Raw genomic sequence first — 72,089 nt, forward strand, 5'->3', positions numbered from 1 at the left:
AGTGACAAATATGTAGAGAACATAAAAAGAGCTCAGTGAGACAAGGACTAAAGCCTGCTGTGGAACAGACAGGGCCCATAACCCCAGCAGAGAGGATGTGCTGGTGTGCAGGTCCATGGGGCAGGGAACCCCCAGCTCACTGCCTGCCCACCCACTGCCAAATGCCACAGGAGCACTTCTGCAAGAGGAGAAGAGGCTGGGAGGAGAGTTTGGGTATAGAGAGCTCCTGCTGAGTGCAGGAAAACCTCTGAGATACAGCTCTCAGCATTTAGCAGCTGCACTTTTAAGGGTTTTAGCAGGGCCCAGGTGAGAGCTGGTAACTCCAGAATAAAAAAGATCATGGGGAGGAGGAGAAGGGAGCAGCAGCCATGAGCAGTGCTGCAAATGGGAATAGCTCACTTATTCCTGAGCTGGCTGGGACGGGAGAAGCACTGAAGGAACACAAAGGGTCAATGACATGGTCAGGGACACAGACTGGAGGAAATCACCTTTCCAGAGGCTTTCCAACAGCTGTGAGGGAGGCAGACCAGTCACCAAGGTGAACAAAACAATTCCTCCACTAACTGAAATATAACAAAACAGTATTTCAGGCCCTGTTTTTATATATGAATGTGGGGGTAAGTATTTTGTAGCAGGAATCAGCAGGATTTAGACATTGGCTCAATAAAAGCATCCAAATGAAAGTCCTTCATCAGGGACAAGGCTTCAAACCCACAGACAGCATTTTGTCCATGCCAGTCTAGTAAAGCAGCAAGGTTGGACAACGGATTAATCTGCAGCTCCATGGAGTTGGACCTGGCAGCCCCAGAGCTCTGAAAAGGTGTCAGAAATACTTAGATATTGTCTTGAATGTGGGTCAGGTAGTGGGAAACACAGCAGAGAGATGGAGCTGGATTTCTGCTTGCAGATGATGCTGCAAGACACAAGGTCTGGGTCACAGAGAGGAGGAGGTGGGGAAGGGTCCTGGAGAACTCTCTCATCACAGTGGGAGGAGGGTGAGAGGGGTCTGGCTGACCCAACACCCCAAACAGCAGGAGAGAGCTCTGTGACTTCCCCTGGACTGGATGCATTGAATCCTATGGATAACATGACCTTGGAGACCTATTTCAGGTGTAGGCAGGTTTTACAGACACACAGATATACTCTCTGTGAATACAGGTATCTCACTGCCTCTTGCAAGTGCAGCTTTGCTAAAGCACTCCAGACTGCTGTACTCCCTCCAGCAGCCTTTAATAACCAGGCAGAAACTGGAGTACAAAGTAGTCCTAACCTGTGTTTCTCTCTCCCAAATCCCTGCGTTGCAAAGAAAGAAATCTGTCAGAAGCTGAACTTGTATGCATCATTCATTTCCATTTGTACCAATACACACTTCTGCAGGTCGGGAATTGCTTCTTGTCCTGCAGAGCAGTGAAAAGCAGGCCAATAATGCCACCCACAGGTGCCCGGGTTTATTGCTGCCATGGATTTCCAGACGGGCTCTGTGATCCTGCAGTTAACTGGAATGCTGGTTCTAACTCCACAGTGACACAGGTGCCTCTAAATTCACCTGCACTAAGAACTGCACTGCCTGTGCTGGGTCAGGGAACTTACAGGTTACTGTGCAGATGGCTTCTTTTCATTACAAAGAATTTGTGCAGGGAGAAACAAAACCCACACAGGTTACACAATAGAAATTAAAAAATAAAAAAATCCCTCCCATCTCAGTACTCAGTGATATGGATGATATGAAGATCTGGTGAGAGCATTTCAAGCAATCAAATCCACTCTTTAAATTAAAAACATACAAGTATGTTCCCACAATGTGCAGCTTATTTTATTTTGCCATTCCTGTCTCAGAGATCCTTCAGTTGTCATGACAAGGACTGTGATGATTTAAGAATTCTCCTTTACAGAATGAGACAAGACAATTAAGAGCTCGGTCTTAGGTATGGCTGAAACAGGGAGAGTTCTGCTCACAGGTACTGTACTCATTCTCCCATTTCTGTTTTATTAAGAATCTTAATGTTGGAAACAACATTTTCAGTAACTGTTACCTGAACATTAATATAAGAAATTATGTTCAAGGGAAAAGTAATTAAATGGTATCTATTAGTTTATTCCCCTTTCTTACAGAGGGGCTTGGGATCAGATCACTCTGCAGGGGAGGGGGGAACATTTTCTTACACAAGCAGGGAAGGTGGGCCATCAGGGGAGATAAAACCTGGCACTCTGCACAGACCTATTGCATCTCATGGAATCATTCACACCCCCAGCCAGACTGACAACAGTCAGCTCTGAGCTCTGTGGGATGTGTGATGGCTCTGAATGACACAAACCCTTCCCATACTGTGTTGTGGCTCAGCCCCTCACAAGATGTCAACTCATCTGAATTCTCCAAGGTTTTCTCTCAGCACTCACTGAGGCTGAAGGCATTGGTGTACTTATAGAAAATCTTGGAGGAGTCACAAATGCAAAGGTAATGAGTAAATACAGGATTTCATATTGCAAGTGTCTTGCTGAAAAAGGGACTAGTGCTAGCAGTGTATTCACTGCATGAAACATGATTTGGGTGAGTGAGATTATCTTGGGTGTCTGCATCTACTGAATAATTTAAGAAAATCAGTAAAGGAAAAATTTTATCTATTGAAAAATAAATTTGAGAACTGACTTGTGTGGAATACATTTAATATGAGAACTCAAGGATAAGCTCCTGCCTTTGATCTTATGTTAGGCATCTTATGTTACATTTTTCTTAGATAAAGTTGTAGATATGACAGCTACATTCCAAGCCAGCATTATCTCATTATTAATATCATCCTAGTTTACATATAGCAGTAAGTCTTTGTTATTAATTGCATAATCATTATTTGAACTTATTTATTGCACAGAACATAATCAGCTGAGGGCAGATTCAAAGTAAATTAGAGATAGGAAATGAAAAACATGAAACTGCTCTAGCTTAAGCTCTTACTAGATAAACTCACACGTTATTGATGAAGTTCATCAATACTCTTATTTAAAGACCTGGAGCTCTGGAGGAACCACTGCCATGCTATCACTGCTGGCACCAGAGGTAAGACATTATTTCTGAAACCTAAGTGCTCTCCAAAGGCCCCCCAAGTTATCCAGTCTCATTAAAATCAAAGGCATCATCTACTGTCCTTAAATATTTGAAGGAAAAAACCACCACCTATGGTATTAAGTAAATGGATATTTTTCTCATTAAAATCAAGTTAAATACTTACAGCCTTATCTTAATTACATTAAAGATGACACACCTACCTCTCACCACTCCAGCCCCATGGGACATAGCCCATTTAATGTGATGTGGGGAGGTGACAGCAGGTCCTGTTTCTGGAGCAGGGCTGGGCTCCCAGCAGCAGCCCCAGACACATCCCACAGGGCACCCACAGGCAGGAATTCAGAACAGGGAGCTGAATCTGGCTTTCCCACTAAAAATATTTATGGAAGAGCAATAAATGGTAATGATTTTGAGCAGCTACAAGAGAGCAGAGCCCTAATTTTTGTCTGTGCCCATTGCAGAGGCTCTGCTGTAACAGCAGCTCCAGGTGTTGGGAGCAATTGCTCAATGCTTGTGACACAGAGCCACTCAAGGAGTCCAGCTCAACCAAACTGAGCTGTCCCCCAAAATAAACATGTTTGTGTATATTTCTTTTTATGCAGTCATTAAAAAAACAAAAGCAAACAAAAATAAACAAAACACCACCCAAACCTGATTCAGTTTAAAGATTCAGTGACAACACAAGACCATTCAGTTTGCCATCACAAGTGCTGCATTTGTTGTCATACTGGTGCCACAAAGGATTTCACCAAGCAGACAATAACACATCTCATTATTAATAAAACCAAAACACCCTCCAGGCAAATTTATGGAAATCATCACTCACAGGCAAGTGTGATAAAAAAGCATCAAGCTAACTTCAGGAACAGTGAGATCTGCTCCTCAGTGAGGTCCCTTCCGAGGCTGTCTGGGGGATCTCAAGGACACCTTACCTGCCAGCAGGGCTGGGCTGTGCTCTGTGAGCCCCTGCACGTGTGCTGGCTCTGCTTGGCTGCTCTGCACTGAGCAAATGCCAGCTCCCACAGGCTGCTCCACCTTTGCCTCCATCCATCACAGCAGCACCATTTGCTGAGTGGCCAAAGAAAATGCCTTTCCTGGGGAAACACCTAGGAACGTGTACTAGTGCTGATCTTTTGGTGGCCTGGCTGCTGGCAGAGCCTGTCAAGGTGAGTTGGTGACTGGGGAGACTGCAAAAGCTGGTGGATGTGTAAGTACAGCCAGACTCCTGAATCTGGACAGCAATTCTCCAGGGAAGGATGTTCTCCCCGTGGGAGACAACAGCACGGGAACAATAGCTCCCTCCACTGAAAGCCCTTCTGGATGTGGCCCTTGACAGAGCTAGGGGCTGCTAGAAAAGGCTCAGATATTGAATATCCCAGAGCCCACTGGAAGCAGTGTTACACAGAGCTCTCCCACCTACTCACAGATTTCCTGTCCTCTGGACACAGTCTGCACCCAAACACCAAGCCAGCATGGCTTGGGACTTCATTACTCTTTCATGAGAAAAGAGAGGAGCAACACAAGACAGAAGCTTGAAGGAGTTAAATGGAGTGGTCATGGGTTAAATCTTCAAAGGTTTTCAGAAAATTAATTGCAGCTGTGCCTGGAACTGGGTATTCTGAAATTATGCTTTCACATATACCCATATGTGAAATTATGCTTTCCTATACCCATATTTACAGCTAAAATCCTCATAAATCTAAAAGAAACACAACACTGCAATGTAGTGTAGGAACACCAGCCCCTCAGTGTGCCACACTTCACTGCAGGCTCCGAGACAAATCATGGCAAGTAGCAAGGGCTGTGCAACAGGAGAAAGCTCACAACATGGGACCAGAGCTTCCAGCAAGGCTGGCAGGGGAGAGCTACTCAGAAAAGCAATAATTGATTCCTTCTAGAGATCTGCTTATTGATACAATTTCCTTTGGATTCCGTGGAAACAGCACAAGAAAAATACATATTGAAATGCACCAAAGGTTTGCTCGGGAGAGGTGCTGTGGCACCCACAGGTGCCCAGACTGTGACTCGGAGGAAGAGCAGGGCAGGTCTCACTGGAGGAAGGGCAAAGCACAGCAGACAGGGCTGCCAGCCAGCCTGGAGCCTCCCCTGCGCCCTCTCCATTACATCCCAAGTGCCAAAGGTTGACAGAGTTTAAAAAAAAAAATCCTTCTTGGTCTTCCATGTATTAGAGCTCAAGCCACCTCAGTGAAGCTACAGCTTTCCATGTTTTCCTCCCTGCAGCCTTGCTTTGCCACAGCTCCTCCCTCCACAGCTTTGTGCTGGCTCCTCGGGGGAGCCGAGCTGAGCCAGGCCACAGGGCGGACAGGCTGTGCAAAGTGACCGCGGCTTTTGGGCACTGATTGTTCGGTCAGATAGCTCACACACACACACGGGAGCTCCCTGTGACCTGCCCCAGCCTTCAAAGCAGAGCCCTGCCGAAATCAGCCTCCAGCAGAGACCCAGCAGCACCCCACACACACAACACAAAGATTTACAGTGAGGCTGCTTGGAAGCACACAGGGATCCCACCCCACAGCAGGAATCAGGCACTTTGCACCGGCAGGAAAACCTGCAGAACTACATTGCTGATACACTTTGCTGCATTGAAGGAGAATTGAAAATGTTGTTATTTGCTCCATTGGAAAATCAAAGAGGAAACATAGCCAGAGCTACAGTGAGAAACAGATCCATACCTTGGCAGCTGTCCAGCAGGGATTCATTCACAGGGAGGCAACTGTGGAAAAGTTCAAGCACAAATTCTTTTTCCAATTATTCACAAACCATTAGAGTGATATTCAGGGGAAAAAAAATATCAACAACTTTTCTTCTGCAAACACAGCTCCCCCTGGCAGGGCTGGCACCACATAACCCATAAAGGATGAATCTTGAGTCTGCCTCCTCTGCCAAGCCCACACAGCAGCTCCCAGAAGCACGAAGAGAGTAATTAGCAGCAAATGATGACAACATGAAGGCAACAGGTCAGAAACAAACACTCCAGAGCAGATCTAGGGGCTGGTTTGCTTCCCCCAGCCAGCCTGGAGGAGTGCTCACACCTGAGCACACGGGAATGAGCCAAGCTGCCGTCCACCATCCCTCCTTAAATACACTCCAGACCCTTAACCAATAACAGCTGCTACCACCTGCTAGGAAGAACTGAGATTTCTGAGCCCACTGCAGCAGCTGCCTGCCCTGATTGATTCCTTAGGAGCCCCACAGGAGCTCAGTCCTGCTCATGTCCTCCCTGTCCTTCAGGGTCTGGCCCCCACCTCACCTGGGACACATCACCACAGCCAGGGGCTGCTTGTGAAATTCATGGCTTAGAGGGTAATTTTGACCTCCTTGATCATAAAGTCATGCCACCTGAGCAGATGATCAAACCTGAAATGCTCTTAGTGAAGGAAATATTTATGTATTTCTGGTCTAGTTTAGGGGTTGGCAATAATGATGTAGGTAACAATAAAATTTTAAAAAATCTACAGGCAACTACAGATGGTGGTGGGCTCAATGAAAACCTAAAAATCTGGGGGATAGATTTGTCCCTAGCAGGAGTAAGAAGGGACTAAATAGCCTGTCCTATCCAGCATCCTTGATGTCTGTATATTAATTCAAGAGTTAATAACCACAATTCTGATTACAGCAGGCAAATGGAGGCTGCTGATTCAAATTCAACACCACAGGGAAAGGTGAAGTGCTCACATGTGTGTTTGAGCCCTGTTAACAGAAAGGCTGAAGAAACAGCAGGATCATCAGTGATTTCTTTGGAGCAGGAAGATGAACCAGATGGGCCCTCCCCTGCCCTGTCTGTGAACTGGGTGGGTTTGTGCAGGGCCTGGACTTGTCAGAGCTCAGCCATCTGAACAAAAATAGTACAAAAAGCTTTGGGGCATTTTTGGATCTTTATGGCATTTGCACACAGAGAGGTTTGTTTCAGCATTTCTTTCTATTTGGGAACGTTTGCACTCCAGACTTGCAGATGTTCAGTGCCATCTTTGTCCCTTCTGTCTTGTCTTTCTAATCATAGAATAGTGTCAAATCTTGTAAAATTTCCGTTCCCTTTTATGAGTTTGAACTTGTCATTTTAATAACAAATGTCTGTCCACCCTTGTATAAAACCACAATTAGAGATTTCTGAGATGCCTAGATAAAGCAGTCATTATTTTTATCGTGACCCCTCCTTTCCCAAACAAGCATGGCTAATCTTTTCAAAGCAAGCATACCTAATCTTTCCAGTTTCTCTTCAAGGCACTGCATTATCATGACCCAATTATTCCTGAAAAAGATAGCTGGGAAATTTCTATCAGGATGATTTGCTCACAGAAAATGCAGTTACCACAAATACAGGGATGCCTTCATATCAGCTAGAATGGGTTTCTATGGAGAAAATTCAGATCAAATATTTCCTGGTCTATCAGCTCGATGAGATCTTGTTTGTTGCCCCATTCTTTCCTGATTGGATAAGGACAGAGCTGCATTAACCCGAGGTGTGCTGGTGGTGGCTGGGAATTGCAGGTCATGTATTTAATTTCAACAGGGCAGAACACTTCCGTTTTCATTCTCTGACTTTCACTTTGAATTCCCCAGATAAACAAAAGTAAATTTCATTTAATTTCTTCAAGTTGACTGAAGAGAAAAAGACTAAGTGGCCTGTGCCACTCGTTTCTGCACTTCTGCACCATTCTGAATGCTCCCAGCAGAGGCTGGGATCCCCTCTCACTGCTCTGTCCCAGGAAAACAAGGTCTTACCCACTGAGAGGACAGGATTTACAAGAGCTCAGCAGGGCTTTGAAAAATTCTAACTGCTTGGAGGTGTCTGAAAGATTTTCAAATTGCAGTGAGTGTATTTGGGATTATTTCTGTTTCTCAGTGTTCTGACTTTAAGCTAGGCATATTGCAAAAAATTGAATAAAAGCCACAAACAAATAGACACTTCAGAAGTCGTGCCACCCCCATCAGATTGCCGTGACATCAATGAAACTGCCTTCTGGAGAGACTAGGAAGTTTGAGATAAACCTGTCCAACCTCAAAACAACACCAGGGTATGTTAAAGGTAATTTTCCCCATTTTCAAGGCAGCAGCACAGCCTTCTGCCAGAGACCAGCTCCACAACTCAGCCCCAGGGACTGCAGTGGTCACTGTCCCTGAAAAAGGAATGTACATTTTATCCTGAGCACTGAATGACCATTCACTTAGCTGAAATGTTATTTATTTTTATAACAGCTTAAAGGGAGGAAAAAAGGAGAAGGAACCCAGTGCTGCCACTTTAGAAAGCTTTTACTGTAATCAACCTTACAACGCTTTTTGTTGTACAATACAAAGAACATTTAATCTCTTCTGGCTGGCACATTCCCTCCAGGGTTTTGCTGCTGACAATGGGAGCTTTCACTTTGACCATGGCAAAAATAGTGTCAAACCCACTGCAAGGCACTGCTTTTACTCTGGACTCATTTGAATCATTCTGGACTCTAAAGAATCAATGACTTCATGGCATAAGGGAAAAAATAGGGTTTACATTTGGAGAGACTTCATATATTTCATATAAGTTTTTCTTCCCATGAATACCACCATCCCTAAAGTGTGTTTCACTTTGGTATTGCAAATGCATGCATGGATTGTTTTAAGTGTTTCATTAATTTAAAGGAAAAAAAAAATGTGAGATAAGATTTCCATAGCACTTGTTCTTCCTAAATTTCCCAAAAATCTCTGAATGTGTGGTCTCAAGGCACTCCAGGTAGAAAGGGAAGAGGCAACAGAGCTAGTGCTGAACTCTGTAGAACTGAAATGTCAGCTTTTCCTTTTTTTTTTTCATGTTGGTTTAAAGGACAGTGAAACAGTTTGCACATAGCAAGTTTTTGCCTGGATTTTTTCTAAAGCTCAGGCCAAATTCAACCCTGAGTTTTGGAAAAGGCTATTAGAAAGTTGCAATTCAAGAAATTCTTCTGTACTTCAAAATTTGTGCCAAGATTTTAGATCGCTGGATGGAAACTCCCCAAAAGAATTTGGTTTTGTTCAGAGAGCCAAACAAGTGATTTCCATCTGGATGACTTGTTTGCAGCTGGGAGAAGCTAACAACAAAGTGTACATGTGGATTGAAGCCAGCTCAGAGTGAAGGCACAGGTAGTGAGCAATGGGCATGTCCAGCCCCAGGAGCCACAAACACCTTTTCTGTCCAGAGGAGCCCCTTGAAACACCACAAATCACACAGCTGGTTACATAACTTCCTCTACTCACAGCAGCTGTGTTTTCCACACTAAAGGATATTTCAGATCATCATCCAGATTGAATCTGCAAAACCAGCCAAAGCCAAACGAAGCTAAGCTTGTATTTTCACTCTCTGCCAGAGTGGCATAAAAAAGAATATTAGAGATAGAAGAGTAAATTTGTTGAGATGTGTGTGAAGCTCCTGGTGAGGCTCATGGAGAGGGTCCCAGCAGGTCTTAGGGCTGTCACCCTCCCAGCACTGTCCTGCAGGTCAGAGAGACTGTGCCACTGGTGTGCCTTGTGTGGGACAGTCCTGCACTGGGAACAGCAAACAGCCAGAGCGAGCTCAGCGTTAGGCAGCCCAGGTGTCGGAACTCAAAATATTCCTCACACATTTTTGGAGGTTCTGGGCCCAGGTCAGAAGCATTTGGGACCCTGGCAGGCAGCTGGAAACAGCTGTGATTTTGGGTTTGAACCATGGAATCATTTACCAACCTTGCAGGAAGAACAAGAAGTCACAAAAGTTTAGATATTAGAGTAGAAGTAGTCACAAAGTAAAGGGAAGAATTTTGGAGTGCTGTACAGGGGGGTTTTGGTTTTGTACATGGGGGTCAGAGGTTTTAAGATGGATTTGGGATTTGGGCCTGCCCTGTCCTCCCTCTCCCTCCTTCCTTACCTCCATGTTCTTGGTGATGTTGGCACTCACAGATTGGTTTAGAGTAGAAAAGCACCATTTAATATAGGTAATAGGCATTGGGGAAAAACTGTAACCATGTAACACGTAATGTCCCATATAAAAGAGAGCAGCAGCCCTGGGTGGGGAGAGAAGAAGCAGTCGGGGTCAGAGAGGATGTCAGGGTGTGTGTGTGCCTCTGCCTGAGCTCTGAGCAAACCACAGCAGCCCCAGGAGAAAATCTTTTAGATAACTTGCAATAAACTGCCTTGAGACCGAACAACAGAGACTGCTGAGCCTTTCTTTGGAAGCTCGGGCTGGAGGAGAGACTTTTCCACCACACGGAGCCAGCCCTGACCCAGGGTGAGCGCCGACACCCAGGGACTCAGGGCTCTGGCACAAACTGCTCAGGAAACATTTCTGTACATGGCACACACAGCCTGTCGAAACCAAGCATGCAACTGCCTGGCAATGTACAAATAAAAAATAATCCCTTCTGCTGGCTAGTATCTCATTCAGTATTTCGTTGAACCCTGATTGGGATCCTTATGGAATAAAGCAGACAGAATAAGTAGATGTAGGAGAAACTGTGTTGGATAAGCTCTCATTGCTCTGAGAGGTGCTAGGTAGTGAATAATCCATCTTGGAGAAGCTTTGAGAGGCTGGAGAGTTTTCCCATCTGCTAGAGATGTTTCTTAGTCTTGACTTGGATATAAATGCAGAAGGCAGGTCACACTTCAGCTGCTGCTCTGTAACCTTCTAGATGATAGGTAATTACTCATAAATGTGTCCTACAGATGCTCCAGGGATCCATCTGCACATGCCTGCCTGAGAGCTGATGGTTCTGGTTGACTTCAGAAGAGACCAGAGCTGTGTGAGGAGTGGTAGATTTAGGGGATGTTCAGTAATTCAGTTTTGCAGGCTCTGAATGGAAAATAATAAAGCAATGATAAGGCAGCTAATAATATCACATTAAATAAAATATATTAATAAAATTACATTTCTTTTTGGAAACCAAAGTATTGTACAGCTGTGGAAAAGCAGGTAGCTTGCCAAGTGGGAACAGCCAGCCCAGCCTCCAGCTCCAAGACCTATGGCCACCATGGGGCTGAGACATGCTTGGCCTCCTATAAAGAATTCCACCACTGCTTAATGACATATCCCTGGGCTTCCAAAGACCTTTGAGTGGAAAGTGCATTTTTGTGGTCATCCATCCTCAGTCTGCTTCGGTACAACAGCATTATTTGCCCAGCCCCTGGCACTGGTGGCCAGCCTGGCTGCTGCTGGAACTCTGCTGGTCCCTGCTGAGGGCTGCAGCCCCCTCAGCAGATGGCAGGGACCGGGGTGGGTGAGATGCAGGAGGTGTGTGGGGGTGGGAGCACAGAGCATCCAGTCATCTATTTCCACTGGCTGGAGACAACCAGGGACATACACGAGCTCCCAGATCACCCAGGATAAGTTAGGACACTATTGCTTTCCCTGAAATAAGTAGGGAGGCTTGCAATTAATTCAACACAGACTTGTGCACTGACCATCATTTCTCTGCTGCTGGAGAGAGCTGCTTGGCAGCTTTCTGCAGAAGGAAAACTCTGTAGCTGAGACAAAGCACATAGGTGGGCAGGCAGTTGTGATAAAACCACAGGGAACAGGGAAAATGAGAACCATCTCATGCAGGACTTAGAAATTGAATAAACAGGTTATTTTTACAAGATGGAATGAATATATAACTCCAGAGGAAAAATACAGCAAGTACCAGCATTTGCAATTCAGCATGTTCCATTGCTATTAAAAATAAAGGGGAAAAAAGGCAATGAGAGAAGTATTTTGAGAAGGAGACAGGACTGTGGTATCTGTAGTTATGTACTCTGTCTTCTGCATGCCCCACAGTAATGAGAGATGTGACCCTGTAATGTGGTGCAGAATTGTTGGTCATTTTCTACTGCCATTAAGATGCAGAATGGGAGCTGCTCTTGCTCTCACGTGGACACAAACAATTTTTCTTTCTTTGCAGTTTCAGCCAATCCACACTAACAGTCTATTGGACTGGCATTTTCTGTGCCCCTCAGGATGGGAAACCAGAATTGATTCCTCTGAGAAGGAAGGCAGTAGGTATTCATTATCATAAGGTGAATTTGTAACGTTCTGGTTGGTTCAGCTCTTCCCCTTTATTTTTTCAGCTCACTCCAAGTCATTGAATCTCTTGCATCTTATCCCATTGGATGGAACAGCAAATCATTCAACATTATTAACCATGTCCAAGATGATCCTTAATATTGAAAATTAGTAGCAAAAAGTGGACAATCACCTGAGAAAGCATTTCTCCACTTGAGCTTTATGAACTGCAACAGAAAGTTTTCAGTGAACAACAGCTCTTTGTCATTTGGAATAGTTCTAATACTGTTGCTGCTGTACTTTTCCACCTCAGTGAAACCACTGGTATTAACCTTGAGGCACCCTAAGAGCCCAAGTCCTGCACTAGTAAAGCACAGTAACTACACCCATTTTAACACCCCCAGTGCACTGATCTGTTCCCATTGTCAGGCTTGTAGGAATAACCTCCCCAAAATATGTAAGTTGCTACTGCTGGATAGTGAGTGGCCAAGTGCTGGAAATGGCATTTGGTGCTGGCACAGGGCTCTAAATTAGAAACTTAGAGAACCAGTTGGCTTTTCTCATCCCCATTTCTTCTGTTTTTCAGCACGTGGGAGAAGTTCAGACCCAACTTCTTGGGTCTGAGGAGACTCAAGGCTTTCTGCACAGAGCAGTTCTCTGAGGTCAGAAGCAGAGCAGCAAACAGGACTAGCTGGAACTGCTCTGAGCTTCTGGAATTCTTCTCTCCTGATAAGCAGAGGCTGCATGGTTGTACCCTATTCCAGCCACACTCAAGTGTTGAAAATTGAAAATGACTATCCCAAAAATAAGGTGTCGTTCAGTCTCATATGCACTTTCTTTTCAGATTCCTACCTTCAATTATTCCACTTGTCTGTAATGGCTTCAGAGTCTTTTATCTCCCTCTCAGTGGATTTCTCTGCTGCTTTGCATTTAAAATCACCTTGTCTTCCTAAATGCACAGACAAACTGTAAGCAATAAATGAGCCAGGCAAAAACAAACATGCTGCTGTTTTCTTGGCTTTCTCTGCCATCCTGAGCAAAGGATGTTTCTATATCCTTTTCAGAAAGCCATCCAATGATGAAAAACTATTTGAAAAAAAATGGGTAGGACTGTACCAGCCACCTACTTCTCAGCCTTAGAAAGAGTAGGAAAATCCACCCATCCATAAATATTTTTTAGGATGATAGTTCTGAAAATAAAGTAGGCTGGAACATTCCCTATCAGGCCAGGCTGCAGCATTCAGCTTATATCAATTACTGTCTATTTGACATGCTTCATGCTCTCTTCATTAATAGGATGAAAGGTTTTATGGGATAATAACCCAGTTCCAGTGAGCAAATGTATTTGTGAGACCAAAGGCTGAGTCCTTTGTCCTTGCAGAAGGAGCCTTGAGACTGCAGCAACTGGCAATGATCTAGGGTGGATAAATCACAGGAGCAAAATTTCTGTCCCACAGAATGCTGTCCCATCCATGAATCACTGAGGACAAAGGATCCTCACTGCAGGAAAGCTGAGGGAGCAGAGATCATCTTGGTGAGGCTGCTGTTACAGGAGGGAAATAGAAGAGCCATTGGCTTCAGTCAGATGTTGAAGATCTGTAATTGGAGTTACTGTCGTGTTAAATGGTCCCTCATGGTTTCCTCGGCTCAATCAAGATTTGATTGAAAACCTGTGACCTGAATTTGTGGTCATTACCTTACCAGAACTTATTGGTTTTCTCATTCCTCAGGCAGTAGGCAGATGGTAATTGTTTCCTAAAACATTTCTCAGCTCAACAGCAGTGACAAACACGCTTCTCACCTCAGAAAATCCCAAAGTACATTACAAACTGCCTGGACAAAGAGGACAGATGTGTTTTCCTTGGATCTGGCAGGAGCCATGCTATAGCCATTCTCACCAGGGAAGAGGTATGCTTGGCTAATGGAAAATAATCACACCTGGCTTTCCACCCCAGCTGTCCCACACTGTTAATCTCATTGTACTTGCACTCAAATTATCAGTAGGCATCCTCTTCTCCTTCTGCATCAACTAATTACATGGAAAATCTCCTGTCCCAACACAACCAGAGCAGACTGTAAGAGTGAAGGAGAGTGTGCACTGAGGGATTGCTAACAAGAGGCAAACACTTTTTAATGTTCTCCAAATTCTCCATTCCTCCACTGGGGCCAGCTGAGTTAGGATCCAATGCATGTTCCCTCTTGCAGCCTGACTTTGCTGGGTGCACAGAGCACAATTTTCCCCTTGGCTGTGGTTTCTGGCTGTGTGGGACAGGACTGCATGTCAGGTTCTTGCTGCTAGGCTCTATTTCAGATCACACAACCCATGCACCATAAAAAGAACAAAAGCATGCACACAGATCAAATATCCCACAGTGGAATCAACATATGTCATTGTAGAGTCTTAATCTATGTTCTGTATAAAAATGTGGTGAGAGGTATCACAGTAAGGACTTAAAAAAGGTCTGTACTTATGGCAGATAAAATCAAATTAGTAGTACAGAAATTATTTGTTTTAAGCTCTGACCATGGACTGAATTTAGAGCTCTAAATCAGTGTTTACCTTGTTGAATGATGGGTTCTTGCAGGAGAGTATTTACTACAAAAACAAACCATTTTATCCAAATCAGTAAGTGTCAGAGTTTGAATTATGGCTGTAAGAGAAAGTCTTTTGTTTCTGTCACCTCCTTAGTCAATGCTAATTTGACCAAGGTGTGAATGAGTTAGTGTTGCTTCCAAAAATTCTGTGATGTGGAAAGAGCCACCTTCTCCAAAGAGCACACAGAGCCTTAGGAGCTCCTTTTAGACATCCTCAGAGAGTCTGGATGAAAAATCTGCCTTCAGATGATGGAAGACAGGTTAGTAACTTGCAGGATATTTATTTCAAGAAGCAAAGTCATGGCTACAACAAAGCAACTGAAGAAAGGAGAGATGCACAGTGGATCACACTGGAAGTTTCTACTAATCTGCTCCAAGGTGAGACTGAAGGGCAGCAACCATGCCCAACACAGCAGAGGAACAGCATATCAGGAGATAGAACAGCTTGTGGAGCTCAGCAGCAGCAGATTTGGGAGACACAAGGTCACTCTGCACAGGGGTGGTGTGAATTGCAGAGCCACCTCAGGTGGGGTGAATATTAGCTCACTGCAGCACTTGCTCCATGAAGCATTATTTACTAAAATAGATATTTTTTTGATTTTCTGGTCTGCTTTTCTGATCTCACTGGAAGCTTCTACTTGAAAAGTCTCCTTTAGCATCTCTCAGAATTGGGAGAGATGCTAAACTGGCATGGCAAAAAAAAAATAACAATCATTTGGGAGCAATTTATATCCTGCTGTTATAGACTCGCAAACACTCATTTCCATACCACCTACAGTTATGTGTGCATCTCTTTGTTCTGATATTGAGAAAAAAACCCATTTGTATTCTTTCAATACAAGCAATCCTTGGCTTGAATTTTTAGTTGGTCAAATAATGCTAAAGAAGGAAATATTGGAATTTCTGCCTGTGCCATGGGACTATTCAGGCAGGCAAACTCTATTACAGCCATGGCCTTATCAAAGGAAAGCTAAATCTCCTCATTAAATCTTGGTTGTTGTTATTTCCAAGAAGAGAGCCTCTCTCCTGCAGGCAAAATGATGGAGAATGTGAAAACCAGCAGTGGCAGCCTGCAGAGGGAGGCTGTGTGTGGAGCCACCACTGCAGTGTGGCACTGCTCAGCATCCAGATGTGGGCACAGCCACCTCTGCTGAGCCCCAGCTCCCACCAGCATCGCCTCTGGATTCTTGTGAGGAGACACCAAACCCAGTATTTGGCACATGAGCACAATCTGGCATCCCTCTGTCTCACCTGCACAGAAACCAATCAAGCAAAAAGCCACACACGTACTCCTGTCTGTGACTGACCTCTGGACATCAGAAATTCAGTCAGGAAGGCTTCATTTGACAAGGACACGTGCCAAAGATCACCTTTCCAGAAGGATGTCCAAATTCTGAACCAATAAGTTAAAAGTGAAACAATTAAGAGCACATTCCAATGGAAGTGGCATTGAACCCAAATTTGTGTATTCATCTTTAATTATTCTTTGCATCCTTGGGCAAAATGCTTTAGTCTGAATATCCAGCCACCAAAGTCGTACAAGATTTGAGGTGCAATGCTAAAGCAGAGCCCCCACAGCATCTCCACTAGACTTTTACTAGTCTATCATCTGTTAAAATGCATATAAAACTAGCCTTGCTTTCCCATTGTCTTACCTGTTTGGGGAGAAGGGGAAAAGCAGAAAATATGGAGAGAGGATGAGGTACAAAAGTTTGTGACATAAGGATAATTCTGCTTATTTAAAAAAGAAAAACATCTTAGAATAATATCTTGTGAGGGATGCAGTTTGAAAGCAGTCTAAGAGGTTTTCAGCAATTATGGCTAATGTATCTAGAAATAATCTAAATGGTTAGTAAAATGTTTATATTTATGTTATATGAATCTAGACATTAAAATTGCTTTTTTGACACTTCAAATGCAGAAAGCTGTCTAGTCATTCCACTAACACTCTAAAGAAATGTTAATAAAATTTTTTCCTGCTATATTTTAAATGGAAGAGGTGGTGTAAACAAACCTGCAGATGGCTTTCTTTGCTCTGCTGGGGTATTCAGCTATCCTTCAACCCACCAGACAGACTGTTGTTTGCATATCCTGCATAAACTTGTTCAAGAACCTTTAACTCATGCCAGGATCCAAAACTCTGTGCATACAGAGGACCAAGAGCACATTCCCTGACACCTACTCCCCCTGCCCTAAGCCAGCTGGGGAACATTAATCCACTTATAAGTGAATGTAGGATTTAGGAGTATAGGAAGTTACACTGAGAGATTTTTTTTTTGTAATTTGTTGGCAATTCCAGAGCTAGGTTTTCATGCCAATCCAGCTAGAATGAAGTTAATTTTAACTCCCTTCATTGGAGGCACTGACCTCTGCCTTGGGACCTGTGATCACTGCTTGGCCAGGCTGGGAGGGGCAAACCTGCTGCCCCACAAACCTTGGGGCAACATCCTGCCTTTAGCTTTTGATACTTTGCTAATCATGGGAAACCTGGAATCAGTCAGGCCTTACTGAAAGCTCTTGTCAAAGCAAACTTTTAATTTATTCTGACCGATTTTAAATACCCCACTCCCCCAAACAGCTGAAGTCCCCATTGTACCTACACAGGCTCAACTGCCAGAATATTTAACTACGTGCATTACAGAAGACACAACCTTCACTATGCATTTAATTCTGAAAATAAACTAGCAAAAAAAATTTAAGTCTTTGCAAAGTAAGTTGGATTGTTTTCCTTTTGCTGTTGTTCCTCTTTGGTTGCTTCTTTCTGAGAGCAGACTGGATTGACTACAAAAGGGGAAGACAAGTTAAAAGTACAAAATCTATAAAAAACTAGTGTTCCAAGGAGCAAGCACTTGCACCTAAGAAATCTTTGTTGATTGCTGCTAATATCTATGATAATTAAGCTAAAAATACCCACAAACCAATAGAATTTGCAGAGATAAGTCTATTGTCTTAAGCAAATAATGAAGCCAGGAACAGTTAAATTGATCTCATGACTCTCATTTCAATAATAAAGCAGCAACAACTGTTAATCTATAGCACTCAGTTTAAATTACAAACCCAGCGCTGAATGGGCAATTTCATTAGCAAGAACACAGCTAAGAGAGAAACAGCTGGCAGGGAAAAAGAGTCATCCCCATTGAAATCCAACCTTCCTGAGAGTTTCTGGTTGCTCTGTACCCAGACTCATCATCAGGGAGCAGCTCTCACAAATACCAGGTGCATCTCCTGGAAGCTGGTGTGCAAGCAATTCCCTTTTGTTTCACCCCCAAGGCTCCCAGGATGCAGGGCGCTGGAGCAGCTGCCCCTGTGTCCATGGGCAGTGCTCCAGGATGGACACAGGGACCACCAGGTGCCAGAGCTCACCCTGGGTCAGGGGTGGCTCCCTGTGGTGGAAAAGTCTCTCCTCCAACCCAAGCTTCCAAAGAAAGGCTCAGCAGTCTCTGTTGTTCCATCTCAAGGCAGTTTATTGCAAGTTATCTAAAAGATTTTCTCCTGGGGCTGCTGTGGTTGCTCACAGCTCAGGCAGAGGCACACACACACACCCTGACATCCTCTCTGACCCCGACTGCTTCTTCTCTCCCCACCCAGGGCTGCTGCTCTCTTTTATATGGGACATTACGTGTTCCATGGTTACAGTTTTTCCCCAATGCCTATTACCTATATTAAATGGTGCTTTTCTACTCTAAACCAATCTGGGAGTGCCAACATCACCAAGAACATGGAGGTAAGGAAGAAGAAAGAGGGAGGACAGGGCAGGCCCAGATCCTTCCATCTTAAAACCTCTGACCCCCATGTACAAAACCAAAACCCCCCCGTACAGCACTCCAAAATTCTTCCCTCTACTTTGTGACTACTTCTACTCTAATATCTAAACTTTTGTGACTTCTTGTTCTTCCTGCAAGGTTGGTAAATCATTCCATGGTTCAAATCCAAAATCACAGCTGTTTCCAGGTGCCTGCCAGGGTCTCAAATGCTTCTGACCTGGGCCCAGAACCTCCAAAAATGTGTGATGAACATTTTGAGTTCCGACAACCAGGAAGGGGAGGGAGAGGCAGGGGAGCAGGTCACCCCCACATCTGCCTGGAGCCACCCCCAGCGCTGCCAGAGAGGCTCCGGGACACAAAAGGTGTCCCCAGGGACAGGAGCAGCTCAGTGAGCAGATGGAACTGGCTTTTTCCTCCTTTTATTGTCGTCCTCAAAATTAACACATGGTCTGCAAGCCAATCAAACTCACCCACGGATACTAGCACTGCCTAGAAGAGACAGTTATCTTTTTAAATTAGATCCTTTCAAACACTTACACAGATCCTTGGATATAGCAGGGGCTGTGGAACTGAAACCAATGAACAACCAGAGTCGGTGAGTAAGAAACGGCTTCCACCATCTCTCCTGGCAGCTGTACAGAGCTTATGGGAGGAAGAATGTCCTGTTCTCACTGAGGGGAGCATGAAGGACTATAAATATCCACATGGAACATATTTACTGAAGGATGGAGTGCCATACTAACAACCATTCCTACATGGTAGGACCAAATTTCACAGGTATTAGCAGCTTCCTGAAATAAAGTCAGAGAATCAGAGGATAACTGAGGTGAGAAGGGAGCTAGGAAAGCTTCCAGTTCAGCCTCCTGTTTAAAGCTGGGACTGCTTCTATGCTGAGGGAGGTTGTTGATTGCCTTTCCAGTTCTCTTCTGATAAATCTCAAGGATGGATAGACCCCAGCCTCCCCAAGGAATATGGTTCCTGTGCTGCATAAACCTTATTCTGAGGACTTTTTCCATACATAAAAAGAAGGAATTTCCTTTGCGGCAATGCATGATCATTGCCTTGCCTTTGTGCAGCACACTGTGGCAGAATCCATCATCCATCCTTCCCTTTCCATTATGGTAGACAGTGATTAGATGCCCCTTATCTTATTTCCTTCAGGATAAATAAACCCTTAGAGCCTCTCCTGAGATGCCATGTGCTGCACCCACTGACTTTCTGCTGGACTTGCTCCCCCATGCTGGCCTCTGTGTGGCCCAGGGACACACCAAACCCACAGTGTCACCTGGGAGCTGCAGCCTCAGGTGCTGAGTGAAGTGTCTGACCTGTGGCCACACCTGAACAAACCAAAACACAGGCAGGTGTCACCACCTTAAATAAACCTGCAGTGACCCAGGTCCTCTCTGCAGAGCTCCCAGAGCTGTCAGTCCCCAGCCCACGGGGCTGATGCATCCCCAGGGAAGGACTGGCTGTGTTTTACCTCACTGAATGTCATGAGGCTTTCATTATCCTGCTCCTCAAGATTTCCAAGCTTTTTGCCTATCATTGAAAATTGAACTAGAGGCTTGGTGACATAATCTGTGTGCCTTGATGAAAAAGAGGAATGGCTGTCTCCTAAGGTTTCTGTGCATTTAGCCTGTCTCACTCGTGCCATGGTGCTTTACTCCAACATCACACTCTTAAACCCCAAATTCCAACTGACATCATCAAGAGTTTTTAGAGACTGCAATGACCTTGAGAATCCTCCTGCACAGCAGCAGGATCAGGATGTCAGCATTAGTGCTGGAATGGGGTTGTTTTAACAGGACTTTGCTGAAAAGGAAGGAAAATTTAGTTGCTGCTGAAGCGGAGGTGGGGGGTGGTGTTGAAATCTATAACCAGTATCCCTGTTTAGGATGCTGTTAGCAAAATTTATGACACACATTGAAGCCTCATTTTTCCCCTAGTAAGAATATTTCTTTCAGCTATTTATTTTGCATTTCATGAGACCTTCTGCAGATGCAGTGAGCTATATCACTCTATTCTGCTCATAGAACATCCTGAGATCTAGATGCTTCAAAACCTGGGTGTATTGTAATGACTGTATAGACTATCTCAATGAAATTCTACATCTGCATCCTTGATAATTCATTTGATTTCAAGTGGGAATATTAATTGCAGCTTTTGCAAATGCTGATATAAGCCATGGAGTGGATGTTCAAAAAACTCAACCTCCTGTGCCCAGATTCTTCATAGAGTTCATCCTATACATGGGATCTCCTTTTTCACAGGACTTGTGTAAAACATTGCCTCTCTCTAATGAAATTTCTATTTTTCCCCTCTCTTGCTGCAGTTACAAATGCATTGTACAACTAGACCATGGTTGTGCTTCTTTAATTTTGTTATAACACCCAGGGAATAATTAGTTCTGTATCTTCTAACAACAAACAAATATATTAATTCAAAAATTAAATATTTACTTGCCAAAGAGCCATCACAAGTTGTCATGAGTGCTTGTCTGTATTATGTGTGGGAAATTAAATGGACATTGTACCATAATTCTGCTGCTATCATAAAGGATTATGCCCAACAAGGGAAAAGTGACCCCATTTGGTTGGAAAGCAGCACCCCTTTCTCATTAAACTTTACTTCATATTGCAACAAGCTCAGGTCTTATTAAATATAACAAGTTCAAAGTGCTTTACTGTGCTGAGACGCCCTGTCTGCTCAGCAGGTACTGGACTAACCTAGCTTATATGGAGGAAACCTTGGGTAGGACCAAATATCCAGTGTTAGGTGGAACGTGTGCAGGCAGAAGAATTCTCATTCCCTTCCCATCTGCCAGCATAGCATTGATGAAGTGGGAATGCTCCAAAAAATAAAAATTTTAAAAGTGCCAGAATCAACGTATCAAAAGCTAAAGGTAGACAGGTTGCCCAAATGTCTGCATCCAACTGCAGCTGCTTTGTCCTTTCCAGCCTGGTGGAGATAGATCAGAAAGTATCAGAGATCCTGCTTTGGGTCTTGTTTTAACAGATCATAATTGTGCACAACCCATTGTCCACAGCTGGAAACAGCATTGGGACTGTTTTTGTAACAGAGATGCATTAGGTAAACACATTTCCTTAGCATTTACAGGACATAAAACTTAGAAGTCCCCTAATTTCTCTTTCTTGGACACATCAGTTGTAAGTAAAACCTTCTGCCCCGTAGCTGGGGCACACAGTTTAGACTTCTACAGAACACATACATTACCTTCTTTGTTTGCTGAGGAATCTGATTTTTCCCCATCTTCGTTGAAACATCATAATGCTGAAGGTTTTGAATTTTGACCCTTGCCTTTGGGCTATTAAACACTTGTTCCAGTCTTTTTAGATTAGATATCCCAACTTCTAACTGGCTTTAGGAGGTTAAAACACATAGAGAAGACCTTTAGCTTTTTACATCAACTAATCTATTGCTAAACCAGCAGCAGTCTCCCTCTCTCTGCAGATATGCTAACCTCCTGTCACTACATGAAAGGGTTTAACAGTTTCTAGGGCACAGAATACATTCAAGCACAGAATTTTGAACTGCTTTTCACCATGGATTTCATGTACAATTTGAGGTTTGCAAGTCATTACCCAAATGAGACACGACAGTTCTGCTTTTCCAACAAGAGTAGCAATAACCACAAACACGTGGCCTGGTGGCAGTGCTCAGGTCCCAGCAAACCCCTGCATGGTCAGATAAATCAGGAGTACCCCAGTGCCACACAGGTGCCAGAGCTGCCTGCTTTCTGCCACACCTGGGGCTCTGCATGGGCACAGGCACAGCTCCCTGTGGGCACAAGCCCCACCCAAGAGCTCTGTGCCCCTCCACTTCTCTGCACAGCTCTGCAGCCCCTCCAGAGCTCTTCCACACCTGCCAGTGAAGATGTTATGCCAAGCTCTATAGTAAAGTCAGGCAGGACCACGACTCAGGGAAGAAATTATGATGTCTGCCTCTAGATCAGAAGGCTGAAGGCTCTGCTTTATTAAAACTATACTATATTACATTAATATACTATTTAAAGAGATGCTATCCTATTCTACATACTTACTTCTTACTTACCTAACTCAAACTCGTGACTCTCTGCTGGGAGACTGAGCCACAGCTGGATCCAATTGCTCATTGAACCCAACAACTTCACCAGAATCCAACCCAGCATCACTGCAGATGAACAATCTCCACACCACATTCCACATGTGGAAACAAAAGAGCAGAGATAAAGCTTGTTTTCTCTTATTTTCTCTATGCTTCTCCTGAGAGACAGAATTGTGTCTCTCTGTCCAGAGAATGGGAATGTCTGGAGAGCAGACAAAAAAAAAATAAATAAATAAAAGAAAAGCTGTAGAGCAGAGGCTGGAGAGCAGAGGCTGGAGAGCAGAGGCAAGCCCAGCAAGTGCCCCATGCTGCCTGCAGCCACCCAGCTCAGACTGGTGACTGGGCACAGCCCAGGCCAGGTTAGTGCCCAGGGCATTGCCAGCATGTGGAAAAACTTCCTAAGCCACTTCTAACCATGTTTAGGATAGAGGTTTACGCCCAGGCTTTAGACAAAAAATGTGCTGTGTGTTTCTAGGCATGTTCACAATCCTGAAACACAGGGAATCTCACCTTGGTAATCCATGGCCAGTTATTATGACTGCATTGTGGCTCTATGCTGGACACATAGAGAGCTTTTCCAGGAGCAGGAAACAGCCACACTGGCAGATTTTGCTCCTTGGGAAGACACCTGGGAAAACTCTTCCAGCACTGGATCAACTGCCTCAGTCTTCCAGAGCTGCCTTTTCTTCTCCTTACCTCTCCCTGCCCAGCTCTGGATTCAGTAATGCTTAAAAGCAAACACATGTAAAGGTTCTTTGATCTCAGCTGTTAAACAGCTAGAAGCTAGGCCCTCCTCAAATGCAGTGATTTTCTGGAAAAACAGGCAAAATTTTGAAAGTGAGACTTGAGACAAACAGCTGGAAAGCAGTTATTTCACCAAAGAACTGCCTGTGCTCAGACAACTCATAAAAACAAACCTGAGAGAGTTTGTGCTTTTTGTCACTTTGGCCCTGAACAGATACAAACCTGCAAACCCAGAGCAGTGTGGAACAATCATTCCCCCTCTTCCCGAATGAATAGGAAAAACCTGGGTTTTGCTGATGTGCTGAATACTGAGCAGTAGATACTCTCAAATAACTTTCCTGGCCAGGACCCTTCAGCAGGGAGTTTAAATCTGCCTCTTGGTCCTGCAGAGGAGATCTGTCATGAAGGAACAGAGCTGCTCACTCACCTTCTCATGTGTCATCTCCAGCAGCACTCTGACTGTCCAGAACACTTCTATTATCCACCTGTCAGTGCTAAAATGGAGAAGAGGAAAAATATGGTGTGTTCTGTAGACTATATTTTACTGAAAGGGAATGGTTTCAACAGCGTGTTGAAAAGGATGGTACATTTTCTATATCAGAATAATTTTTTTACCTCATGGCTTTCATTTAGGGAAATAAGCTACCACTGGGACTCAAAGTCTTAATTTATTGAATATTTGTAATTAGATATTTGATTATGTTCAATATACAGTATCTTTTGATTTGCTAGTAGCCAAATGCTGCTACAGCCAACACACTGATGATGACTAGTCTATCTTTACCACAGAAGTGTCACCTTGCTCTTAGAGGCACTACAACCACATTTAAATTCCTTCTCAGCAGATGGACACATGTTCACACATCCTCATCACCTCCATGTGCTGTCTCAAACTGCAGACTACACTCCAGGGCGGGCTGTGCTCCAAAGGGATGTGTCAACACCCCCTTGGACAACAGCACCCACTGGGCTGGTCCATGCAGCCCTACACACGCACATGTGCATTATCTGAGGTCCTGAACTGGTCTGGAAAGAAGTTCAGATTAATGAGAATTACCATTAGCAGGCAGCTGCTTGCAATGCTGTGTAGTGAGCTAGAGCCTGGGCTGCCACCCAGCAGGGAGACAGCCTCCTCTCAAACAGCCCTACCCCAAAAACACCTTCACATCTCAGCATCTGGCCCTTGGGAGCCCATATTAACTGTGGATTTTCCAGACCTGCAGAGGGATTTAAGCAGCTTGCTGGGGAGCAGACTCTCCTGAAACATTGCATCTCAATGCTGACATCCCCTGGGGGGAGAATAAGTAGGAGTTGGGACTTCACCTTTTGGGATGACAGTATGTGGCATATGCTTGAGATAATCAGTGGAATTGCTGAGTGAAAAGCTGTATTATCTTGAAATAAATATGGTTCACCCAGAAAGGTATTAATCAGCTTCATGCAATATGAACAATTGTTCACATCCTGGAGCCTGCAGCCCTGAGCAGTTACTACAACAAAAAGGGATTAAGTGCCTCTAATTATTATTACTGTTCTCCAAACATTTTGCTATCAGTGAGCCTGTAATAAATAACCACAACATCTCATGGGTACAGCTATCAAATTTACTGTCAGTAGCTGAGCTGTTCTGATTAAGAGGCAGAGTTTTTCCAGTAAATACACAGATCTCTCTCTAAGGACTGAAGAATAAATGAGAACTGAAAATCTAAGGGAAAGAAAGAAAAGGCTACAATGTGAGCCTCATTCTCTGCTCACAATGTCATATGCTGTAAATATAAAAGAGAGCAGTAACAGAGTCCTTACCCCACTCACAGGGACTCCTCTCTTGTGTTATCCGTCAGTTATTCCATGGCTGGAAGCAGCAGAGTGCTGGAATGTTCATAGTATATCCCTACACTAGCACAGGAGAGAGACAGTGTGTCCTGTCCTGGAGACCTTCAGCAACAGGAGCAATCCTCCTGTTCTTTTCCAGGCTGCTTTAAAACACCTGTAAAGTAAGCTGAGTTACTTAAAGCTACCCTGATGCTTAAACGTACAGCTGAGCTTTCCAAAATACATTCTATGACCCTTCAGAGACAGACAATTAACACAGTCAGTTTATGTTTACTCAGCTTCCTCCATTTCTATTTTGATTCACCAGCAATTTCTGGTGAAGTTTCTAGCCCAAGTCTGCAAACATTTCATCTTTGATAGTGAGCAGGACTAGAAGCAACCAATGAAGAGCCACCCTCTTAGATAAGGTTTTGTACATTCTAGACATTCAAGATGCAAGTAGGTGATAGTTTTTGTTTTCATGTTCTGGAGACAATAAATGTTTTTCCGACTTTCTCTGAGGATTTCAGCATTGCTTTATACTCTGTTTTTCTCCTGAGAAATGTGATGAAACAGAAAAAGTATTCCCATTCTCTTCTGGCATCTCCTGCTGGGACATAAACACCCTGCTCCACCTCAGAGCCTGCCTTGTACCCCACCCCACACCTTCACTTGTGCCCCACCATAAGGGCTCTTCTCTATCAATGTTAAATGTTCCATTGCCATATTCCAGTGCTTCTCTCACTGCTGCCCTCACTCCTGTCCAAAGTTTCCCTTCTTGCTGGTGAGCTGGCACCTCTTTCCCATCCATTACCTCCCTGGACCTTCTGCACTGGCAGTGAAGCCTCATGGCAAGTTGGACTGATTTCATCTGGGCACCATGCAGTCTTTGGAAAATCATGTAACCAGAACACAGAGTAGCCCTGTCATCCATATCTGGAGCTCTACAAAATTCCCTCAGGTCTGGGAAGGTGCAAACTTCAGTGGGAGCTTTCTCTGTGCCTGGGGCACTCACAAAATCCAGCTGGACCCTCCAGCACTGGTGAGACCTGGCGTTATGGCAACTTCTCACCTCAGGGTGAGGGGATTTCACTGCCCCTCTATTGCTGTGAATATTACAGGAACCCCATCTGTAAGCCACCATCCCTCTGTCAAACTGGTGGAGCTGTCTGACAGTGCCAGAAGCTTTTAGGAGGGATGGACAGACACACAGTCTGGAGAAGCAAAGTCCAAATCCGTACTTTGAACCTGAACCCATGAAAGTGCACTCTGCCTGGGGTACAGAGAGAGGTCTCAGGGGTTTCACTCTTCTCTAGGATGCAGCAGTCCTGAGATGTTTGCCAAGGTGTTGTTTACTGTTTGCTCCTCTAAATAAACTTTTGCTTCCTTGCTACACTGTGGTTACCTCCCCTCAGCAGACCAAGTGGCTCCTGCTGATCTCCCCACAGGGCCATTGTTTGTTGCTGCATCAATCAGAGGAACAGCAGGAGGGGTTTAAACAGCACACACAGCCCAGAGAAGATGGGAAGAGAGAAGGACATGGCAGAGGGAGAGGTAAAGGAGAGCACAGAGAAAAAAAGAAGAGGAAAAAGAAGATGAACAGGCTTATTTCTCCTCAAGGTCCACAGTTTCCCAGGAAGGATAGAAACGTTATCCCAGCTGCCCCTGCTAAACACAGCACAGGACAGACACAGGGACTCCTGACCCCTTTCCTGCTCCAGGCAGCTGCGTAGAAACAGCTGCTTCCTGAAGAGCCATAGGAACTTACAGGTTGTTCCTCCTAATGGCTGAAAAGGACTCTCACAGATGAGAAAGTGTTTCAAGTCCCATCTCATTGATTTTCCAAGAAGCTCTCTGAACATCCACCAGCAGTAGCCAGAAACTCATTACTTGGAGCCAGAGCAGAACAAAGAGAACACAGAGAAGCAGGAGAAAGTCAAGGGGAAGGAAGGCTTGGCAGAAAGGAGTTTCTTTTCTTGCTGGAGTTCTCTATCCTGTAATTTACCTACAGCAGAACTGTGTGAATTTGCAATAATGGCTGGGAGGCCCATTGTGAGCCACTGAACCTTATGAATTCCAAAGTAATTGGAAAAACAATGAAAACAATGTTTTGCTCCATAAAGCATTCCTAGTTCCTTTACTGGGGTGGCTACAGGTCTAGTTATTTAAAAGCACTTTGCAGCATGCTGCCATACTTAACAGGGGATGCTTAGCAAAGAAACAAACAAATGCTGAAGTCAAAGAGACATTTCACTGTGAACAAACTATCAAAACACTTTACAGCGGTAAAAATTACATCTAGGAAGGAATATCCAGAACCAAATGAGCAGTACTGGATTTCACAAGAGCGCGGGTTGATCGAATTACATTTGAGGCTGTTGTGCAGACCCTCACTCATCCCCTCTGTTTTAGGGAAGCCCCCCGTCCATGTGCAGGTGGCACAAGGCAGAGCTCACCTGTGGTGTGAGCAAGCACCTTCCTCTGCAGCCTCTCCTCTCCTCCTGCAATCCTTGGAGCTCTCTGTGCTTCTGAGAGCTGCCTGCTGCTGGGGATGCATCGTACAAAGTCATGCAGACAGGACAAAATCCTCTGCCATAACACTGGCAGACCTCAAAATGAGTCTGGGAATGGACAGGTAGAGTTCACCCCACGAGCTCTGGCTGAAGCACTGAGGGGCTGCATGGGCCAGGCTGCACCTTCAGGCCCCTCCTGAGCCCCTGACAAGAACCAAATGAGGAAAATGTTGCTCTCTGCTTTGTCATTGCTCTCTACTTCCAGCTATAATACTGATGCTGATACTCACCCATCATGTGCACAGTAATAAATTAGGAACACGTACAAGATGATAAAGATGCTTGTTTTCCCTCCCTTTTCTTTTTTTCTTTCTCTGGATTTGCTACAGATGTGCTAGTTAGTGATGAATGAGTTTAATCCTTGCTCTTTCTCTTTGTTGATTATTTTCTGCTATTTGATTATATCTACAAAAGGGAATTTTCTAATATGTAATGTCGGTGTTAAAGGGATTTGGGGCATATATAAATCATCTCACCCCGATACCTATTATTGAATAAGTATTTCTGAGATGGATAACTGCCCACAGCCCCCTTCAAAATCCACTATGTTGCTTTTTAACCCTCTTATTGTTTTGAACCCTCTATGAGGAACCTCCCTTCTCTCACTAAAAAACCTGTGCATGATTTCAGGATTTGAAGAAATCAAATCCTTCTAATGGTTTTGCTAATGATTAGCTTAGGGTTGTAGTTCAGCTTCCTGAATTTTAAATCTTGATGTTATTTGCATTTGTATTACATTAATCAGAACAACAGGCTGGCCTTACCCCCACAGATGTCTGACTCCCACAAGAGTGGGGGTTTGCTTTGAAATTGTTAAAAATGCCCCAAGTCTCTATCATTGAGTATATTTCTAATTTTCCTACTAAATTTCCCTTTTTAAATAAAGTTATAAACAAAAGAGGTTTGATATTTGCAGTGTTCGGATACACCTCCCCAGCCTTTTTCAATCAGCATGATCAGTGTTTGGCCACAAGCCTGGTCCACATAAATCACGTGAGGCAGGCAATGACCCTCAGTGCTGTCATACAAATATAGCTGGCTGCCCTTTAAAATACCACTGCAGTGATCCCATTGTACATTTCCAGAGATGTGTTTATTCTAAAGGGATCCCACTCTGCTGAAGCCCACCCTGGGTCAGGGCTGGCTCCGTGTGGTGGAAAAGTCTCTCCTCCAGCCCGAGCTTCCAAAGAAAGGCTCAGCAGTCTCTGTTGTTCGGTCTCAAGGCAGTTTATTGCAAGTTATCTAAAAGATTTTCTTCTGGGGCTGCTGTGGTTTGCTCAGAGCTCAGGCAGAGGCACACACACACCCTGACATCCTCTCTGACTCCCGACTGCTTCTTCTCTCCCACCCAGGGCTGCTGCTCTCTTTTATATGGGACATTACGTGGTACATGGTTACAGTTTTTCCCCAATGCCTATTACCTATATTAAATGGTGCTTTTCTACTCTAAACCAATCTGGGAGTGCCAACATCACCAAGAACATGGAGGTAAGGAAGGAGAAAGAGGGAGGACAGGGCAGGCCCAAATCCCAAATCCATCTTAAAACCTCTGACCCCATGTACAAAACCAAAACCCCCTGTACAGCACTCAGAAATTCTTCCCTCTACTTTGTGACTACTTCTACTCTAATATCTAAACTTTTGTGACTTCTTGTTCTTCCTGCAAGGTTGGTAAATGATTCCATGGCTCAAACCCAAAATCACAGCTGTTTCCAGCTGCCTGCCAGGGTCCCAAATGCTTCTGACCTGGACCTGGAACATCCAAAAATGTCTGAGGGACATTTTGAGTTCCAGCACCACTCCAGCACAGGATGCACTGGATCCTGCTGGGAATCCAGGATCTCCAGTGCCCAGGCTGATGGGCACACAGCCTGCACAGCTCAGAGAGAAGCAAGATTTGGGGCATGGAACCAGCACAACCCAAAGATGCCTGAGAGCCTCTGATTCAATCTGAGCAGAATCAAATCCTCAAAGTTTCCCTGGGTAGCTCCCAGTAAACTCAGCTCTGTCGAGCACAGAGGGGAAGAAGGAAAAGAGGTGAAACCAGAGTTGGGCACAAGAGGAAAATAATTGCAGTTTGTCAAGCTGAGGTAGGAAAGGAAGAGGGATGGTAAGTCTTTGAGATAAGTCTTAAGAATGGGTGCAAGGAGAGAAATCAGCTTGGCAGGTAGACACAGCTGTCCTACAAGTTACATAGTCCCCTGAGAAACACTTGTGCACCCAAAAGTTTGCCTATTCTTTCTAAATGTGACAATTAGAGATATTCCCTCTTCCCACACATCTTACTCCAAATAGAAATTAACTGAAATTGAGTGACAGGGGATTTCATTCTCTTACAACATCAGGTTTTCTATCTGACTCATGAAATGGCAATACATCTTGGATAAAAGTTTGGGAAGGACCAGTTTCTGCCAGATGGAGAAAATTCCAGCTCAGGAGTCCATGATGCTTCTGTAAAAGCCCTTTTAACTTTTAGCAAATTATTAATGTTTAAGTAAATTTTGAGTGAGGATGACCTTGGAAATAAGAAGAGATTTCTTCTCAGTTTTAGCTAAGTTTTGCTGCTGTCTCCAAGAGTGCCCTGAACACGCAGACTCCTCATTTACCCAGAGAAGACATTGCCCTTCTCTCAGAGGCACAGTGAATGCTGTGAGGGCAAGAAAACATTGCCAGGCACCACAGGGAGAGTTGACTCAAGACACCCACACACCAGAAAGCAAATGCAGGGTTCCCATGTTCAGATCGAGGTGCATCTGAGGGAAAGCACAGGAGAAAGCTGTGATGGGCACAGGCTGGGCTGGCTCACCACTACAATAAACATCTCCTCAGGAAGCCCCTGCACCTCGTACAGAGCTCTAGCAGAATTAGCCTTCCTTAAAACACAAATATCAAATAAACAAACCACGAGGGGCAGCACTTTCTCCTTCACCACGGACATTTTGATCCATGAGACTGTAAGCACCATCCCATCAAACTCACTCTGTGAATTTTTAATATGTGTGTTTGGAGTGCTCCAGATGTTCTCAAAGTTCCTTCCAAACCTCTCTATGTCTCCTGGTGAACCAGGTTTGGTCCTACCACAGCATCTGAAAGCAACATCAACTTCTTAGAATTTATCCAAGCTGTAGAAAAGAAATAGCATAAGTAGAGCTGCTTGCTGTGTGCTGTTTGGGTGAAATACATATCAGCATCAAGCACAGAAAAATTTGTCTGACTGGAAAACATAGCATTCAGAATGGAAGATTAGAAGAAAAAAAAACATGGCAAAGCAGCAGATATTTTGAAATATCTCCCAGGTGTTAAAAACTGTTTGAGGGTTGTTATTTCCACAGATCTAAACTCTAACATAAAACACAATGTTTTTCTGCCCCAAGAGATCAGGGTGTCTGGATGAAACAGCTACACCCTTTTCAATAGAAAATTACAGGTGGGAATGCACTGGTTTTTCACCAGAGTAACACTGGTAGCACACATCTTCATTACCCAATGAATATAAAGAGAAAATAAACATTATTAAAGGGTTTCAGTCTGCACTGCAAACATTATTGGTCTTGAAAGTGTTTTAAATGTTTGTACATGGAGCTTTGTTCATATTAATAGGCAGCAGAACTGTGGTGGTCAGTACCTGTATATAAACACACATACAGAAAGCTTTGCAAGGTCTGGGGCTGTTCCTCCCAGCTCTTATCAATTCATATTAATAGAAGGCAAAGGGTATTTCTGACCCAACAGCAATAAAATGTTTCTTAACTTTGACTGAACCAAACACATTTACTTTTTGCGAGAAACAAGTTTCATTGGTAGCAGAACCACTTGTAATTTTTTTAAACTCTGGTGTCCTTTCATGAAACTTCAGCTAAAACTTCATCTTTTATGCTGAACTACCACAGAAGGCACTAAAATTACAATAACTCCTGTTCGCTAAGATCACAACTGCTTTCAAGATGCACAACTGAACAAAATGAAAGCTGCCTTCCTTTACCACCCAAAATGCTGCTGCATTTCAAAGGGGTGATAGCCAAATGCATTCAGATGATAAGAACAAACTGTTCAAGGAATGATTCTCAGCAATGACTAATATTCGATAATAACAGCCATGAAATGAAAGCAGCGTTAAGTTTTATTAAATGATTTTCCACTGCCTCCACACTGAACATTAGCCTGTGCAGCAGAGAGCTCAACTAAATTAACAGTTGAGAAAGAAGTGTCAGGAGATATTACAAAATGTACTCCCAGTGATGAAATTCAAAGTCCATGGGAGCAGTTGTTTTATGGATGTGGAAGGGGGAAAGAAAGGCAAACCTTGTCAGCAGCCCATGAGAAGGGGAAGAATCAAACTCCCCACTTCACCCTCCTCTGCAGAGTCCCTTGACCATGTCTGCACTTCCTGTGCTGAGAATGAGCACAGGACAAACTGGGGGCTGAAAGGCCAGGAGGATCCAGGCTGTGTCCCACTGCCATCAAACAGAATCCTTCCAGTCCTCATTCCCACAGAGGTGTAAGTGCTTATTGCTTATTCTGCAGGGGTGGCCTCAGTGGGGACAGACCTTGCAGTTGAAAGCTGCTCCCCAGATTGTGGCTCCAATCACAGCCAAGTGGACTCACTGCAGGCGTGAAGGGACCCCTGGTGTCCCTGTGGTTCAGGGGTGTTGCCTATCAGCTCCAACAACAGAGTGTGCCACCAGCATGTCTTGTGGCCTTGGTTCTCAGCTCAGCTCACAGAGACCCCAGAGGTTCCAGCCCCCCTTTCCAAACAAGAAGGGAAGTGTTCCCAAAGCACTTGCTCTAGGTAAAACACCTTCAGGTTTGGCCTGCCCAGATGGCATCACCCATAGACAGATGTTTGGCCATCCTGCCACATCCCTGGGAGTGTCCAAGGCCAGGTTGGACAGGGCTTGGAGCAGCCTGGGACAGTGGAAGGTGTCCCTGCCCATGGCAGGGCTGGAATGAGATGAGCTTTAAGGTCCCTTCCAACACAAACCATGCCATGATCCTCTGTCCCTGCTGGATACTGCAGTGGGGTGAGTGCATCACCCACGAGGAACCCGGCAGAGTTACAAGGACTGAACTACTGCAAACACTTTAGAGTTCCCTCAGTTCAGAGAAAGAAATAAAATAAATTAACATGGTGCAAACAGGGTGATCCAACTCCTCTTGATCCTTCCTGTTAGGCCAGTGCTGGTACCTCTGATGTGCTCTAACTCCCATTGTTTAGTCATCCCAGAGCTAATTATACATCTACTCCTAAGTTGCTTCTATCCATTATTTTTACAAGTAACTGAAAGAGTTCCATCTAGAAAGATATTCAAAGGAAGACACCTTGTTCATAAGCTATAATTATCATCCTAGAGAAGAGATATCCGAGACCTGAAAATTCCACAGGGAAAATTGAAACCAAGATGCCATGCTTGAAAAATGGTCAGCTACATTCACACTGAAAATCAAATCTAACATTCATGCAAGTAAACACTGGGTAGGCCACACATGTGTATTTTGGATTTATCAGCAATTGAGCATCTAAATTAGAAAGCACAGTGTTCAACCACAGGTTTTCAGACTCTATGTAGGAAACACTGGATGGAACTTGTGGTCTACTAATGAGAAGGTCACACAAACTCCTGATCTTAGTACCTTTAAACTGTTAACAGCATTCCCCAGCCAATGCTGCCATCATTACTGAAACTTTAGCAGTTGGCCAGATGAAAAAAAAAACAATCTTTGCATGATAAAAAGTGAATTTATTACCCTAAAAGATCAATTACAAAGGCTGGTAAGTCAGAGACACTACAAAAGATACACAATTTGAAATACAGGCATGCTTTACTAAAATATGAAAAGCCAATTACTTTTTTTAGCTGTTCAGCTTAGTCATTAATACCTGCTCTGGGATCACTTTATGCCACAGCAAATAAAGGAAAGATGACAAGGGAGCTCCAGTCACTGTGGCTGTAGGAAATGACAGGCTTTGCATCACCAGCTTTCTTGCCCTTCCTACTCTCTGCCTCCAGGGATCTGAATTCTCAAGCCTCGCTCTGATTAAACTCCATGTGTAAACTCCATCAGAAATAATAGTTTACTTATATTTTCTTGGTGGGAGAAGGGAAAACAAACCAAGATGTGTGTATACATAACAGCAAAAGCCTAATTCATGTCAAGCACATCTGATGAGACAGAGAACTCCCAGATCTGAAAATATCTGCCCAGCTCCCATGGCTGGACACACAGCCCCAGGTGACTCCCTGGGCTCCCCACACAAGGGATGGATCACTCTGATGCCTCACCCCTCTCTCTTCCATGCTTGTCTGAGCTTTCCTCTGAGCCATGACTCTGCTTCATACAATCATGGGGCAAATAGTCTCTGCAGTGCTGCCCACAGAGCCTGCACAGTCACTGGTGACAGAGAGCAAGCATTAACCAGCCTTGGTCCCAACAACAAAGGCAGCAGCTGCCCAGGTGTGTTTCTGTAACAGGCCCAGGGATGCCTCCATGGTGTTAAGAACATTTGTAAAGCTTCTTCATGACTATTAATTACTTGGAAATACAGGAGCCTAATCAGCTTACAGACCCAGTCTGCCTTGGCCTATTTACACAACACGTTGTTTTGCTGCCAGTTGCTGTGCCTGAGCTGTCACAGCACATTTCCTTCCCCATCCCAGCCTGGATGTGCAGTGACGGGCATGTTGTGCTGGAGCATAGTTATGCAGGCCAGAAGGTCTCCATGCCCCCTCCACTTCTTCAAGGGCATCTTCCAGCTCTAGCTGTCTGTGCTATAAATACTCCAACCTGGCCTCTCTTTCCAGCCCAGGCACACTGGCTGTCAGGATACAATAAGAACACACAAAGGTATGGAATGCACTCGGACTAGAACAGACCCACCAGCTCTCAGAATGGCCACAGACCACTTGAAAATTTGTTTCATGGTATTAAAACTTTGCATCTCATTCTCTTCATCTCCAAAGCATCACAGCTTTTTTTACAGCATTGTGTAAACACCATCACCACCTGACCAGAACTGATCATAGATAAGTGTGCAGCCCTGCTGGGTGATAACACTGGACTAGACCCCTCCTGATACTTACTACCTCCTTTTAGCTCCAAATTCAAAATACAAACAAGAAATCCAAGCTAATAAAAGATTCAAGGTCAAAATCTATTAATAAGGACCTACAATGTTGGTTATGCTCAGCACTAAGTAATCTACAGTTTGGAGATTTAAGTGTGGTCTTGGATTAAACCTGGTTCTGGTTTGATTCTTGAGGTACACTAAACTGTGAAAGAAGTGGCATAAACAAAATGGCTTGGCTTTAGATGGAGGACAACTCCAAGACTTAGATGAACTCTACAGAAATAATGGGACTCTGGCTTTTTCTTTTCTCTGGCAACTCTCCAGTCCAGTCTCAGAGTCTCCAGTCTCGCTCTCTGATTGTGTTGCTATTTTCAGTAGTTCCTTGGAGGGGTACAGAGGTCTCTAACTAAGGTACATTAGGTTTTTCAAGCACCTAGGTGAGCCAAAACATTGCCAAAATAATGTGCTCCAATTTTCCTTTCCTGTAATTTCCCAAGCAGCTACTTTCCTTCTTTGAGCACATAGGAAGATTGCAGTGCCTAAATTCACTGTTAAGGGTGTAGGCACAAAATTCTTCCTGTCTCCCTCCATGCCTGGAAACAGTGAAGGTTTAGTATGGATCAGCACCTCTCAGCACAACTGCATTCTTATTTCCACCAAGCCTGGTTTTCCTTTCAAGGAAAGATGCACTGACAAAATTGTAACCACACAGACCCATTCATGAGAATCAACAAGGGGGCATTTCCTCCCTTTGCCTTGGTGTCCTTGCTCTTGCCAGGGGATTAACACACGTGCCCAGACAGACTGCATGGTCATGTCCCTCACACATTCAGTTCAGCAGCCATCAGACTGCCCCTCAGTGCTGCCTTCAGGTTTGCTGTCTCTTCATTTAATGACTCTGCCTTTTTTCTTGGCTTCTTTGTGCCTTATGAAAACAGTATGCAAATTTCTTCAAATCTATGTCCCAATTCTATCTAAACACATCAGCAGGCTTTATTCTGTTAGTTTGTTTTTCCCTCTTGGAGAATGGCCTCATCATACCTCTCATTCTTGAAACAGATCTCATCCCCAGTCCCAGAATATCTTTAAAAACACATTCTGTCTCCTTGCAGAGCTCAAACATCAGGAGCTCTCTCAGGGAGGTTCAGAGTGGAGCTGCCCAGCTCACCCCACTCTGATGTGTTGTTGATCCCTCACACTGTTCTGACTGTGCCCATGCTGAGCCACTTACGTGTGAGGGAGGGGTTTGGTGGCATGTGTGTAAACTGGTTTCCAGGTAGCTTTTACAGGCAGAAAACATCACCACTGAGAAAGGGGGAAATGAATGAAAGGCTGACACAAGGAAAGCAGTTCCCAAAGAGGTCTGGAGAATCTCTGAGTTATAAATGTACTGACATAAATATACATTTGGCACCTAGGCAGCCATGGACTCAAACTTCTCTGAACACCAGTAATAGCAGATGTTAGTTCTTGTAAGAACCTTGAAACCACTACTTAAAACCAATGTAAATCTTGTGAACTGAAGTGATGGAATATTTTTAAACATTTGGATATCTTGTGCATCTTCTATCTCTTCTATCCTGCATCTAGCAGAGTGCAGCTGATACCCCATCTACTCTCAACAGGCAAATGTCTGCAGCACTTTTTAGTTGGCTTCTACAAGAAGAGATGGCAATCTGAGCATGTCTACATCCTTCAGCTGCTCTGACCAACTGCATCTTTCCACACTGCACCTCCAAGAAAAGTTCCCCAAAAAGTAAATTCAGCACATCTGTGAGATTCTAAGACCCTCACATCTAACTGCTACTGGAGGTTGGTACAAACTGTGGCTGGGAGATGCTCCATGAGTTCAAATATATGAACTCGACTCCCAACTTTCAGATTCTCATAACCTTGAGTAAGTCATGTTGCTTTTCTTTTTCTGCTCTCCAGGTTTGTGTTTCAGGTGAGAGATCCCTTGGGAGTGGCTGTGTCTCACACAGTGTGCTGAGATAGCAGAGCCTTGAGATGTAGGACTGCAGACTTAACTGGGCAGTACACCTGATTAACAAAGGAAATAGCTGCGAGGAATATTTCCTATCAGGACTTACTTATCAATTAAAGTTTTATTACACATGCTTTTTGCATAAGAATTGTCTTTTTCACTTGAAACTAGACATAAGAAAAAATGTCCTGGAGCTCAAGAGATTTGGATTGATTTGTCATTAACATCCACAGGGGCACATTGCAAGGTCTGGTTCCTGTGCTGCCTATCATCTTCTGGCTGCTGGCCACTTACAACAGATGGGCTGGACTCCCCTGAGACACACAGCTACCTGTCAGGCCCTGATATAGCTGTGGAAATCGTTCTTGATCCTCTAGCATAGCTCTGCCTCTTGTTTTCTAATGTCTTCTGAGACAACATCATCCCTGCATGTCCCCTTTCTGCAGTGATCTGACAATTCAGAGTAGCAGTCCATGTCCTGCCTCCTGTTTGCAGAGACTTTGCTCCGAGGTCAATGTTCTGTCTGGCAATGTGTTCCCATCAATACTTTTCTGTTTACTGCCTAGGAAAAGTGTCTCTGGCAAATCCATGGTATTTCACAAAAATCCAGGGAGCTTTAATCAGAAAAGGGCACAGTAGTTAAGCAAAATTATTGGAAGTATGTTCATCTCTCCCAAATGCACTGTAATATTTTCTTACTGTGACTCACACATTGCAACACTGGCTCATGGAACAGGTTCACACTTACATATTTTAAGGCATATCCTCTTCTAGGTCACTGCAGGTGACTTCTAAAGCTCCTAAGAGAGAAAGAAATTAGATTTCAAGGACACTTTTTGAAGGTACCCTGAGTGATCTAAAAGGCCTCCTGTGGATTACTGCAGGTTCATGGCACTGTGCTCCCTATGAAGATGAAACAGTTGCAGGCTGACCAGAAACAAGCAAAACTCTGAGGTTCAATAGAGCATAGGAACATGCTCTATTGAACATGAAACAAGTAGCTCAATGCATAGGAACAACCAACATCTAAGGATGAAACTCTTGTTCAAACCAGATCATTCGTTTCACAGATAGGGCAAAGTGCTGGTGCTTTAAAGGAGTTTCCATTGTATTTCACCTCCAGGAGCCCAGGTGGTGACCAGCTTCCAGTACAGCCCTAGCAGTGACTTTGAAGGTGACTGCTCTTTCTTCCTTTTTCTTTCCATGAGGATCCCAACTACCTTTAACATTTTAGGATAAAAATTAGATCTTTTTCCAAAATGTAACCTATAAGAGCTTTTATCTACTCATCAGGAACACTTACACAAAACTAAAATAATTAGCAAGCACATCACTGTGACTTAATAAAACCATCAGCATTAACCACAAACACACACACAAACTCTAGAGCTCCCCTGCAGAAGCAGGTGTTGTTATCTCACTTAGCCAGTCCCTTAGAGATATCCACATATATCCCCAAACCTACACTGTGCTTCAGCAAGGGGAGCGCAATAACCATTTTTGGTTATGTGCTTTGGTTATTTTTATTATTGCATTATCTCTGAGGTGTGTGGAACATAAGCAGCTACATTAAACAATTACCTCTATGTGGGCCAGTAGAGCAGCAGCTTTGATGAAATCCTGAATTCATGATGTAGAATCACACCTATGCAAAAGACTCTTTGATCATCCACAAGCCAAGGAATAACCATTTCAGGTTCTTTCCTGCAGCTGGTAAATGAGGAATACCCATGCTTACATCCTTGGGGACCTTCTTAACTAAAAATAGAAAAGCTGCAACAGCAGCATCACTGCATGTGTGTGTAATCTGCATAAGCACTGCACAGGGGGTGTCTCTGATTCCAAAAAAGTACTCTTGACATAACCTACAGGTACTTTAAAGACCAGTGGCAATGTTCTTGAAAGGATTATAAACCATTGCTGCTATAGCCCTGCATTTACCCCAGCCACACAGGAAATTTTTTAACTGTCTGAAGATTGGGAAAGAATTAGGAGCAGCTCAGCTGACACATCCAAAGCTTGTGCAAACTGGAGTAAGGTGAATGCAGGACAGCAAGGAGAGCCCCAGCAGGGCTCTGAGGCACTCACTGCTGTGCTCTCAGTGCACCCCCCTCCAGCAGCTCCCTTCAGAGTGACCCAACACCACAGAGTGCAGCTCCTTAGCCTCACCCTGCCTTTCCTGGACATGTTGCTTCTGAGTCCAGCTTAGTTCTGCCTCACCCACCAGGACCCTCACCTGTCTGGGGCCCAGCTCCCTGAGCCAGTTTCAGCCATGCCCATGGCACACACAGGGCCATCAGCTCACCAGGCAGGCAAACGCCCAGGCCTGGTTCTCCACAGCCCTTCTTAGGAGACAAAAATGTGCACAAGGGACTGGGAGACACTTCAGCTCCTAAATCCCCTCCGAGCACATCTTCTGCCATCAAACAGCAAAGCAGCCCAGCTGGTGGCAGCTGGAGGTGTCCTGCAAGAGCTCCTCCCTTTGTCCAACTGGAAGGCTGCATTTTCCCAGCACCTGGGAGCAAGTCAAAAACCATTACCTCAGTACCAATTACACCTGCATGAAATGAGAGCAGCAGGAGCTGAGAGTGAAGTGGTTCTATTCCAGGGAGCAGCCTTCAGCAGCTTTTCCACACAGGGATTTTCTGCACAGAAAATTGCCCAATGGCCACAGAGATTGGAAACTCTATTTCTGCCTTGCTGCATGGAAGAGATGAATATCATAAGTCTGAACTATTAAAATAAGCAAAGCCCTAAATTGTTCAGTTAACATGAAGCAGTCAAGGTGAGAGTTCTCTGGAAAAAGTACTGATGCACGATTTGAGTTCATAGCATGGAGTGAAGGTATGTGACCCATTTAGAGGGGAAAACAAAGCATGGAGTGACTTCCCAGAGTGTGTAAAAGACATTTTCCTCAGATTCCAGAGCTAAATACAATATGTAAGATTGGTTCGTTCAGTCTTTAACAACACTTCTGGGTAGATGAAGCCTTAGTACCTACATTCTTGGGGGAAAAAAGGTTTTTCTACAGTCTAGATGTTAAAAAATTATTCTACTTCAGATTCTTAAAATTCCAGTTGAATTTCAGACATTTGGAAAGTTGAGTAAATTATATTGGTGCACTTTCAGGTTGAGAACAAAGGCTCAGTTTACAAAGAGAAATGCTGCAGCAAAATTGACTTGATGTCTTTACTTGTATAGCTGCTTTTAAGTAAAAAACAGTAGCATCATTAATGGATTTTACACCATTTGAGAACCATAGAGATAAATTGTGCTGGGGTGATACAAAAACTCATATTTCTGCAAAGGCAAAGCAATAAATATCATCATTTATTCTAGAGAAATACTCAAGAATTCCAAATGTAAGAGCAATGAGTATCTGTAAACAGCTTCCTTACGCTTTTCTGCTTTTTAAGGTAAAACAACAATAAGAGAAGGTTCTTTACTTGCAGCATCCCCAAAATGTGCATCCACATTTCTCCCAAGAAGGTGGATGGAGGATGGAAAGAAGACAAGGAGATGCAGATGGCAAAGTGTTCCCACTGTTGTTCTTTGCAGCTTTCTGAGCTGCTTGTGCCTGACACAAACAGCAGGGCTGCAGCTGCCCAAACACCCACCTCAGCCCAGGCACAGCCTCACAAGGTGTTCCAGCAAGGCAAACCTGAGTTTTACCTTTTCCCAAACCCAATTCTCCCTCCCAGTGCTACAGCCAGCAGCAATACCTCAGTCACAGAGCATTTCTTCCTTATACACCCGGCTGCCTCCAGAAGAAAGGGGCAGATCATTCACCTGCATGCCCAGACTTCAAAAAAGGCATATAAATTTCCATTTTAGCCCTAAAGACACAACATTTTCCTTGAGCTACTGAATGCTTCAGTGGCTTCACTTGAAATCCTGAGCATTCAGCAGCATTCCTCTTTCCAGGGTCATGCAAAGTTTATCTTTCCAAATCACTCAGTGCATCTGTAATCAAGCTGTATCTTGGCTGTAGTCCTTAGGTTTGCATCTTACTGTCTGTCACTTCCTTCACAGGCTCACAGGAGGTCAGAGCCCCCTGTCCTTCACATCTTCTCTCACTGAAAACATATCTAATTAAAGCCAAAAGACAACTGAGGGAGCTTCTCACGCATGACTAGAAGATTTAAGATAGTTTCCAGAGTGGGATGTTTTCCATGGTGTATTTTTTTCAGCTGCCAAGTGGTTACTCATGCAAATTAGCTGTCTTGTAAATGAAAACACTTCAAGGAATGCTCTCAGTACCCCTCAAGATAATTATATTTAAAGTTGTTATGATATTTCTGATTTAATTCAGTTCTTACTGTGAGAGATACTAGGTTAATCAAAATATGAGGGAGGTCACCATCTATTTTTAATTAATAAATTACAAGCTATTGTGTAATCAGTAAGATTTCATCAAGGTTAAAATGAAGTGCTCATTCCACAATCCATGAACACAATTTTCAGCTGAGGATCATGCAACAATTCCAGAAGATGAAGAATGGAATTCCAAGCACAAATGTGACTGTCCCTGAAGCAATGTAATAAGGTGGCCTTGAGCTCACACATAAGCTTTCAAGCAGTAAGGTTGCACTTTTTCAGAAAGTATTTTAAAGTGTGTTTAAAATTCAGCACATCTTTCAATCCCATTAATAAAAGTAATGTCTTTTAAACATATCTATAAATCTAAATATAGACATCAATTTTTCCCTGACTAGATGATTTAATAAAACATTTATTTTTCTGAGCACCTCAGGAAAGCAGCAGCCAGGGCAGCAGCACCCAGAGCCACCCACTGTGCAGACCTGCACTTTGGCCAAAGGTCCAGGCAAAAGCTTTACATAATCCTGGAAATGGCTTCTCAAAATCTTGTTTTGTTTACATCAGCCTGAAGAGAGCTGCTGCTTTCTGTAAAGTGAATGACAAATCTGTAGACTGGAGACTGATGTTTATATTGCCTTCAGTGAGTCACAGGAACAATTAAACATTCTGTCTTACAATGGCTTCATCTCTTTGCCTCCCAGTGCCAAGAGAGGGCTCTGCACAGCCACTCACTGCAGGTACTCCTCAGGTCCAAGGGTGTTGGAAATCACAATGTCCCTCAGACATTTTTGGATGTTCCGGGTCCAGGTCAGAAGCATTTGAGACCCTGGCAGGCAGCTGGAAACAGCTGTGATTTTGGGTTTGAGCCATGGAATGATTTACCAACCTTGCAGGAAGAACAAGAAGTCACAAAAGTTTAGATATTAGAGTAGAAGTAGTCACAAAGTAGAGGGAAGAATTTTTGAGTGCTGTACAGGGGGTTTTGGTTTTGTACATGGGGGTCAGAGGTTTGAAGATGGAGGGATCTGGGCCTGCCCTGTCCTCCCTCTTTCTCCTTCCTTACCTCCATGTTCTTGGTGATGTTGGCACTCACAGATTGGTTTAGAGTAGAAAAGCGCCATTTAATATAGGTAATAGGCATGGGGGAAAACTGTACCCATGTAACACGTAATGTCCCATATAAAAGAGAGCAGCAGCCCTGGGCGGGGAGAGAAGAAGCAGTCGGGGTCAGAGAGGATGTCAGGGTATGTGTGTGCCTCTGCCTGAGCTCTGAGCAAACCACAGCAGCCCCAGGAGAAAATCTTTTAGATAACTTGCAATAAACTGCCTTGGGATGGAACAACAGAGACTGCTGAGCCTTTCTCTGGAAGCTCGGGCTGGAGGAGAGACTTTTCCACCACACGGAGCCACCCCTGACCTAGAGGTGAGCTCTGGCATAAGGGTGACTCTGGAGAGGTCTGAAGTGACTGTATTTCTTTAAAAATAACTCCTAGTTAAGGAAAAGCTTGTGATTACTCATGCTGGAAGTCTGAGACTCTGATCTACACACAGGGAGCAGGACAAAAGCACGATGGTCTGCAGGACAGTTCTCTGAATGACTGGATCTTGTCATGACTCCAGTTTAGATAATGAAAATACTTGTTCAGTACAAGAACTGGAGCTCTGACACCCATAATGGGACAAAGCAGCCTCGTGGTGCCTCCTCACAGCACTGGCTGGTGGGGCTGTGCAGCTCCCCGGGCCCAGCAGAGCAAGTTCTCCACCACAAATTATGGTACTCTAAGCACCAGCCTTAAAAATAGAAACTTGCATACAACTCCCAGTCACTACAAAAGGTCTTCACACATCCCTAGTACATTTATAAGTTGTGCTGAAGAACAGAAAAAATCTTACATTAAAAAAAAAAATAAAACTGAAACTTGAAAAATTTTAATTGTTTTTAAAAGCAAATCATGTTCCGGGTCCTGATATTGAAGGATATTTAAAAATTAAAGCCAACAGATAAATATTGCAATTGATTTCAGTCATGGACTAAAATCTCTCTGATATCTGGGGGAACTTAAAATTCCCCAAGTCTTTTGAAATAAACACTGATACTTTTCCCCCAGGTTCAAAGAAATCGGAGAATGATACCAATTCTGTATTCAAATCAGCCCATGAGGATTAGGCAAAGGTAGCTATTATCTCTGCAAAGCATGTGCATAACAATGAACATTTAAGCAGAAGAATCTTCCATTTCAGTAAAATTTTATGAGAACACAAAAATGGTAAAACCTTTATCTCAAACACCTTATGCAACATCCTCCTCCTAGGTGCATTTTTTTCTCTGATGGGTTTTACAATATTCTTATTCAAGAAACCATTCTTTCCAAAATGCTTAATTTGCAGAGATACATTCTCATTTCACTCTGTTTTAAAAAAGAATAATTCTGTTTGAGAGGCGTCAATGCTTTTTGATACTCAAAATATAGATAAGGTAAGATTCAGCATGTTTTATTGACTCAGTTTTAAAAGTCTTGAAAATCAACAATTCTCACTGATTACAGCTTGGTTTGGGAAAATGTGATTTTTATTTAAGGCAATAGCTAATTCTCCAGCTACTTTGCAGTGTAACATTGGGATTTAGCTCTGACAGTGACCATGGGTCCTTATTGTTAGGAAGTTATTTGGACAATATGGATTATTCTTAAGGTAAAGCCAAACAAGTTCCAAGAACAAATCCAATTAATTTGTAAATAGAAACAAACCCATACTGCAACAGCTTCCAGGAGCTCCCAGGACAGTATCATGCATTTCTTCCATGTCTCAGCACTGGGAAAAGTATTCTGTCACCTGTGACTGCAAAGATAACCTTGAAAATGCCTCATAGCAGAGCAATAAGTGGTTTTAAACCCAGAAAACAGATTTTATTTCTAAATTTCTTTTTTTTTCAGTCAGTTCCATAATTCCAGTGTTTTACTTAGAACAGATCAAAAGTTTTAAAGCAAAGATTTCTTTCCAAACAGAACAGTTTAAAAAAAGCCTGGATGTGGCACTCAGTGCAGTGCTTTAGTTGAGGAGGTGTTAGGTCATAGGTTGGACTTGATGACCTCAAAAGTCTTTCCCAACCTAGTTCATTCTGTGATTGTTACATTAAGAGTTCTTGTATCACACTTGACATTTTCCATATTCCAATTCTGATAAAACCATAGCATCAATTCAGAAAAAAAAATACTGAAAAAATACAGAATGGACAGCCCTGCAAACCCTCTGGGAAAAACAGTATCAAATTATGGGCACATGAGAAAAGCTTTGGGTTTTTACTCTTAAAACTTAACCTGTTCCTTCTTTTACATTGATTTTTTCCTTTTCCCTAGGTAAAGTGATCAATCTTGGCTGCCCGACAGCAGGTAGAGCAAATAAAAACCCCTTTGATCTACTCTGCTATGGATCTGCTTGTTAGAGTACCTTTGGAGAATGTTTATTTATCTGGAAATATAAACATACTTGAGGATATGTTTTTCTGCAGAACTTTCCGCTGAAAGGTCAAAATCCTTCAATTTCTTCATTTCCTGAATTCTCCATCACGTACCTCAAGAGTGCAGATGACCATTGGCACATCCTGGTGTTAGCAATTAGAGGCATGGGATGGGTCTGAGTGGGTTTGATTGCTCTAAAACAGATTTCCCTATCAGCTACTGAATTCAGGATTCAGATTTTTAATCCTCTCCTGGAAATTGCCTTTTTTGGGTTCTGCTTTCCTAAAGTGAAAGAGAATATTCCTAAACTGTCCTTCCCTTTCCTACAGCAGGGGATTGCTCCTTTTTTGAGGAATTTGGTCTTAAGTTCAAAGGTAAATTGTCATGGGAATGGTACCTGCAGGAGCTTGCTCTGAGCTGGACCCTGCCAGCTCCAAAGATTCCCCACAGGATTTACTGAAGGATGATGAATGTCAGATCTCTCCAGACAGGATACAGAAGTTCTGCAAGGAACTGTGGAGATTGATTTCCCCTTTATGAAAAAGGTTAATTACAGAGCCTTGGGAACATGTTTGTTATTTACTACAACAATAAAGAGACCACCTTTGACTTGGGTAGCAGTTTAGCCCAGAGATTAAGCTTCCTACTGTTCCAGTTTTGCAGCTGAATAAACTTAGATGTGGAGAGGGGACTGGGCCATCCCACCTGCCCCAGTGACCTGCTTGGGGGAGCTGGGGTTCCCAACATCCATCCTGCCCACCATTCCAAATAAATGCACTCAAGGGGGTGCAGCCAGCCCAAGGGATGAAGCCAGCTGAGGCCACAGCACCAGGAAATCTATGGCAATGAGCACAACTTGTCCCTGGAGGAGCCACTTGGGCACAAGGATCATTCCTGGTGCCAAACACAGCCTTGCTTTTGCCAGAGCTTGTAGGGCTGGCTTGCTAGCACTGCAGCACTCCCAAAGGCAGCCAGAACCCTCTGGAATGCACCCTGCAGGCTTCAGGGACCGAGTTTTGGGCCAGCTGAGCAGGCTGGCAGGAGGCACTTGAACCATTCAGCCAACTGGTTCCACCAAACACCGCCCTTCTCCCTACTTTGTGCTCACGTATCTTCTCAGCCTGGCTGAGTTCCATGGGGAGGAGATTTGATTTGTTTGGCTTTGTTTTTTCTCACAACAATCTTTAGGAGCTGTTGAATACAACACTTTCTTTTGTGTCTGTGCTGACACCCATGGGCAGGAACCCTGAGGGCAGATGCGCTTCGGGAGCATCAGAAGGGTGAGAAGCCCTGCCTCCACTCCTGCAGCTGTGGGCAGCTGATGTTTCTATCCTTGGAAAGATCAAATGCCTCCCAAGAGGGGCGTTAGGAAGTGGGCAGCCCTCTGCAGAGCCCAGCCCAGCTCTGTGCCAGCACAGCCCCGCTGCCCTGGGGAACCACTGCACAGCTTTGGTCCTGCCACTGCAAGGATGAACCCCCCCACCAACAAATCAGTTCATTCCTTTGGTGAGGGCAATAACCAGAAGAGAAAAATGGGAGAAAAACAAACCTGACCTTATGACATTTGTGACACTCTGACAAGAACACAAAATGGCAAGAGGTCCTATTTTTAAAGGCCATCATCCTGCTGCTGTCGGACCATGGCAGAAAGCTGCCTCCACAACATGCCCTCAGAAATAAAAGCTGGGCTAATACCTAAAATCACTGCAACATGCTTCTGGTTTAAGGTCTCTCTCAGGGAAACTGAAGTCTGTGGAGAAAAAAAACTATCCAGTATTTATTTTATATCTGTGTGCTTAAATTTAGCCATGACTGATTCTGCAGAGGAACTCTGGATCTGTCCAGAAGAGAAACAGAAGGCAGAACCAAGATGCCAATAAACAGCCAAGGATTTACACACTCACAAAAATGTGGAAAAACAAAAAAAAAAAGGTAGCTCCATGGTCTTATATTGTAAATGAACAGTTGTAAGAAAACTAGTGGGTTTTTAGGCTCTCCAGGTTAAGAATATATTTTTAAGACTTTAGATTAATGAGACCTAGTGCACTCACTTAAAGCAGGAAAAATTCTTCTTTAATTACTCAAAAGAAAAACCCAATAATTAATAGCTACCAGAAATAATAAATCAGCCAGGATAATCTCATTTTCATTATGCTTATTCACCCAAGAGATTGGTTGAATCAAACTCAATTTCATTCTTCCAGAAATAAATACTCTATTATTTTTAGCTCATTTCCCAGGACCATGCAGTCACTGTGCTTGGGCTGCCTGCCTGTTTGTACACTCTGATAAGTTTGGAGCCTGCTGGCCAAGTTCAACTTGAATTAATGCCAACATAGTAGTCTAAGAGATCTTATTGTCAGACTTGTTTTGTGACCAACCTCTGGCCAGGAAGGAATCAAACAAATGGCCCTGCTTTGGCAGGCAGAAGCAACGTGGTGTGAAACGTCCTTACCTGATTGCACAGGAATGGGTGGGCACAGGGAGAGAGAGGGAATGCAGAACCACACATGAGGATACAGACAGGTCATAGAGGCACTGCATGGAAAGCCCAAACAGTCACCAAATAGCCAGTAAATATATCTGGGATTTCAAACAGAATCATTTATTATCATACCATATTTATTTATCCTCAAAAAATCAGATAATTTTAATACTAAAAATATTCTATTACCTATATGGCAAAAGATATGTTAGAAAATTTCCTGACACTGACCCAAAATTCCCACAAACTGGGGGGGATAATCCTTAGCAAGCTGATGAGCAGGTTGTGTTCTATGAAGGAAATTCCTAACCCGTTGCTTACAACCTATTTCATGTTATTACTAAAATATTTGCTGAATGGATATGATTCAATATCTCCTTCTCTTTGCAAAATTCTTCTAAAGCCAAAAATAGGTTATGACTTAAAAATAATATGCACCACATTGGAAATCAATTAAATACTCTCTGACCAAGATCCAATAACCAAGTAATGAGCTGTCACACTTCTGTTTTAGGAGTGGATTATGTTTTTTCCTGGGCATTGGCAATGACTACTTTCTGTGTGTGTCAATTCTGTAACATGACTGACCATTTACTAACAGAGATGTTTGATACACAACCTTGGGACAGTGTTTATGGTAAATACTGCAAAGTAAACAACCAGCATTACCCAGAGCTTGGGCTGCAGCACCAAGCTGTGCCTCAGGAAAACTCCAGACTTCTCCCAGGTGCCCCTTCAGCTGCAGTGAACCAGCAAAAGGGGGTGACAAAGTGGATCACAGCCACAGGAGCCAGCTGCTCCTACAGTCCCATCCATGCTCTCCCTGGTCAGAGCACTTGTGGATGAGAGTGCTGGACTTGTACCAGGAGAGAAAAGTCTTTGATCAGCAGGAAGGAATGAACAAAATCCACAGAACATCTCAAATCCCAACATTTAGGGCAAAGACAGCACCCACCTTGAGTGTTATATACACTCCAAAGAAACAAATGAGGAACAGGAGCAGTGGAACAGCCCAAACCAACTTGAAAGCAGAGTAGCTTGGCTCTTACCATTTAGCAGTAGAACAGAACTGGCAGTGAAAGGGTATAAAAGGCCCTAACCACCAGGAAAACTTAACAGTCCCAGCATCAAGGAGATTCCCAGTCTGCCTGGCAGGAATGGTCTGGGGAGGGACCATGCTGGGGACAGTGGCTGGCTGGATTTCCTCTGCCTTGGCTTGCCACCAGGGATCAGAAAGCCACTGTGAAGATGGAGTGAGAAACTGCAAGAAGAAAGAAGAAAATCAGTATTTACAAACTCACAGGGAAATTTTTTATGAGGACCTGTTACATTTCTGCTCAAAGCCTGCTGCACTATGCAATGGCCTTTTATGTCTGGGTTTTTTCCTTAATTAATTCTGGTGTTGACCATTTTCACATCCTCCTTTCTGTAGTAATTACAGCAGACAAGAGAAATGAGCCTGAAACATCAATGGATGCAAGTAACACTTGACTTCATGGTGTTCCAAATCAATTCTCCTTAGTGTGGGCTTATCTTGAGCAAAACAAAAGAAATCTGTGAGAAACTCAGTGCAGCAGAGAGGGAAACACAGGTCGGTGAGCACTGCAGGTGGGCTCCCTGGTAGTCATTTGAGGAGGATGTGGCACATTAAGGTGCAGAGACCTGACTCTTGCTGAATGCACTGGACAGTGTAAGCTCAGAGTGGTTCTCAGCCCAGACCCAGCATGAGCAATCCCACAACAGCTTAAATATATGCTAAAGGGATTACCTGGCAAACGTGACATTTCATGTGGTGCCAGCTCACCTTCGAACACGTGGCAAAATGTGGGCAATAAATTCCAGGATGCTGGCACAACATCCTGAATGCCACCAAGCACTGAGCAGCTCTAGCTCTGTCAGTGTCACACGCTGTGACAAATTCAGACTCACCTCTTTTTCCCTTAAGGAGCAGCTGACAAATAAACAGCAACCTGCTGAGATGCTCTAAAGCATCCTAGCCAGGACTGTGATGGGGGTGTGACTGAGAACTCCTCCTCACTCCAGGTTTTGGGATTTCTCATAGACCTTTATCAGTTCTGGTATCAGAGACCTGCACACATGTGACAAAGCTGGGGACCAGAAGCTCAGCAGTGTGGCACTGTGCTGAGGGAAGTTTTCATGGCTCTTGGTTCTCCTCTTGAGCACCTGAATCTACAATTTGCAGTTCAAGTCTAATGATTTCACTTGTGACTCACCAGCAAACAAGTGTTTTCTGCACTCTTTAGTCCAGCAGGATATATACTTTTCAAAAGGTAAAAACTTGTCTTTCTTTGACACAAGGGAGTTATACAATCACTTAAAAGAAAGTAGATAAACTCTAAAATAATCCCTTTTTTAAAATTGCTGTCCTGGTTACTCTAGGCTTATGTACAATGCCTTTACCAGCTAATTGCAAGTAAGATCTTGCCTAAATGAAGAAGATGCATGAGCATTTGCTAGAAAAAATGCTTTTTTATTTTCCTTAAAACTCTCATTTATCAATACTTTAGTCCATGTTTAGCCTTATTCCACATAATCTTCATTAACTTTTGACACAAACATTTCATTAACTTTTACTACTATCACTATTGCTCACCAAAGCCTAAAGCAAAAGTTGAACCTGGGAATGGAAAACACTTTATCCCTTTTGCAGCATGCACAAAAGGAGTGTGGTTTCTGTTTCTCTGCCTCCCTGGGGCATTCACTTCTCCAAAGAACCCCATTGCCTGGGGAAAACACCATATTCCTTACCTTTCTTATTTGCCTGTAACTCTGAGAATAAAAGCAACACACTTTTGCAGGACAGCCAAACTTCAAACTGACCTGGTGAAGGGGGCAAACTCCTCTGCAGCACTTCTGCTCCCCGTGGGAGAGATTGTGACTGCATCCTCACCAGCAAAACCTTGGAACGATTTCAGTGTAGCAGAGCTGTTATAAATTCATGAGAGCACAGCAGAGCTCAGCGTGGGGCCTGTCTCAAAGGGCAGTTTCACACAGCATCCATGTATTGCTTCCTAAGGGGCCATCTCCTAAAGTCTGTGAGCAAGAGCAAGCTGCACTGCCCCCACAGAGGCAGAGTGATCCCTCCTGCCTGATGCCATTCCCCAGAAATGCAGGAATTCCCCGGAGCAGAGACAGCAGCTCCACCTGGCAAAGGGAGGGTACAAATTAAACTTGACAGCTCTGGAAGTGCTTCAGCATCTACTTGCAGCAAGTCCTACAAGGATACTGGTAAATGGTTTGGAGTTATTTTAGTAGGAATGATTTAATAGTCAAATTGGTTTTGCACAGATCATTGTTACAATGGGTAGCATGAAAAGGAGGGAGAATTATACTTTCTCCTGAGCCTCCTGTATTAATTTCATCAGGAAAATCATTGCCTGGGAGTACCCAGCCTTGTGAAGACCTTCTTTTCATGCATTAGTGAATTATGTTTTAATTCATATTATCAGTGATGGAAATACTATGCAGAAAACCCATCACACACAGATAATTTGGGACCATGTACCCATCTTTGCCAGCTGCCTCCAAGGAGGAGCTGCTGTCCTCACACACCTCAGCAGCACCTCAATCAACAATTCTGTGTATCATTACCTGAAGTTATCCTTGATCTTTGACTCCTTAATACAGAAAATGCTATAAAAAAGTGCCAGCCAGAGGGCTGGCTTTCCACAGATCATTCAGAATGTTTTTCTATTCCATATTTGAAGCCTTTAAAAACACTCCTACTCCACTGCTTAGTGAGTCCTGTGGATAACCAAGTGGATGCTTCTTATCTCACCTGCTCCTCCTTGTCTTGTTCTGTTAGAGACCCTCCCTGTTGGATAAAGTCATCAGGTCTTTGAATAAGGAGAAACAATTTCTTTCACTTGATTAACTGCATGACTTAATGCTATCAGCCCCATTAGGGGACAGGAGCATGAGACAGGCTATCAGGGAATCAAAGTCAGTCACAGCAACACAAATCCCTGCAGCAGCAGCATGAGGTTTGAATAATCAATTGCACATTCCCAGGGAGTTTGCATCCAATAATAAAAAGATTTCTTGCAGCTTTCAAAGGTATTGTGCTGCAGAGGAGATTGACAGTAAAATTCCTACAGCATCGCTTCTTAGGTTATTTGCAGAGCTTGACATGGATAAGGTGCAAATTTGGGGCAATTCAGATATGAGAATATGACATTATGATAGAGATATTTGTAAGCAACTGCAATTATTAGAATGAGATAAATTGCCTTTGACTCTATCCAGGTGCCACTGGTCAGGAGAGCACCTATGGCAAAGTGAACTCCCAGCTGCCTGAAGGCTGAGAGAATCCTGCCCAGGTTTTCATTAACTAATAGCTCAGTAAGTGCTTCTTGGTATGTGTGAGGCCTAAGGCAGTGCTAACCTGCTCAGAGGTCACTGAGCATTTGAGAGAAAGCTGCCCACTGCAGCAGGTGAGTGTTTCCAAACCCCAGGGAGCCACACAGTTCTGCCAGTGTAGGCAGCACAGCTCTGTTGTACATGGCACACAAACCCTGAGCTTCCCTGGAGCCCAAGGACAGTCAGTGCAGCTCCAGTGCAGCTCCAGTGCAGCTCCACTGTCCCCAGTCCCTCCTGCCTTAGCCAGGATTTCCTGTGCCTCCAGCCCACGGACTGCAGGGCTGCAGGGGCTGGGGAGGAGACAAAGTGCAACATGCTGGACAGGTCAGATAAGGTTTTTGCTTTTAAACCAAGCAGTTTGCTTCAATTGCTGATACACACAGGCTATTTTTGTCTGATGGGATGCATCAGTCAATTCTGGTACATCAGTATCCACATCAAAGCTGTCACATGTGGTAGATGTCTCAGGAAAAGGAACTAGGACTGACAAAGTCCCATAAGGCCAACCAGGACTCCAGAGAAACTCTGGAAGTTTGGAGCCCAGGCCAAGAACCCATCTTGGTACGTTTCTGTCTGAGATTAAAACCTTTGTACCACCTCAGTCCCAGAAGCTTCCCAGAATAAACATCACTACAGCTACCAAGAACATGGAGTGAACTGCAAAATAATTACACTCATCATGTGCCAAGGGAAACCTGACTGATTGCTGCAATGCTGATTAGTTGCTCCCCCCTACCCTGGAGAGCATTAGCCCGAGAGCAGAAGACACCTTTGCTAGGCACTGAAATAGCAAGGTTATCTCTTTGGCAGTGTGGCTGAGGTTATAGTCCCAGGAAAGGCTCATTTCAGCTCATTGTCACAACCTCTTCCCCTCCTGCTGCCCATCCCTCTGGGAGGGTGAGGCATGACCACCCCAAGCAAGAAACCAGTCCAGTCTTGGGCACTTCCAGGCAACCACAATCCTTCCTGCCAGCTGAGGACACTGCTCTCACACAGCTAGATGGCACAGTAATGTGCTCCACTCTGCAGCAGCTGCTTGCCAGAGATTAGGACTTCCAGCACTTTTTTAACTAAAAGAATTTACATCTTCAATTCCCAGTCAATTCTCAGCCCTGCTGCAGTTCAGCCATCTGACAGGAGCACACCAAACCTCATGTTTGGGAAATTCATATATATATATATATAAGCTCCCAAGTAGGATATATTAATTATCTGAAGCCCAGCCTCCAGGCCTTTTCCAAAGCTGCTCAGCTCCAGCCATCACAGGGTGCAGGAGGAAGCAATAGGTCTCATACCCAAGATTAACTCTCCAGAGCTTTTCTAATTAGAGACACCAGCTCCTTGCCAAGGAGATGTGCCTGCTGCAGCTTATTTTAGCTCTGCAGTTCTGACAAACCAGACACTTTCCTTCTTATGATCTTGTGTAATTGGAAGGCAAACTTTTTCTGAATAATGAATGCTCAGAGACAACACTTCATGAAGCAGCATAATCTCATGATAAAAACAGATCTACAAAATGATAGCTTAACTGTAACAGAGAATTTGCCCCTGTAAATCCCAGAAGCAGTGAACAGTTGAGGTTGTCAGGAATCCCCACTCCAGCCCCTGCTCATGCTGGAGCCAGCCTCAGCCTCAGGTCAGACTGCTCTGAGTGCCCAGTGAAGCTCTGAGTGTGCCCAGTGAAGCTCTGAGTGTGCCCACAGAGCTCTGAGTGTACCCAGAGAAGCTCTGAGTGTGCCCAGAGAAGCTCTGAGTGTGCCCACAGAGCTCTGAGTGTGCCCAGAGAAGCTCTGAGTGTGCCTACAGAGCTCTGAGTGTGCCCAGTGAAGCTCTGAGTGTGCCCAGAGAAGCTCTGAGTGTGCCCACAGAGCTCTGAGTGTGCCCAGTGAAGCTCTGAGTGTGCCCACAGAGCTCTGAGTGTGCCCAGTGAAGCTCTGAGTGTGCCCACAGAGCTCTGAGTGTGCCCACAGAGCTCTGAGTGTCCCCAAGGGCTGAGGTCTCCCTGCCTCTCTGGGGCCCCGTGGCAGTGCCTGGCCACGCTCACAGACAGAACAATTTTCCTACCTAACAATTCCACTTGCATCACTGCCCTTTGCTACACAGCTCAGAAGGGAGTCCATCTCTAGTCTCTGCAATTTCTCACTAGATTACATTATATTTGTTATTTGAATTGATCTTTGGTGCTCTCCCCATTCTAAGCTTTTAAAAAACGAGAGACTCCAGAGTGTGAGGTCACTTCTGCAGGTAAACAAGGTGAACTGCGACCACAGCCCCAGCAAAACTCCTGCTAGGCAAATGTACATTTTCCAACTTTCCTTTCCTTTCTGCTTTACTCTGAGGACTGTTTGATAGAGCTCCCCAGGAGCAGAAGCACAGCTCCTGTCACCACAAAGCACCAGAAATTCAGTGCCTCATCCAGACAGAGATGAGGATTAACATGCTTTCCTAACTCCTTTTGCTTTCCTTACTCCTTGTACTGGGACAGAGTTCACAGAAGTTTCTAGTCCTTTGTTCTTTCCCATAACAAAGGGGGAGAGAAAAACCAGGTCAAAAAACATTTTTCTTCTTCTTCCATCAGCTGTGAGCAGCTCCAGGCTCCCTGATGTGCAGCATGAGCTAACAGCACCTTCAGTGGAGGGCAGAGGAGCCAGCAGATGGAGGTTAGGGGTGTACAGGCCTCTCAGAAGAGCAGTCCAAGAGCAGGACAAAGCCAACACGCAGGTGTTGTGGAGAATCCCAGCACAGAAACGAGATTTCCATTTGCCCTGATGGTTTCACTCCATGTGTTACCTGTGTGCCTCAAACCTCTGAGCTGAAATCAAGAACAGGACCTGCAGTGCCCACCCTTCCCCACAGCTGATGTGTGTCACAGCACAGAAACCAGGAAAAGATGGGAGCAAACCAAAGGTCAATGCAATATAGAGGCTTTAATAGAGTTTTCTGTGCTTTTTCCCTTGGACAACACTGAGGGCTCAGCCCTTTGTCTTAACACAGCACTACAGGCTTTGGCAGGTATGTAATAGAAAATGTACCACAGGGACATTTTATTGTGTTTCCTTTTGTGCTTCTCCCCTTCCCCCAGTGTTCTGAGAAAAAGGTAGAGGAGTTTCATCTATTGCCAACTGCTCTATTAAAACAACAGAAATTTGGGAAGCCCCAAAGCATTATTTGTAGCCACAAATAAGCACAGTTTATAGCTAAGCCTTTCACATCAGCAAATCACAGCAGGGCACTGAAGAACTGATTGTGTACCTAAGCACGTTTGCACCCTACCTAAATATCAAGCATTAATTTAGAGTGTTAAATGCCCACAGCACACTTCAAACTGCAGAGAGAGAAACAGCTGAGGTGATCTGAATAACAACCCAGATGTTACCCTGGTCTCTGCTTCCTGCAAAGTGAGCCCACAGGGAATGCTGTCCCATCCCATAGAATAAATGTCAAACCTCAGGTGAGATGAGCCCAAATCCCCCTCCCAACAGCCACTACTGCCACCCACAGCTCCCCAAGAGTCAAACACTGAGGCTCTTCGTCATTATGCATTATTTAAAAATTCAGCTGTTGATTCTAGCAGTTTGTCACATCATGGCATATTGCTCCTCTCTCTTTAGAACAGATAGTGTGGGGTGTGTAAAATAACAGACACCCCCTTTCCTCCTCTATTCAAGCTTTAACTCCACATAAGAAATACTCATTCCCCAAACCTTTGCACACTGCTCCTACATGCAAGGTACAGGCTAACACACTGACCCTGAACGAGCTCCTTGTAGCACAAATTCAGCAGCAGCACCAAACCACCTGGCAGCTCTTGTAATTGCTTTCTACTAATTTACATTATACATTAATCTAACATTATACATCAATCAATAGGTGAGAAGATTTCACTGCTCGCTGGTTTTGAGGAACCAATTAAAGGAGTGATAAAGAAGATTAATTTATTACAAGATCTGCTAGGAGGCTAAATGCTTGCAGGAGGAAAGGAAATATTGACTTGGATTTACGAGAGGAATAACTCCCATTCATATATGTGTACATATATATATAGAATAAGATGCAGCAAACAGCTTTGGCACGTGCTGTTGAGTGGGTTTGCTGGGCACAGACTGGAGATGAAGGATGGAAAGAAGCAGCATGGAGCTTCCTTCTGGAAAAGCACTGCTGTGATTCTCTGAATGCAGAGACTCAGAAGCCTTACATGATAAAAAGTGATAAAAACCCCAGCAATGAGCTGTGAGCTGTGCAGCCATCAACCCCACAGGATCAGCAGGGCCATGGGACAGAGTGGCCCTGGGTGTGTGGGTTGCAGTAGACAGGCCAGCCCAGCACTGCACAGGACACAGCCCAGCATGACCCAGCAGCAGCACCCCAGCCAGCAGCTGCACAGCTGCTTTCACCAGCTCCAACACCCAAGGTGGCTGTTCAGTGTGCTGGGACATGCAGATGTGCCCCAACAGCATCTGCATCCCTTCTGCTCACAATGCCAACCTTCAGGACTCACTTCTGCATCTACCAGGCCATGGTGGGCCTGCCTCTTATTTCATCTATCTAAAAAAAAAGACCAGTTTTCCATGGGGATTTAGCTGCAGCCTCACAAAACCCTGACACACACGTGGCACCTGTGCCACTCATCACTGGGAGTTGGAGCACAGCAGCACAGGAGGGACACTGACCTGTAAGTCAGGGTGGTGGCAGCAGCCCCATTCAGTGGTGGCTGCAGTCCTCCTGAATGGCAGAGAACACTCACACACAAAGGCAGTGGCTGGGGGCCCGATGGGCAGTGACTCGCCCATGGTTGTGTGCCTGTGTGCCCATGGCTGTGTGCCAGGCTGTGTGCCTTGTGTGCCAGGCTGTGTCCTTGTGTGCCCATGGCTGTGTCCCTGTGTGCCCATGGTTGTGTCCCCATCTGCCAGGCTGTGTCCCTGGCTGTGTCCCTGTGTCCCTATATGCCTGTGACTGTGTGCCCCATGTGCCAGGATGTGTCCCTGTGTGCCTATGGCTCTGTCCCTGTGTGCCAGGCTGTGTCCCTTTGTGCCCATGGCTGCATTCCTGTGTGCCCATGGCTCTGTCCCTGTGTGCCAGGCTGTGTCCCTCTGTGCCAGGCTGTGTCCCCAGGTGCCAGGCTGTGCAGTACCTGCAGATTGTGCACGGTGCTGGTGGCACAGCCGGGATGGGGTGAGAGCTGCCAAGTGTGAAAGGATTGGCATCTGCCCAGCAGGCTCTGCTTCATGGCCTGCTTTAGACACACACATTTGGAAAGGAGCAATCGATACTGCACAGGGCAGAGCAGCACATGCATTGTCTGCAGCTAATTATGCTGTACAGTATTCATTTTAATGTTACCCTGAAAGGAGGGAGCACGGCAGGTCAGCCAGGGAAAGTGGCAGTGCTGCTGTACAGCCCAGCCCTCATTTCTCTGAAAACTCATGTCAATGCAGTGCAAATCCTGTCAACCAGGCCATTACAGAGCAGGGCTCGAGGAAATCCATTAAGCCTCTACCCTGCTCACCATGCTGCTGTTTATTCTTAGCAGTGCCACACGTGCCTTTTGGGCTCTGCTCCACACCCAGCCCAGCATCTCCCTTCACACCAGCAACATCTCCCCAGGAAAAGCTGGACAGAGACCCAGGGACTCAGGTTACCCTCCTCTTCCTGACCAAGCACAGGTTGTTCAGAGCAACATAAATGCCCAAATTGAGCCTGGATACCTGGAGACCTTAGCCTATGCCTTGGTATCTGACTATTGATTCACCCAGCACAGGGCAGCACCGTAAGGAAAGTTGTATTGTGAGACCAAGGATGCTGCTCTGAGCCAAAGAGCCTGTCCTCAACATGGCTTTGCAGTCTGTTGGGTGACAGCATCCTTCATCTCTTTGCACATCAAGTCAAAATCTGTGAAATATCACAACAATCCCTTTCTCCCAACCTTCATCTGAGTCTTCTTCAAGGCTGAATCTCCCCTTACAGTATCTTCAGTGCTTGGAACTGATTCTCATACTACCTGGCCTCTGTTTTAAAGCCTCAAAATGACAAAAGAAAAAAAAGGCCAATGCCTGGAAAAGCAATTATTTTAATTACTCATTCTGGGTGCAGAAAGACCCTCAGTTGTTTGAAGCCCTTGATTCAAAGGTATGGCTGTTACAGGCAGCTGGCCAGCACAGAACACACTACTGCCATGCCCTCTGCAGCACCCGGAGGTGCTTCTCTATCCCAGATTACAGGAAATTAACATTTTCAAAAGCTTTTGAGTGTTTCCAGGCAGGAAGCATTACAAGAGGCAGCAGAACCAATATTATTTATATAGATCCCATTATTACAAACTAGAACTCCACACTGTCACTGTAATAAAGCATTACCCAGGAGGCCACTGAAAAACCTGAATAAAATCCTGTAATACAGGATGAAATAAGAACAAAAAGGAGGCAGCCTTTCAGATGCCTTGATGTTATCTCTTTAAACAGAGCTGCCTTGACATATGCTGTGCATCACAGGGGACTGGCACGTCAGCAGAGCGCTCCACGACAGCCACAGGGCTTGAAAATCCACCTTTCCCTTCCCACCTGTATTTTCAGGTTTATTTATTCCTCTTTTGTTTTTCTACTGATGTGAATATGTATCTTCTGTTGGGGGGTTTGGCAGTAAGAAATCCCAGGGGATAGCCCTGGCAGGTACTGCCTGATTTGAAGGCAATACTGGACAATCTTCATGCAGAACATCCCTAACAGGGACAGATTGAGGCAAATTCCTCCTTAAAAACCAGGATACTGCTCTGCAGAACCCCACAAGCTATGATGTGCCCTCTCTTTTCAAGCAACCAGCTACAGGAATGACAGCAGCAGCACGTGCTGCAGAAACAAAGCCAATATTGCCTGTCTCTGGAGCCTGCCCAAAGGATGAGCAGTTCCCACCTGTGCAGCAGCCAGGGTTTGCACTGTGGCTCCAAAGTGCCACTGCTGCTGCCTTGGGTATGGCTGCAGACTTGGCTGGGGGTGGGCTTACACCCATGGACCAGGTGGCTCTTTATTTTTAGGCACAGGCTTCTCAAATGTGGTGCTCCAGGAGGTGAAGACTCCTTCCCTCAGCTCCAAGTGAGCCTTGCAGCACCTCTGCACCAGGCAAGGCACACCCAAGGGACAGGGAAAGCCAATATTACTGGTGCTCTCTCTGAGGGAGCTACAGAGAGATGCTTGTTAGTATGGATACAGAAACCCAAAACCAGGACACTCTGCCCCTCCTATTTGTGGAAGCAATAATTCTCTGGAGGTGCTTAAAGAATACAGAACAAACCACGCACAAAGTAACCTCATTTCAGATCTGGATCCATTCCAGGACAGTTGTAGACAATTATCAGCATGTGGTGATTTGCAGCAGAACTTTCAGTCAGCATCTCCATGATGCCCATGTGAGACCCTGAGGAGCAGGGGCTGGCACAGTGAAAGGCTGAGCTGGAGCTCTGCAGCACCCACACAGCCCCAGCCCGGGACAGAGGGGCAGTGCCAGCCCAGCCCTGGGCAGGGCTGCCAGCACTGCCCTCCCCAGCCCAGGACAGCGGGGCAGTGCCAGCCCAGCCCTGGGCAGGGCTGCCAGCACTGCCCTCCTGCCTGCCAGGCAGCCTGGGGACAGCCAGCTGGGACAGGCACAGGCTGCCCAAGCCAGCCCAGTGAAACCCACCCAGAAGCACCCACCCAGCTGGAGCCAGCTAAAGCTGCTAGTTGCCACCAACAAGGTTCCTGTGCTTTAACTCACAGTGTGTTTCACAGCACTGCTGGGACCTGCACCTCTGGCCAGAACCCTTTTTCTTATGACAAGCTCTCATTAAGCAAACTCCTAAACAAGCAGATTTGTATGACTTTCCAGCAAGCATGTGGAGACAAGGTGAAGGAGACCCGTGAGCAGTTCAAGCCAACTATTAATACATACAAAAAATATAGCAAGATCCATTGTGGGTATTCTCATTCAGTCAGAGGGAAAATGAAGGTTTCTAACCAGGCAGAAGCCTGAGAAACTGTTGAGAAGAATGTAAATAAAGTTCTTTATCTTTCTTGTTGTTCACATGGTTTATAGTTAAGTTCTGCCACTGTGTGTCATTCACTGCACACCAATGGATGAGATGTTTTTACTTTAGGACCAATAGAATAGGTCTACACAATACTCTCTATAAAAGAGAGATGCATTTGAAATAAATCAGAGTTCTACTCTCAAACCTTCTGATGTAGATTCATTCCACATCCTCCTGCCTCAATGGCATCAATCCATCTGAGGACTATGGATAAAGCTCAGTATAATCCAATACCTATACATAAACGGAGTACTGGGGAAAGATCAGCTGAAGATCAGCTAATCTGAATGTCATCAACCATGGAAAATAAAATGTCAAGTAAGCCAGGTGTTTGGGCTGCATCAGTACTTTGACAGACCTAAGCTTAAAGCAGACTTCCAGGTGCAGCAGCTTTTCAATCTAAAAGCATTTTATAAAAGAAAAAAAGGTACTCAAATTATTTTAAAATTAGTTAACCAATAGGTACTACATGATAAACAGACATGTAGCCAAATTGTTTCTGTCCTTGATCCAAACCTATTCAGTCCATGACTCAATTATGTGGGGAGCTCACAAAGCCATTGCTGATGCAGTGTGTGCACAGCAGTACAGGGTGCCAGGAACAGCATTAATGATGGCAGCAGATCAGGAAAGCCAGGCAACATCCGTTTATTTGAGCAAAGTGCTCTCAATAGCTGCAAATGGCACCGTGTCTGCCTAAGGACTGAGCACAGGGTCATGTTAATCATATAGATAGCAGCAATTAAGGAAAGGAAATGAGGAGGTTTGTACAGAACCAGCCGTACATGAGCTCCTCATGTGATGCTGTTACTGAGGGGAAAAGCAATCCAGGGCTACATAAAGAGGAGATTAAGCAGCAAGCACAGGGAAAGGGTGTTATTTCAGCATCCAGTATCCAAGATGCCACTGCTAAATGCTGTGAGCAGCTCTGGTGACCATATTGCTAGGATAGGCCTGGAAATATATGAAGGATTCAGACAAGACTGTGAAGTCATATTGACTATGGAAAAGTTGCCTCATAGTAAGAGGCTTTTGTGGCTCAGGCTATGCAGCTTTTCCAAGAGGTGGCAGGGATAATTCAGCCCCAGTCTGCAATTACCTCTGAGAGGAAGAAAATCTGATAGCAGGTGACTCCTGGCCCAGCCAAAATGGACATACTGCAGAAGCAGTAAATGCAGCAAACATTTTAAAGCAGAACCCTGGGTTGTGATCAGCTCCACTCCACTCGGTGAGAAGCATGAGTGATGTGTGGACAAAATGCCAGGTGCAGTCAGGAGCCCAAAGCAGAAGGTGCAGGTGGATTTTGGATTTGCAAAGCAGCACCTCCTAGCTTGGAAACACAAGTGAGAAGGGTGTGGGGGTCCTGCAGGTGACAAATCCCTCCCAGTTAATGGCCCTACCCAGCTGTCCCATCTCTGACCCATGTGTGACACATCCCTTAACAGTATCAAAAATGAGGTTGATGGCAGTGGGAAAATTGAAGATGCTCCATGGAGTGCACCTGAGGAGCCAACAGCTCAAACTGCCTGCCAGGGCCATTTGCAGCACAGGACACTGAAATCTTTGGGGTTTATTCCTCATATTGACACATGAACAGCCTCAGGATGGTTTGGGGCTGTGTTACTGTACCTTTCCACTGAGACCATTGCAGGATTCAATGAATTTTAAAGATGACAGATCATACCCAGGACAGTGTCCCCAGCTGCCTCAGCAGAGCTGCCCAGCAGCCTCACAGCCTCCCCACAGCTCCACAGGGTTTGCCCAACACCCACAGAGCCTCAGCAAAGTCACCAGGAGGCAGGAGCAGGACCATCCCCTCCCCACAGGCCACCTCACATCTGCAGAACTGCAGATTCTGATGCCAGCCTGAAGGCAGAAATACTCATTTCTGCTCACGGAAGAGTGCACTGGGCTCAGGTTATCATGCACAGGAGGAGCACAGGAGGGCCCATCAAGCCTTTATGCCCAATTATACATAAATGAAGCAGCCTCTGCAGTCACACGTCTGTTGTGCTTTCCAAACCACCACAAGCACTTCTACCCAAACCTGTGCATGGACTCTGCACATTATCCAATTAAAAGGAGGGGGAAAAAAAACATGACAAAGCTCCAGAGTGATTAGGCGACATGTAATGTGTCAGAACAGCAGATCTAATTCAAGTCTGGAATTCGTTAGAATGCTGCAACTAAAAAGAAATACAGACTGGCATTATGAAAGAATATATTGTAATGGAATCTGCAGCATCAGATCTTTTCCAGGCAAAAACTACTCATTACAATAAATGATCTAAAAAAATCAGTATTCATATAAGAATCTGTGCATCCACCAAGCAGGAGTTGCAAATACATTAGGTTTAAAACAATCTCAGAAAAAACTCATTTTAAGTTAAGTTCGCCCATATCCTGCCCTCTCAAATGACTGCAAAGAGCATCCATACAATCTCAGAAATCCTATTATCTCCCTGTACTCATCATAAATTCAGTAGTGTTTCTTTGATTAATTACATTCCTTTCTATCATATTATTTTAGTAAAAAGTACACATCAGAGCTCTTAATTAAAGCCCACACCTGTAAATTGATTTTTTATATATATATAATTGGCATATATACATGTGTAGAATATAAATACAGTACATGCACATAGAGATGGGATCAGGATGTTCTATTACCAAAACAGCACCATCATTTCTACAGCTGTAAAAGAGCCTATTGTGATCTGTGATTTATGTGTTTGTGGAAACTGTGCTTGTCACCCAGAGCTCCATGCCTCCTTCATTCCTCTGGTTAAAACAGATTAGTTTTTTTAGTTTGTCTATGTGACAAGCTATTCTGGAAGAGTTATTCTTGTGTGGATGCCCTCAGTCTGAAATGAAATACTTTATCATTTTGATTTAGCTTTATCCATATGCTCAAAATTCCCCTATTCCACACAAGGAAACCAAAGAATAAACTGAGCAGCAAGTCTGCTTCCAGTCCAAATGTCCTGACACTGGTGTTGGGCTGGAAAAGCTCCTCAGTAACAGAGTGCCCTCACACACTGGCTATACCTGTGCACCCTCCCAGGGCAGGGACTGCTCCAGCAAGAGGAGAGAGGTGCAAGGGAAGAGAGAAATCTGCACAACCACCATCAGGGGATACAAATACACCATCACTGCTCTTGTGCTCATCGCATCTCTGAGGTGCACTTGCACCTTTGGCAGGGCAGCAGCTGAGGCGTGTGTGGGAACACAGAGAATTCCTGCGTCCAAGGGATTTGGGTGCTCTCATCACAGACTTCCATCAAAAGCCCACAGTGGTTCCAGTGACTTGCCCAGGTGCAGGAATGGGGCCTGTGGCAGGGCAGGAAATGAACCCCAAAGTGGCCTAAGTCCAGCTTTGGAACTGGCCTTTGCAATGCTCCCACTTAACACAAAATTGGCTTCTTTAGGGAAAGTGCCGCTACAAGACTTTCAATTTATATGACTTCACTTAAAGTTAGCTTATGCCAGGCATGTAGGAAACAAGAAACTAAGGACAAGCAGAGAAAGGCCAGCCATGCAGTTTAGATTTGTTTGGCAGGAGGTGATGGGAGGGCGATCCCTGAGCCCACAAAGCAGTGGGGCTGCAGCAGTGGGGCTGCAGCAGTGGGGCTGCGGCAGTGGGGCTGCAGCGCTGGGGCTGCAGCGCTGGGGCTGCAGCAGTGGGGCTGCAGCAGTGGGGCTGCAGCGGTGGGGCTGCAGCTCCCCACTGAGCACATCCCCGAGGTGTGGGCTGGCACAGGGTGCCTGCTGCATCCCCCTCCCCACGCCAGCGGCCAGGGCAGAGGCTTTGGCACAGAAAGCTGCCAGCAGGGCACAGATTCACCTCTCCAGTGCCAGCGGGTCTGGCCAGGCTCGGTGCCAGGCTGGGGCAGCAGCCGGGAGCAAAGCAAAGGCGGCGCAGTGGCCGGGCTGGCAGGGGCTGGGTCCCGCTCCGGGGGCTGCGGGAGCCGCCCCGGTGAGTCTCAGCCTGCAGCCCCTAAAGCATCCCCGCGGGACACAAGCAGCCCGTTCACCTCTCTTTTCCCAGCCGACAGGAATGATGAAAAACCCAGCCAGCAACTTTACAGCCTCGTTATTTAAAAGATAAAATGGAAATAAAGTTTAGAATGACGTTAACTAAAAGTTTCTAAAATAAAACTTCCATTAAAAGGGGAGGCTGAAAGCAGATATTTCTGAAGCTGCCGCATCCTCCACAGCGCTCGCACTTCGCGCATCCCGAACCCCGCCCCCGGAGAGCCGCTGCCTCCCACTGCTCCGGTTAAAATAAAAGGAAGGAACCCTGCCTGCAAACACAGGCTTGCCCGGAGCCCAGGCTCCCAGCGATCAAGTCGCTCTGTCAGGTTAATTAGCACATAAATTAAGAAATGCTTTGCTCGCAGTAGTACCAGGCACAGAAAGAAAGTTGTGGGCATGGAAATGAATGAAGCACCAGGGAGCCGGGACACAAGTTTTTGTCATATCTATGGCCCGTGGTGCAGTCTCTCAATAGCCAAAGCAAATTTAAAAATCACCCTGTTTCTATCATAGCAGCTATTTCTTCCTTGGTTACATTTCAACTTTTCTGCTTTAAAAGTTAGGACCTATTTTCCAAATATTTCCAAAATGGGCATCTAAACTATACTTCAACCTTTCTGGAGCCAGACCATAGCTAGGAACCATCCTGAAGCTCCACCACCAGGTCAACCCCTCTATCTCAACCCCTGCCACCACACCAGAAGAAATTGGTACATCAACAACCACCTTCCATCCCACATTATACCCCACACACCCAGGCAAGATCTTTGGACAATGACTATATCTTATAAATACTTTTTTAAAAATAATTTCTATTATTTTTGTGAAGAACCATGAATTATATGCATCAGTCAAAAGAAACCTGAAAACAAGGAGGTCAAAATGTCAATGTTCACAATAGTGAGCAGTTCCACTCAGCTACCCAAATTTTTCTCAAGGCTCCTTCTTACCTGAGGATGGCACAGTCAAAGAAAAGACTTGAAGAAACTTATTCTTCTGAATGAAGAAAAATGAAAAAAAAAAAAAAAAAAAACCCTTACCAGTAATACTGAGCCAGCCTGCCAGAAGAAAATGGAAGACAAAAAAAACTATGATTAATGATGCCTTAATCTTTTAATGCAATAATTTCTGCCTTCAAGGGACTTCTGGTAAATAGCACAAAAAGTCTCACCAGGAAATTCCCAGACACATTAATCTTGCTGCTGGGTCCTGGCAGGTTCTCTGTGCAGTCAGAGGCTCCTCAGTGCAGCGAGGGTGCTGCTGGGCCAACAGACAGACATGAAAACCTATTTCAGCTCTAAAAGCAGCACAGGTTCAAAGCCTACTCCAGCTCATACCATGGGGAACCCCATCTGGAGCTCTGCCACCCCCTTACACACTGTCAGAATGCTGAAAATCCGGCTGTCCCCACGTCAGCAGCTCCTCCATGGAGCCTGAGGTTATTTCTGGTGCTCCACCATGGCATGCTCAGGCCACCTCTGACTCAGTCCCCCTGTTTGCTCCATGTCAGGACAGCACAGTTCCCTCAAGTGACTCACATCCTGCGTGACCAAGCCTGTGGTCCATCCTGTGGTCCATCCTGTCACACCTCCCAGCCACCATGACGAGTGGCAGCCCACCAGGAGTGTTTCCATCTCTCTCCTGCCTTCGTCCCGTGGGACAAGTAGGTCTGGGAGCAGCAGACACAAGAGAACTTAAAGCTGTCCAAAGCAGGGTCAAGCAGCTCTGAAGAAAGAGTGGTTTCACGTAAAAACACCATCAATTGTGAACTTCAGAGCACTTGGTAATTTTAACAGGAACATCGAGCGATGCAGCTGAGGGCTGGAGCTGCAGGTCAGTGTCACACAAAACACAATGCCTTGTGGAAGGGACTCTGGCCAGGGAAGGGAAGGACAGGGATGGAGAGAGGATGGGTACATGCAAATAGGTAGGTTTTCTTTTGACACATCTTAGGTCAATAGACACCATTAGATTATGTAACTTAATTTAATTTACTTAACTCTCCTGATTTGCACACATTTCATCCTCTTCTGCCATACTTCAGATAGCAGGCCTTGAGGGCATGGATTTGAAGGACTGGGCAGCAGCTTCACAAAACCATTTCCCAGAGATCCTTAGCCCCAAACAGGCAACAGCAATCAGGTGAACACTAAACAACAAACGAGGCACACCTGAGTCTGGCAAACTGAACTCACATTGGCAAGAGTCAGCTGTACAAGAGCTGCCCACAGAGGGGAGGAGATGGAAGGGCAGAGCTTTGGGAAGTGCCTCCAGGCATGCAGGTAATCATGCAGATGTGAGCAGGAGCAGGAAGCAGTGGGAGCTGGTACAGGAACACGTGAGCTGTGCTCCTACCATCACCCCAGGCTGCACACCGGGGCTCCCAGGGCAGAACCACACCCTGGTGACAATGGGCACGGGGTTGGCAAACCCTGCTCTGAGCTGCCACCAGCAGAGAGCTGCTCCTGGAAAACATCTGAGCAATGTGTGCTGGGGATTTGTACTGGCACAAAACCATGGCCAAGTGCCCCAGCATGGGGAAAGGAGGGTCCCTGCAGCAGCTTGGCATGCTCTCCAAGCATCCCATTTAAGCCAATAAACTCCACAATTATACAATAAGTTATATAGGGAGTTGCATACATGTCTTGCATATGTACCCTGGGCATCCCCAGATATTGCAAAGATTAAGGAGCTTGACTGTCTCACATTCTGAAATCCATACCATGAACTCAGACCATTGGAAAAAACAGCACCATTGGCATTCTGCTTCTATTGGGGATGCTGCCATTTCAGTGCAGTTTAAAAATGCATGTTGCTGTTCCCACCTCCTCCATCTCTCTTCATACTTCCTCAGTGCACTTCCCCCAGTCATTTCAGCACATCCCCATACATTCATTCATCACCTTCCCCAAGCTTCCTTTATTGGATCCTGCTTTGTATTTGGTGCCCCCAGACATTTCTCTTCATGCCCAAGAAGAACCAGAAAAAGAAACCTGTAGAAGAACATAAAATTGCCTTTAAAAATAAAAACATATTACCTTGAGACAGCTCAGCAGTATGTCAGTATATAACTAATGAGCATCCTTATTTTCTAACCCCTTTGCTTTATTTGCAAGCCTTTGAAAGCCAGGCTGTGTGACCTGGGGGACAGGAAAGGTAAACAAGCTCAGATGGACCAAATATCCAGTAGCAGAAAGACTCAGAAGTACATTCAAGGACACAAAATATGCAGGTGAGAGGTAGAAGTGATTAAGGGGAATACTCAGCACATATTATCAGGTTAACACTAAGGCACCAGCACCTGTTCCAGAAGAAAAGACTGTTTTAAGTTCCCAGAGCCCATAAATTCTAAAGGGTTCCATGGATGTAATTTTTCTCCGCTCTCTCTCCTCCCTTTCCTTTCCCTTCCTGCCCATTCACGGAATCAGAGTTTGACAAAATTGCAACTAAAGTTCCAGGCTGTGACTCTGAGCTGCACAAGGCTTTAGCAGACTGCAGAGTGCCATCTAGATGGAGGAAGGAGGATGTGCTGCGAGCCAGCCAGCTGGAGGTAATAAATCCTTCAGGGGTGCATCACAGAATGCCTACAAGATGCTTTGCAGAACAGCTCTTTGCACACTGCAGATGTTTTGTGGCAATTTTTTTTAAAGTACTAAAATCCTCCAGTGGCTGAATGAGCAATGGTCTCAAATGGCTTGTGGGATGAGATGAGAGTCCTTTTAGTTTAGCATTTGAATATTTATGCACTCTCATAGAGAAACATTTTAGCTCCTTATTTTTTCCAGGCTATTTAAGGTTCAGATGTCCACTGAATCAGGACAGTTTTTAATGCTGGGCTTCCAGACAGAGACTCATTAAAGGACACATGGACCTGAATGGGGCATTGCATGTAAATTCATGCATTTTTTATGTATGTGCAAATATTTGCCTATGGAAAGGCATTGGAAGGCATAGACTCCATGAGCTGTGGATTTTTAGCAGGGTAGAAATCTTGCCTATATCATAAGTGGAAAAATATGCATCTGGGATGACCACAGAGATGTGGTGGGCAGCAGCTGCTGCAGGGCCTGCTCCACAGGACAGTGTTCCCACAAACCTGCAGTAAGAAACCAAACCACATCAACACCAAATTTCTGCTCTCCTGTCTCAAGAAAACAGCATTCTCATTTCTGTAATAGTATGAAAAGTGCAGCAAAGTCTCTCCTAAGCTCATACATTTCCCTCATACCCAGCTGTGCACAAATCACTGCCAATCCCAACCACCCCACAGAACACCAGCAGCTCCATAGCCCTTCACAAACAATTCTGAAATGCAGAGACCTCCTAAATGTGCTCGTGCAAGACTGAAATGTGCCTTTGCTGCCCAGGACATCCTTCTGGTTTAGATGAGCCTGAGGAAAAGCCAGTGCTTGTGCCGGTCATCAAGGAGGATGAAGTTCCCACTGACCCACATGGGCAGGAAAGCAGGTCCTGCTGCCCCATCACCTGTGTCAAATCCAGCATGGAAATCACTCCACTGCACCTTGCTGCCTGCTCTTGTCCAAGCTCACAAGATAAAATTCAGCAGAAGGCTGAGCTGGGGACAAAGCAAGCAAAATAAATGTGTTCACCTTTCTCCTGTCAAAACCCAACCTGACAAATTCACCATTTAAAGTAAGCAGCATTGAAACAGACCTGTGAAAGGGTTTGGGTTAGAGGGAACCTTAAAGATCGTCTTGTTTCAACCCCCCTGCTATGGGCAGGGACATCTTCCAGCATCACAGGTTGCACCAAACCTGGCCTGGGACACTGCCAGGGATCCAGGGGCAGCCACAGCTTCTCTGGGCACCCTGTGCACTCCCCACCCTCATAGCAACAGCAGCCAAAGAATGCCTCCTATCAAGAGTCCATATTTAAATCCATATTTCAGAGAGAGCAGCACAAAGCTGCCCTCGGAAGCATGATCATTTCTTTGGGAGTTATAAAACCAGGCACTAGCACAGCAATGTAATAAATAATAGAACCTGGTGAATAATGCAAATAAAACATTTTCTCTTCCTATTTTTCATGTTTCTAAATATATTTCCTTCCATTGCTTGTCAGGCCTATTCTGCTTTGCCTTTCACAAACCTTCATGCAGAGCAGAAAAAAATTGCAAAGGACTTGGGAGAGAAGCAAAAGGGCTGCTGTCACCCCTGCCTTGTTCCCCTTCCTCTGCCTTGTTCTCCCTTCCTCTGGCACACTCTGTCAGGACCAGGAAGCTGGGGGCTGGATTTAGATTCAGCAGGAAAGCTCTCCCAGCCTGTAATTATGCTGACAGCTCTATGAAAGCTTTACTTTGGGTCTAATTAAGACTTATTAGATTTGAAAACAAACAGAACTTGGTTCTTTCCAGGATTGTAGACCTTTTACATGTGCAAAAAAAAAAAAAAAAAAAAGGAGGTCTGTGTCCAGCATTTTGAGTCAAGTCATGGAGCCCTTCATGAGCATCACCACTGGAGCTGGTGGGATGGTGGCCAGAGGGACAGAGCCTGACTCAGAGCTCCTCATCCACTGCTTAGGAGCCACTTGCACATTGCTCCCCAGTACCCTGTGGTTAATGCTGTGAAGCAGGAGGGAAATTCAGCCTTTCAGAATCTCCCTTTCAGAGTGTTTGATGGCTGAGAGATGGGGCAGGAGGGGAGGCAGCACACACAGGTTCTTGGGGTGAAGGGCTGCACTTCCACAGCTGCAGGAGAGAATGCACAACCTGAGCTTGCCTCGGTCAGCAGGAATGTCAGCTTAGTTTGTGTACTGAATACCTAATGTTAGTGCAGAAAAAGGACACTAAAGCAGAGTTTTTCAAAAAGACATTCACAGGAGCTGCACCAGACACCAGCAAGTTCAAAGGAAAGCGTAGGTTCCCACCTGGTGCAAGTGGATTTCCCTGTCCCCAGACAGGCACAGACAATAAATGCAGTTCATTCACTCTTTTCATAGACTTTTCTCACATTAAGAGCAGAAGATGATGAGAGTGTGTGTGCTGAGCTGCAGTAAAAGCAGCACAGCTGCTGGAGTGCCAGTGCCCTCTCCTGTTCAGTGTGCACCAGCTTCCCTGTTCATGTCTGCCACCTCCAGAGAATGTTTTCCCAGCCTGACGTCCTGCTAACAGCCCATTAAAAATGGTGTTTATAAGGTTAAGGGAAATGTGAAAATGCTGCAGAACTTCTGTGGACGCTGTGTCCTCCTTGCTGCAGTCCAGAAGAGTTATGGCTTGCATCGGGCCATTTAGGAAGAAATAATCCTCAAACTATCCCATGTCATTATGTACAGCAGGTTTGCATTTTCTTTCCAGAGCACATCTTCAATGACATCCACTTTTCCTGTGTGGCTGTAACTTGAACTCCAGCCACTGCCAAATGTATTCACAAAGTCAGAGGAGGAAAGCAAAGCCAAAGGGAATCATCAGGGACTGACATTGGGGTTTATCCTCCCACCCTGATCTGGACAGTTTTCCAGACTTTTTACACTGTCATGTACTTACAACAGCACAGATTTATCCTCATTTTACCACAGCATTAAAAGCAGTGGTGCTGCTACAGAGTGTTTCCAAACAGCTCTCAGCCCAAGGATTTCTGAAGGGCAGCTGTGATGAAGTTTTCTGGTCTGATATTATTAAGCATCCTAAAGCAACTGAAGGAATTAAAAGAACGAGTAGCAAACCTTTTCACTATTGGAAAGTGGGGTTCTGTTATTCCCAGGGACACTGTCCCCGGATGCCTTTAGAATTGTTATTGATGTGCCAACAGAGGGAACAATTTTCCTTCTGAATCACCACTGCCTGGAGCCATGCTCTAATGTGGGAATTCCAGCACCAGGCTACTACAATGAATGAAGGTCTCCAACTCCCATCCTTGAGAGAGTTGTCACTTAATGACACATGACAACACAACCCTTAATGGCTTAAAGCTAAGACAAAAAGAACCCAAGGCTCCTCAAAACAAGCTCAGCTGAGCAAGGTTTCTGGCAAGGGCACTGCAAGCTGAGCAGTGAAGGCCCCCCATTATTCAAACAGGAATTCCTGGTTCCTGACCTGTCCTTGTAACCCTGCAATGACCTTTCCTCCTGCCCCTCCTCACAGGCTCACACAGCCTCATACCCCAGGGGCCAGGGCCACCCAACAGCTCAGGAAGGAGAGGGGTGACACACAAACTGCTGAGACCATCTCAGCCCTACCCAGCCTGACAGAGACAAGCCTGATCAGCTGATGGAGAGCAAAAACCACCCAAGTTAAGCAGAGCAGGAACCCGTTTAGCACATCTCAGCTTCAGGAAGCCTACAAGCACCCTTGAGCAGGAAGGAGGAGCCCCTTGAGACCCTGCTGGGCAGGGCACAGCTTTGGTGGCACTGCTGTCACCAGCACCAAGGGAAATTGCCCTACAGGGAGCCAGGGGTGGACAATATCTCCTGGCAGAGTCAGGCTCTTCTCCTGGGGATGTTGGGCCATCTGAAAGGTAAATTCCTCTGTCTGGAGCAACACAAGTTTGCCCAGCTGAAAACCGGGGCTCAGGTGAGCTGGCAGAAACAGCTCACCCTTTAAAGTGTCTCTCCTGCCCCTCTCACTGTCTGTTATTCTCACCAGCGCCAACCAGCAAGAGCTGGGTCTTTGTGACCAGAGATGGGCAACCTGACATGTGTTATTTCTTATATTTCCTCATTGTTTTTCTCCAAGTAAACTTAATAAGATCAGACAAAATTTCATACTAAAATATTGCCTGGGATGTTGGTGGCACTATATTAATACAGTATCTCTCACCTTAAAAGATGTATTAACCTGTACAGTAGTTTAAATTCATTCTGCTCTGTGTACTGGTAGTCAGAAAGGACAAATACAGCTGCTCTGCTATCAGCTGCCAGGTGTCCTGCCACTACCCTTCCATAAACCTATTTGCTGGCAGCTCCTGCTGGGAGCAGAGACCTGGTGTGGTGCTCAAGGGGTCACAGAAGAGCAAGGCCACACTGCAGCACTGGGTGTTAGCAGGGTGACACCACAGGGCCCTGCTCCAGCCAAAGAGCAAAGCTCACAGCACTGTGCAAGGGCCTCAGTGCTCACACCCAGGGGTACCCACAGCTCCTCACATGCACATTTGGACGTCTCTAACTTCTTTTTTCTGCAGCTTAGATCTATGAAAGAAAACTAATCTGCCACAGTTTGGATGCTCACACAAAACCCATCAGTATACTGGGGTTCTTCCAAGGATGATTTTGAGTTTTGTCTGTTCTTTCCTTGAAACCAACTGCAATAATTAGGACCAGATCTGGAACTTGCTGAAAGCCAGCTGGGAAATAGGGATTTATCCAAGAGCAAGTTTTGGGACTCTTACAAAACAAGGGAGATGTTGCAGCAAAGTAAACTGAAGTTCAGAAGACACAAAAGGTGTTTTCCACACCACAAACTGTATTGGTTGGAGTCTAAAATGAGTTCTATGCAATGACTTGTGGCTGTTACTCCAAACTCCCAGTTTATAGGAGCCCTACTAGAGCACTTTGAGGAAAAGCCCATTTAGGCACTTCCACATTCACCACCTGTGGATGCCACAGAGACATACAAGCAAGAAGCAATCAGCCCTGAAGTAAAATCTGAAGGGAAAGCCATACATCCAGGAGCCTACCTTTATTGAAATGCACCTCCATCAGGCCAACAATGGCCA

The 72,089-nt window shown here is 44.9% G+C and overlaps 1 long non-coding RNA gene across 1 annotated transcript; it reads right to left on the minus strand.

Annotated features, from left to right (window-relative positions):
- Nucleotides 1–8,313: 8,313 nt before the first annotated feature.
- Nucleotides 8,314–58,837, minus strand: LOC146766086 (uncharacterized). Its single transcript, XR_014958415.1, has 5 exons — nt 25,055–58,837; nt 23,679–23,745; nt 22,475–22,709; nt 12,238–13,587; nt 8,314–10,856 (listed from the first exon to the last, which is right to left on the minus strand). It is a non-coding gene; the product is annotated as an uncharacterized LOC146766086 (long non-coding RNA).
- Between the last annotated feature and the right edge of the window lie 13,252 nt (nt 58,838–72,089).

This window comes from Lonchura striata, chromosome 14, assembly GCF_050655825.1.
Source record: "Lonchura striata isolate lonStrDom1 chromosome 14, ASM5065582v1, whole genome shotgun sequence".
NCBI classification, from domain to species: Eukaryota; Metazoa; Chordata; class Aves; order Passeriformes; family Estrildidae; genus Lonchura; species Lonchura striata.